Here is a 72,089-nt window from a genome sequence, read left to right on the forward strand (position 1 = left end):
CCTCTGATTCCCCGCTTCAGATTCTGATTCCCTGCCTCTGATTCCCCATCTCTGATTCCGCACATCTGATTCCCTGCCTCTGATTCCCCACCTCTGATTCCCCATATCTGATTCCTCGCCTCTGTTTCCCCGTCTCTGATTCCCCGCCTCTGTTTCCCCATATCTAATTCCCCACCTCAGATGCCCCAACTCTGATACCCCGCCTCTGATTCCCCAGCTCTGATTCCCCGCCTCTGATTCCCCGCATCCGATTCCCCATATCTGATTCCCCGCCTCTGTTTCCCCGCCTTTGATTCCCCGCCTCTGTTTCCCCATATCTGATTCCCCGCCTCTGATTCCCAACTATGATTCCCCGCCTCTGATTCCCCAGCTCTGATTCCCCGCGTTCTATTCCCTGCCTCTGATTCCCCGCCTGTGATTCCCCATCTCTGATTCACCACCTCTGATTCCCCACCTCTGATTCCCCATATCTAATTCCCCGCCTCTGTTTGCCCGCCTCTGATTCCCCGCCTCTGTTTCCCCATATCTGATTCCCCGTGTCTGATTCCCTGCCTCTGATTCCCCGCCTCTGATTCCCCGCCTCTGATTCCCTGCCACTGATTCCCTGCCCCTGATACCCCACCTCTGATTCCCCATATCTGATTCCCTGCCTCTGTTTCCCCGCCTCTGATTCCCCGCCTCTGATTCCCCATATCTGATTCCCCGCCTCTGATTCCCCAACTCTGATTCCCCGCCTCTGATTCCCCAGCTCTGAATCCCCGCCTCTGATTCCCCGCTTCTGTTTCCCCGCCTCTGATTACCCGCCTGTTTCCCCATATCTAAGTCCCCGACTCTGATTCCCCAACTCTGATTCCCCACCTCTGATTCCCCAGCTCTGATTCCCCGCCTCTGATTTCCCGCATCTGATTCCCTGCATCTGATTCCCAGCCTCTGATTCCCTGCCTCTGATTCCCAACCTCTGATTCCCCACCTCTGATTCCCCATATCTGATTCCCCGCCTCTGTTTCCCCGCCTCTGATTCCCCGCCTCTGTTTCCCCATATCTGATTCCCGGCCTCTGATTCTCCGCCTCTGATTCCCCGCCTCTGATTCCCTGCCTCTGATTCCCCATCTCTGATTCAGCACATCGGATTCCCTGCCTCTGATTCCCCGCCTCTGATTCCCCGCCTCTGATTCCCTGCTTCTGATTCCCAACCTCTGATTCCCCACCTCTGATTCCCCATATCTGATTCCCCGCCTCTGTTTCCCCGCCTCTGATTCCCCGCCTCTGATTCCCCAACTCTGAATCCCCGCCTCTGATTCCCCAGCTCTGATTCCCCGCCTCTGATTCCCCGCATCTGATTCCCTGCCTCTGATTCCCCGCCTCTGATTCCAGGCCTCTGATTCCCAGCATCTGATTCCGGCCTTTGATTCCCGGCCTCTGATTCCCTGCTTCTGATTCTGATTCCCTGCCTCTGATTCCCCATCTCTGATTCCGCGCATCTGATTCCTTGCCTCTGATTCCCCACCTCTGATTCCCCATATCTGATTCCCCACCTGGGTTTCCCCGCCTCTGATTCCCCGCCTCTGTTTCCCAATATCTAAGTCCCCGCCTCTGATTCCCAAAATCTGATTCCCCACCTCTGATTCCCCAGCTCTGATTCCCCGCCTCTGATTCCCCGCATCTGATTCCCTGCATCTGATTCCAAGCCTCTGATTCCCTGCCTCTGATTCCCAACCTCTGATTCCCCACCTCTGATTCCCCATATCTGATTCCCCGCCTCTGTTTCCCCGCCTCGGATTCCACGCCTCTGTTTCCCCATATCTGATTCCCGGCCTCTGATTCCCCGCCTCTGATTCCCCGCCTCTGATTCCCTGCCTCTGATTCCCCATCTCCGATTCCGCACATCTGATTCCCTTCCTCTGATTCCCCGCCTCTGATTTTCCGCCTCTGATTCCCTGCCTCTGATTCCCAACCTCGGATTCCCCACCTCTGATTCCCCATATCTGATTCCCCGCCTCTGTTTCCCCGCCTCTGATTCCCCGCCTCTGATTCCCAACTCTGATTCCCCGCCTCTGATTCCCCAGCTCTGATTCCCCGTGTTTGATTCCCTGCCTCTGATTCCCTGCCTTGATTCCCCATCTCTGTTTCACCGCCTTTGATTCGCCACCTCTGATTCCCCATATCTGATTCCCCGCCTCTGTTTCCCCGACTCTGATTCCCTGCCTCTGATTCCCAACCTCTGATTCCACACCTCTGATTCCCCATATCTGATTCCCCGCCTCTATTTCCCCATATCTGATTCCCCGCCTCTGATTCCCCAACTCTGATTCCCCGCCTCTGATTCCCCAGCTCTGATTCCCCGACTCTGATTCCCGGCATCCGATTCCCTGCCTCTGATTCCCCGCCTCTGATTCCCCATCTCTGATTCCCCGCCTCTGATTCCCCGTGTCTGATTCCCTGCCTTTGATTCCCCGCCTCTGATTCCCCGCCTCTGATTCCCTGCCACTGATTCCCTGCCCCTGATTCCCCACCTCTGATTCCCCACATCTGATTCCCGGCCTCTGTTTCCCCGCCTCTGATTCCCCGCCTCTGATTCCCCATATCTGATTCTCTGCCTCTGATTCCCCAACTCTGATTCCCCGCCTCTGATTCCCCAGCTCTGAATCCCCGCCTCTGATTCCCCGCGTCTGATTCCCTGCCTCTGATTCCCCGCCTTGATTCCCCATCTCTGATTCACAACCTCTGATTCCCCACCTCTGATTCCCTATATTTGATTCCCCGCCTCTGTTTCCCCGCCTCTGATTCCCCGCCTCTGATTCCCCATATCTGATTCCCCGCCTCTGATTGCCCACCTCTGATTCCCAGCCTCTGATTCGCCAGCTCTGATTCCCCTCCTCTGATTCCCCGCATCTGATTCCCTGCCTCTGATTCCCCGCCTCTGATTCCCCATCTCTGATTCACCGCCTTTGATTCGCCACCTCTGATTCCCCATATCTGATTCCCCACCTCTGATTCCCGGCCTCTTATTCCCAGCATCTGATTCCCAGCCTCTGATTCCCGGCCTCTGATTCCCCGCTTCTGATTCTGATTCCCTGCCTCTTATTCCCCATCTCTGATTCCGCACATCTGATTCCCTGCCTCTGATTCCCCACCTCTGATTCCCCATATCTGATTCCCCGCCTCTGTTTCCCCGCCTCTGATTCCCCGCCTCTGTTTCCCTATATCTAATTCCCCACCTCTGATGCCCCAACTCTGATTCCCCGCCTCTGATTCCCCAGCTCTGATTCCCCGCCTCTGATTCCCTGCATCCGATTCCCCATATCTGATTCCCCGCCTCTGTTTCCCCGCCTCTGATTCCCCGCCTCTGTTTCCCCATATCTGATTCCCGCCTCTGATTCCCAACTATGATTCCCCGCCTCTGATTCCCCAGCTCTGATTCCCTGCCTCTGATTCCCCGCGTTCTATTCCCTGCCTCTGATTCCCCGCCTGTGATTCCCCATCACTGATTCACCACCTCTGATTCCCTAGCTCTGATTCCCCATATCTAATTCCCCGCCTCTGTTTGCCCGCCTCTGATTCCCCGCCTCTGTTTCCCCATATCTGATTCCCCGCCTCTGAATCCCCAACTCTGAATCCCTGCCTCAGATTCCCCAGCTCTGATTCCCCGCCTTTGATTCCCCCCGTCTGATTCCCAGCCTCTGAATCCCCGTGTCTGATTTCCTGCCTCTGATTCCCCGCTTCTGATTCCCCATCTCTGATTCACCGCCTCTGATTCCCCACCTCTGATTCCCCCTCTCTGATTCCGCACATCCAATTCCCTGCCTCTGATTCCCCAACTCTGATTCCCCACCTCTGATTCCCCAGCTCTGATTCCCCGCCTCAGATTCCCCGCGTCTGATTCCCTGCCTCTGATTCCCCGCCTCTGATTCCCTGCCTCTGATTCCCCATATCTGATTCCCCGCCTCTGATTCCCCAACTCTGATTCCCCGCTTCTGATTCCCCAGCTCTGAAACCCCGCCTCTGATTCCCCGCGTCTGATTCCCTGCCTCTGATTCCCCGCCTCTGATTCCCCATCTGTGATTCACAACCTCTGATGCCCCACCTCTGATTCCCCATATCTGATTCCCTGCCTCTGTTTCCCCGCCTCTGTTTCCCCACCTCTGTTTCCCCATATCTGATTCCCCGCCTCTGATTCCCCAACTCTAATACCCCGCCTCTGATTCCCCAGCTCTGATTCCCCACCTATGATTCCCCGCATCTGATTCCCTGCCTCTTATTCCCCGCCTCTGATTCCAGGCCTCTGATTCCCAGCATCTGATTCCGGCCTCTGATTCCTGGCCTCTGATTCCCTGCTTCTGATTCTGATTCCCTGCCTCTGATTCCCCATCTCTGATTCCGCACATCTGATTCCCTGCCTCTGATTCCCCACCTCTGATTCCCCATATCTGATTCCCCGCCTCTGATTCCCTGCCTCTGATTCCCAACCTCTGATTCCCCACCTCTGATTCCCCATATCTGATTCCCCGCCTCTGTTTCCCCGCCTCGGATTCCCCGCCTCTGTTTCCCCATATCTGATTCCCGGCCTCTGATTCCCCGCCTCTGATTCCCCATATCTGATTCCCTGCCTCTGATTCCCCAACTCTGATTCCCAGCCTCTGATTCCCCAGCTCTGAATCCCCGCCTCTGATTCCCCGCATCTGATTCCCTGCCTCTGATTCCCCGCCTCTGATTCCCCATCTCTGATTCACCGCCTTTGATTCGCCACCTCTGATTCCATTTATCTGATTCCCCACCTCTGTTTCCCCGCCTCTGATTCCCCGCCTCTGATTCTCCATATCTCATTCCCCGCCTCTGAATCCCCATCTCTGATTCCCGGACTCTGATTCCCCTCCTCTGATTCCCGGCCTCTTATTCCCAGCATCTGATTCCCGGCCTCTGATTCCCGGCCTCTGATTCCCCGCTTCTGATTCCCTGCCTCTGATTCCCCATCTCTGATTCCGCACATCTGATTCCCTGCCTCTGATTCCCCACCTCTTATTCCCCATATCTGATTCCCCGCCTCTGTTTCCCCGCCTCTGATTCCCCGCCTCTGTTTCCCTATATCTAATTCCCCACCTCTGATGCCCCAACTCTGATTCCCCGCCTCTGATTCCCCAGCTCTGATTCCCCGCCTCTGATTCCCTGCATCCGATTCCCCATATCTGATTCCCCGCCTCTGTTTCCCCGCCTCTGATTCCCCGCCTCTGTTTCCCCATATCTGATTCCCGCCTCTGATTCCCAACTATGATTCCCCGCCTCTGATTCCCCAGCTCTGATTCCCTGCCTCTGATTCCCCGCGTTCTATTCCCTGCCTCTGATTCCCCGCCTGTGATTCCCCATCACTGATTCACCACCTCTGATTCCCTACCTCTGATTCCCCATATCTAATTCCCCGCCTCTGTTTGCCCGCCTCTGATTCCCCGCCTCTGTTTCCCCATATCTGATTCCCCGCCTCTGAATCCCCAACTCTGATTCCCTGCCTCAGATTCCCCAGCTCTGATTCCCCGCCTTTGATTCCCCCCGTCTGATTCCCAGCCTCTGAATCCCCGTGTCTGATTTCCTGCCTCTGATTCCCCGCCTCTGATTCCCCATCTCTGATTCACCGCCTCTGATTCCCCACCTCTGATTCCCCATCTCTGATTCCGCACATCCAATTCCCTGCCTCTGATTCCCCAACTCTGATTCCCCACCTCTGATTCCCCAGCTCTGATTTCCCGCCTCAGATTCCCCGCGTCTGATTCCCTGCCTCTGATTCCCCGCCTCTGATTCCCTGCCTCTGATTCCCCATATCTGATTCCCCGCCTCTGATTCCCCAAATCTGATTCCCCGCTTCTGATTCCCCAGCTCTGAATCCCCGCCTCTGATTCCCCGCGTCTGATTCCCTGCCTCTGATTCCCCGCCTCTGATTCCCCATCTGTGATTCACAACCTCTGATGCCCCACCTCTGATTCCCCATATCTGATTCCCCGCCTCTGTTTCCCCGCCTCTGATTCCCCGCCTCTGATTCCCCATATCTGATTCCCCGCCTCTGATTGCCCACCTCTGATTCCCCGCGTCTGATACCCTGCCTCTGATTCCCCGCCTCTGATTCCCCATCTCTGATTCACCACCTCTGATTCCCGGCCTCTGATTCCCCATCTCTGATTCCGCACATCCGATTCCCTGCCTATGATTCCCCACCTCTGATTCCCCGCCTCTGATTCCCCATATCTGATTCCCTGCCTCTGTTTCCCCGCCTCTGATTCCCTACCTCTGTTTCCCCATATCTGATTCCCCGCCTCTGATTCCCCAACTCTAATACCCCGCCTCTGATTCCCCAGCTCTGATTCCCCGCCTCTGATTCCCCGAATCTGATTCCCTGCCTTTGATTCCCCGCCTCTGATTCCAGGCCTCTGATTCCCATCATCTGATTCTGGCCTCTGATTCCCGGCCTCTGATTCCCTGCTTCTGATTCTGATTCCCTGCCTCTGATTCCCCATCTCTGATTCCGCACATCTTATTCCCTGCCTCTGATTCCCCACCTCTGATTCCCCATATCTGATTCCCCGCCTCTGTTTCCCCGCCTCTGATTCCCTGCCTCTGTTTCCCAATATCTAAGTCCCCACCTCTGATTCCCCAAATCTGATTCCCCACCTCTGATTCCCCAGCTCTGATTCCCCGCCTCTGATTCCCCGCATCTGATTCCCTGCATCTGATTCCAAGCCTCTGATTCCCTGCCTCTGATTCCCAACCTCTGATTCCCCACCTCTGATTCCCCATATCTGATTCCCCGCCTCTGTTTCCCCGCCTCGGATTCCCCGCCTCAGTTTCCCCATATCTGATTCCCGGCCTCTGATTCCCCGCCTCTGATTCCCCGCCTCTGATTCCCTGCCTCTGATTCCCCATCTCCGATTCCCTGCCTCTGATTCCCAACCTCTGATTCCCCACCTCTGATTCCCCATATCTGATTCCCCGCCTCTGTTTCCCCGCCTCTGATTCCCCGCCTCTGATTCCCAACTCTGATTCCCCGCCTCTGATTCCCCAGCTCTGATTCCCCGTGTTTGATTCCCTGCCTCTGATTCCCTGCCCTGATTCCCCATCTCTGTTTCACCGCCTTTGATTCGCCACCTCTGATTCCACATATCTGATTCCCCGCCTCTGTTTCCCCGACTCTGATTCCCTTCCTCTGATTCCAAACCTCTGATTCCACACCTCTGATTCCCCATATCTGATTCCCCGCCTCTATTTCCCCATATCTGAATCCCCGCCTCTGATTCCCCAACTCTGATTCCCCGCCTCTGATTCCCCATCTCTGATTCCCCGCCTCTGATTCCCCGTGTCTGATTCCCTGCCTCTGATTCCCCGCCTCTGATTCCCCGCCTCTGATTCCCTGACACTGAATCCCTGCCCCTGATTCCCCACCTCTGATTCCCCATATCTGATTCCCCGCCTCTGTTTCCCCGCCTCTGATTCCCCGCCTCTGATTCCCCATATCTGATTCCCTGCCTCTGATTCCCCAACTCTGATTCCCCGCCTCTGATTCCCCAGCTCTGAATCCCCGCCTCTGATTCCCCGTGTCTGATTCCCTGCCTCTGATTCCCCGCCTTGATTCCCCATCTCTGATTCACAACCTCTGATTCCCCACCTCTGATTCCCTATATTTGATTCCCCGCCTCTGTTTCCCCGCCTCTGATTCCCCGCCTCTGATTCCCCATATCTGATTCCCCGCCTCTGATTGCCCACCTCTGATTCCCCGCCTCTGATTCGCCAGCTCTGATTCCCCGCCTCTGATTCCCCGCATCTGATTCCCTGCCTCTGATTCCCCGCCTCTGATTCCCCATCTTTGATTCACCGCCTTTGATTCGCCACCTCTGATTCCCGATATCTGATTCCCCACCTCTGTTTCCCGGCCTCTGATTCCCCGCCTCTGATTCTCCATATCTCATTCCCCGCCTCTGAATCCCCATCTCTGATTCCCGGACTCTGATTCCCCACCTCTGATTCCCGGCCTCTTATTCCCAGCATCTGATTCCCGGCCTCTGATTCCCGGCCTCTGATTCCCCGCTTCTGATTCTGATTCCCTGCCTCTGATTCCCCATCTCTGATTCCGCACATCTGATTCCCTGCCTCTGATTCCCCACCTCTGATTCCCCATATCTGATTCCCCGCCTCTGTTTCCCCGCCTCTGATTCCCCGCCTCTGTTTCCCTATATCTAATTCCCCACCTCTGATGCCCCAACTCTGATTCCCCGCCTCTGATTCCCCAGCTCTGATTCCCCGCCTCTGATTCCCCGCATCCGATTCCCCATATCTGATTCCCCGCCTCTGTTTCCCCGCCTCTGATTCCCCGCCTCTGTTTCCCCATATCTGATTCCCCGCCTCTGATTCCCAACTATGATTCCCCGCCTCTGATTCCCCAGCTCTGATTCCCTGCGTCTGATTCCCTGCGTTCTATTCCCTGCCTCTGATTCCCAGCCTGTGATTCCCCATCACTGATTCACCACCTCTGATTCTCCACCTCTGATTCCCCATATCTAATACCCCGCCTCTGTTTGCCCGCCTCTGATTCCCCGCCTCTGTTTCCCCATATCTGATTCCCTGTCTCTGAATCCCCAACTCTGATTCCCTGCCTCTGATTCCCCAGCTCTGATTCCCCGCCTTTGATTCCCCCCGTCTGATTCCCAGCCTCTGAATCCCCGTGTCTGATTTCCTGCCTCTGATTCCCCGCCTCTGATTCCCCATCCCTGTTCCTCTGATTCCCCACATCTGATTCCCCATCTCTGATTCCGCACATCCGATTCCCTGCCTCTGATTCCCCAACTCTGATTCCCCACCTCTGATTCCCCAGCTCTGATTCCCCGCCTCAGATTCCCCGCGTCTGATTCCCTGCCTCTGATTCCCCGCCTCTGATTCCCCATCTCTGATTCCCCACCACTGATTCCCCGTGTCTGATTCCCTGCCTCTGATTCCCCGCCTCTGAATCCCAGCCTCTGATTCCACATATCTGATTCCCCGCCTCTGATTCCCTGCCTCTGATTCCCCAGCTCTGATTCCCCGCCTTTGATTCCCCCCGTCTGATTCCCAGCCTCTGAATCCCCGTGTCTGATTTCCTGCCTCTGATTCCCCGCCTCTGATTCCCCATCTCTGATTCACCGCCTCTGATTCCCCATCTCTGATTTCCCCACCTCTGATTCCCCATATCTGATTCCCTGCCTCTGTTTCCCCGCCTCTGATTCCCCACCTCTGTTTCCCCATATCTGATTCCCCGCCTCTGATTCCCCAACTCTAATACCCCGCCTCTGATTCCCCAGCTCTGATTCCCCGCCTCTGATTCCCCGCATCTGATTCCCTGCCTCTGATTCCCCATCTCTGATTCCGCACATCTTATTCCCTGCCTCTGATTCCCCACCTCTGATTCCCCATATCTGATTCCCCGCCTCTGTTTCCCCGCCTCTGATTCCCCGCCTCTGTTTCCCAATATCTAAGTCCCCACCTCTGATTCCCCAAATCTGATTCCCCACCTCTGATTCCCCAGCTCTGATTCCCCGCCTCTGATTCCCCGCATCTGATTCCCTGCATCTGATTCCAAGCCTCTGATTCCCTGCCTCTGATTCCCAACCTCTGATTCCCCACCTCTGATTCCCCATATCTGATTCCCCGCCTCTGTTTCCCCGCCTCGGATTCCCCGCCTCAGTTTCCCCATATCTGATTCCCGGCCTCTGATTCCCCGCCTCTGATTCCCCGCCTCTGATTCCCTGCCTCTGATTCCCCATCTCCGATTCCCTGCCTCTGATTCCCAACCTCTGATTCCCCACCTCTGATTCCCCATATCTGATTCCCCGCCTCTGTTTCCCCGCCTCTGATTCCCCGCCTCTGATTCCCAACTCTGATTCCCCGCCTCTGATTCCCCAGCTCTGATTCCCCGTGTTTGATTCCCTGCCTCTGATTCCCTGCCCTGATTCCCCATCTCTGTTTCACCGCCTTTGATTCGCCACCTCTGATTCCACATATCTGATTCCCCGCCTCTGTTTCCCCGACTCTGATTCCCTTCCTCTGATTCCAAACCTCTGATTCCACACCTCTGATTCCCCATATCTGATTCCCCGCCTCTATTTCCCCATATCTGAATCCCCGCCTCTGATTCCCCAACTCTGATTCCCCGCCTCTGATTCCCCATCTCTGATTCCCCGCCTCTGATTCCCCGTGTCTGATTCCCTGCCTCTGATTCCCCGCCTCTGATTCCCCGCCTCTGATTCCCTGACACTGAATCCCTGCCCCTGATTCCCCACCTCTGATTCCCCATATCTGATTCCCCGCCTCTGTTTCCCCGCCTCTGATTCCCCGCCTCTGATACCCCATATCTGATTCCCTGCCTCTGATTCCCCAACTCTGATTCCCCGCCTCTGATTCCCCAGCTCTGATTCCCCGCCTCTGTTTCCCTATATCTAATTCCCCACCTCTGATGCCCCAACTCTGATTCCCCGCCTCTGATTCCCCAGCTCTGATTCCCCGCCTCTGATTCCCTGCATCCGATTCCCCATATCTGATTCCCCGCCTCTGTTTCCCCGCCTCTGATTCCCCGCCTCTGTTTCCCCATATCTGATTCCCGCCTCTGATTCCCAACTATGATTCCCCGCCTCTGATTCCCCAGCTCTGATTCCCTGCCTCTGATTCCCCGCGTTCTATTCCCTGCCTCTGATTCCCCGCCTGTGATTCCCCATCACTGATTCACCACCTCTGATTCCCTACCTCTGATTCCCCATATCTAATTCCCCGCCTCTGTTTGCCCGCCTCTGATTCCCCGCCTCTGTTTCCCCATATCTGATTCCCCGCCTCTGAATCCCCAACTCTGATTCCCTGCCTCAGATTCCCCAGCTCTGATTCCCCGCCTTTGATTCCCCCCGTCTGATTCCCAGCCTCTGAATCCCCGTGTCTGATTTCCTGCCTCTGATTCCCCGCCTCTGATTCCCCATCTCTGATTCACCGCCTCTGATTCCCCACCTCTGATTCCCCATCTCTGATTCCGCACATCCAATTCCCTGCCTCTGATTCCCCAACTCTGATTCCCCACCTCTGATTCCCCAGCTCTGATTTCCCGCCTCAGATTCCCCGCGTCTGATTCCCTGCCTCTGATTCCCCGCCTCTGATTCCCTGCCTCTGATTCCCCATATCTGATTCCCCGCATCTGATTCCCCAACTCTGATTCCCCGCTTCTGATTCCCCAGCTCTGAATCCCCGCCTCTGATTCCCCGCGTCTGATTCCCTGCCTCTGATTCCCCGCCTCTGATTCCCCATCTGTGATTCACAACCTCTGATGCCCCACCTCTGATTCCCCATATCTGATTCCCCGCCTCTGTTTCCCCGCCTCTGATTCCCCGCCTCTGATTCCCCATATCTGATTCCCCGCCTCTGATTGCCCACCTCTGATTCCCCGCGTCTGATACCCTGCCTCTGATTCCCCGCCTCTGATTCCCCATCTCTGATTCACCACCTCTGATTCCCGGCCTCTGATTCCCCATCTCTGATTCCGCACATCCGATTCCCTGCCTATGATTCCCCACCTCTGATTCCCCGCCTCTGATTCCCCATATCTGATTCCCTGCCTCTGTTTCCCCGCCTCTGATTCCCTACCTCTGTTTCCCCATATCTGATTCCCCGCCTCTGATTCCCCAACTCTAATACCCCGCCTCTGATTCCCCAGCTCTGATTCCCCGCCTCTGATTCCCCGAATCTGATTCCCTGCCTTTGATTCCCAGCCTCTGATTCCAGGCCTCTGATTCCCATCATCTGATTCCGGCCTCTGATTCCCGGCCTCTGATTCCCTGCTTCTGATTCTGATTCCCTGCCTCTGATTCCCCATCTCTGATTCCGCACATCTTATTCCCTGCCTCTGATTCCCCACCTCTGATTCCCCATATCTGATTCCCCGCCTCTGTTTCCCCGCCTCTGATTCCCCGCCTCTGTTTCCCAATATCTAAGTCCCCACCTCTGATTCCCCAAATCTGATTCCCCACCTCTGATTCCCCAGCTCTGATTCCCCGCCTCTGATTCCCCGCATCTGATTCCCTGCATCTGATTCCAAGCCTCTGATTCCCTGCCTCTGATTCCCAACCTCTGATTCCCCACCTCTGATTCCCCATATCTGATTCCCCGCCTCTGTTTCCCCGCCTCGGATTCCCCGCCTCAGTTTCCCCATATCTGATTCCCGGCCTCTGATTCCCCACCTCTGATTCCCCGCCTCTGATTCCCTGCCTCTGATTCCCCATCTCCGATTCCCTGCCTCTGATTCCCAACCTCTGATTCCCCACCTCTGATTCCCCATATCTGATTCCCCGCCTCTGTTTCCCCGCCTCTGATTCCCCGCCTCTGATTCCCAACTCTGATTCCCCGCCTCTGATTCCCCAGCTCTGATTCCCCGTGTTTGATTCCCTGCCTCTGATTCCCTGCCCTGATTCCCCATCTCTGTTTCACCGCCTTTGATTCGCCACCTCTGATTCCACATATCTGATTCCCCGCCTCTGTTTCCCCGACTCTGATTCCCTTCCTCTGATTCCAAACCTCTGATTCCACACCTCTGATTCCCCATATCTGATTCCCCGCCTCTATTTCCCCATATCTGAATCCCCGCCTCTGATTCCCCAACTCTGATTCCCCGCCTCTGATTCCCCATCTCTGATTCCCCGCCTCTGATTCCCCGTGTCTGATTCCCTGCCTCTGATTCCCCGCCTCTGATTCCCCGCCTCTGATTCCCTGACACTGAATCCCTGCCCCTGATTCCCCACCTCTGATTCCCCATATCTGATTCCCCGCCTCTGTTTCCCCGCCTCTGATTCCCCGCCTCTGATTCCCCATATCTGATTCCCTGCCTCTGATTCCCCAACTCTGATTCCCCGCCTCTGATTCCCCAGCTCTGAATCCCCGCCTCTGATTCCCCGTGTCTGATTCCCTGCCTCTGATTCCCCGCCTTGATTCCCCATCTCTGATTCACAACCTCTGATTCCCCACCTCTGATTCCCTATATTTGATTCCCCGCCTCTGTTTCCCCGCCTCTGATTCCCCGCCTCTGATTCCCCATATCTGATTCCCCACCTCTGATTGCCCACCTCTGATTCCCCGCCTCTGATTCGCCAGCTCTGATTCCCCGCCTCTGATTCCCCGCATCTGATTCCCTGCCTCTGATTCCCCGCCTCTGATTCCCCATCTTTGATTCACCGCCTTTGATTCGCCACCTCTGATTCCCGATATCTGATTCCCCACCTCTGTTTCCCGGCCTCTGATTCCCCGCCTCTGATTCTCCATATCTCATTACCCGCCTCTGAATCCCCATCTCTGATTCCCGGACTCTGATTCCCCACCTCTGATTCCCGGCCTCTTATTCCCAGCATCTGATTCCCGGCCTCTGATTCCCGGCCTCTGATTCCCCGCTTCTGATTCTGATTCCCTGCCTCTGATTCCCCATCTCTGATTCCGCACATCTGATTCCCTGCCTCTGATTCCCCACCTCTGATTCCCCATATCTGATTCCCCGCCTCTGTTTCCCCGCCTCTGATTCCCCGCCTCTGTTTCCCTATATCTAATTCCCCACCTCTGATGCCCCAACTCTGATTCCCCGCCTCTGATTCCCCAGCTCTGATTCCCCGCCTCTGATTCCCCGCATCCGATTCCCCATATCTGATTCCCCGCCTCTGTTTCCCCGCCTCTGATTCCCCGCCTCTGTTTCCCCATATCTGATTCCCCGCCTCTGATTCCCAACTATGATTCCCCGCCTCTGATTCCCCAGCTCTGATTCCCTGCGTCTGATTCCCTGCGTTCTATTCCCTGCCTCTGATTCCCAGCCTGTGATTCCCCATCACTGATTCACCACCTCTGATTCTCCACCTCTGATTCCCCATATCTAATACCCCGCCTCTGTTTGCCCGCCTCTGATTCCCCGTCTCTGTTTCCCCATATCTGATTCCCTGTCTCTGAATCCCCAACTCTGATTCCCTGCCTCTGATTCCCCAGCTCTGATTCCCCGCCTTTGATTCCCCCCGTCTGATTCCCAGCCTCTGAATCCCCGTGTCTGATTTCCTGCCTCTGATTCCCCGCCTCTGATTCCCCATCCCTGTTCCTCTGATTCCCCACATCTGATTCCCCATCTCTGATTCCGCACATCCGATTCCCTGCCTCTGATTCCCCAACTCTGATTCCCCACTTCTGATTCCCCAGCTCTGATTCCCCGCCTCAGATTCCCCGCGTCTGATTCCCTGCCTCTGATTCCCCGCCTCTGATTCCCCATCTCTGATTCCCCACCACTGATTCCCCGTGTCTGATTCCCTGCCTCTGATTCCCCGCCTCTGAATCCCAGCCTCTGATTCCACATATCTGATTCCCCGCCTCTGATTCCCTGCCTCTGATTCCCCAGCTCTGATTCCCCGCCTTTGATTCCCCCCGTCTGATTCCCAGCCTCTGAATCCCCGTGTCTGATTTCCTGCCTCTGATTCCCCGCCTCTGATTCCCCATCTCTGATTCACCGCCTCTGATTCCCCATCTCTGATTCCCCACCTCTGATTCCCCATATCTGATTCCCTGCCTCTGTTTCCCCGCCTCTGATTCCCCACCTCTGTTTCCCCATATCTGATTCCCCGCCTCTGATTCCCCAACTCTAATACCCCGCCTCTGATTCCCCAGCTCTGATTCCCCGCCTCTGATTCCCCACATCTGATTCCCTGCCTCTGATTCCCCATCTCTGATTCTGCACATCTTATTCCCTGCCTCTGATTCCCCACCTCTGATTCCCCATATCTGATTCCCCGCCTCTGTTTCCCCGCCTCTGATTCCCCGCCTCTGTTTCCCAATATCTAAGTCCCCACCTCTGATTCCCCAAATCTGATTCCCCACCTCTGATTCCCCAGCTCTGATTCCCCGCCTCTGATTCCCCGCATCTGATTCCCTGCATCTGATTCCAAGCCTCTGATTCCCTGCCTCTGATTCCCAACCTCTGATTCCCCACCTCTGATTCCCCATATCTGATTCCCCGCCTCTGTTTCCCCGCCTCGGATTCCCCGCCTCAGTTTCCCCATATCTGATTCCCGGCCTCTGATTCCCCGCCTCTGATTCCCCGCCTCTGATTCCCTGCCTCTGATTCCCCATCTCCGATTCCCTGCCTCTGATTCCCAACCTCTGATTCCCCACCTCTGATTCCCCATATCTGATTCCCCGCCTCTGTTTCCCCGCCTCTGATTCCCCGCCTCTGATTCCCAACTCTGATTCCCCGCCTCTGATTCCCCAGCTCTGATTCCCCGTGTTTGATTCCCTGCCTCTGATTCCCTGCCCTGATTCCCCATCTCTGTTTCACCGCCTTTGATTCGCCACCTCTGATTCCACATATCTGATTCCCCGCCTCTGTTTCCCCGACTCTGATTCCCTTCCTCTGATTCCAAACCTCTGATTCCACACCTCTGATTCCCCATATCTGATTCCCCGCCTCTATTTCCCCATATCTGAATCCCCTCCTCTGATTCCCCAACTCTGATTCCCCGCCTCTGATTCCCCATCTCTGATTCCCCGCCTCTGATTCCCCGTGTCTGATTCCCTGCCTCTGATTCCCCGCCTCTGATTCCCCGCCTCTGATTCCCTGACACTGAATCCCTGCCCCTGATTCCCCACCTCTGATTCCCCATATCTGATTCCCCGCCTCTGTTTCCCCGCCTCTGATTCCCCGCCTCTGATTCCCCATATCTGATTCCCTGCCTCTGATTCCCCAACTCTGATTCCCCGCCTCTGATTCCCCAGCTCTGAATCCCCGCCTCTGATTCCCCGTGTCTGATTCCCTGCCTCTGATTCCCCGCCTTGATTCCCCATCTCTGATTCACAACCTCTGATTCCCCACCTCTGATTCCCTATATTTGATTCCCCGCCTCTGTTTCCCCGCCTCTGATTCCCCGCCTCTGATTCCCCATATCTGATTCCCCGCCTCTGATTGCCCACCTCTGATTCCCCGCCTCTGATTCGCCAGCTCTGATTCCCCGCCTCTGATTCCCCGCATCTGATTCCCTGCCTCTGATTCCCCGCCTCTGATTCCCCATCTTTGATTCACCGCCTTTGATTCGCCACCTCTGATTCCCGATATCTGATTCCCCACCTCTGTTTCCCGGCCTCTGATTCCCCGCCTCTGATTCTCCATATCTCATTCCCCGCCTCTGAATCCCCATCTCTGATTCCCGGACTCTGATTCCCCACCTCTGATTCCCGGCCTCTTATTCCCAGCATCTGATTCCCGGCCTCTGATTCCCGGCCTCTGATTCCCCGCTTCTGATTCTGATTCCCTGCCTCTGATTCCCCATCTCTGATTCCGCACATCTGATTCCCTGCCTCTGATTCCCCACCTCTGATTCCCCATATCTGATTCCCCGCCTCTGTTTCCCCGCCTCTGATTCCCCGCCTCTGTTTCCCTATATCTAATTCCCCACCTCTGATGCCCCAACTCTGATTCCCCGCCTCTGATTCCCCAGCTCTGATTCCCCGCCTCTGATTCCCCGCATCCGATTCCCCATATCTGATTCCCCGCCTCTGTTTCCCCGCCTCTGATTCCCCGCCTCTGTTTCCCCATATCTGATTCCCCGCCTCTGATTCCCAACTATGATTCCCCGCCTCTGATTCCCCAGCTCTGATTCCCTGCGTCTGATTCCCTGCGTTCTATTCCCTGCCTCTGATTCCCAGCCTGTGATTCCCCATCACTGATTCACCACCTCTGATTCTCCACCTCTGATTCCCCATATCTAATACCCCGCCTCTGTTTGCCCACCTCTGATTCCCCGCCTCTGTTTCCCCATATCTGATTCCCTGTCTCTGAATCCCCAACTCTGATTCCCTGCCTCTGATTCCCCAGCTCTGATTCCCCGCCTTTGATTCCCCCCGTCTGATTCCCAGCCTCTGAATCCCCGTGTCTGATTTCCTGCCTCTGATTCCCCGCCTCTGATTCCCCATCCCTGTTCCTCTGATTCCCCACATCTGATTCCCCATCTCTGATTCCGCACATCCGATTCCCTGCCTCTGATTCCCCAACTCTGATTCCCCACCTCTGATTCCCCAGCTCTGATTCCCCGCCTCAGATTCCCCGCGTCTGATTCCCTGCCTCTGATTCCCCGCCTCTGATTCCCCATCTCTGATTCCCCACCACTGATTCCCCGTGTCTGATTCCCTGCCTCTGATTCCCCGCCTCTGAATCCCAGCCTCTGATTCCACATATCTGATTCCCCGCCTCTGATTCCCTGCCTCTGATTCCCCAGCTCTGATTCCCCGCCTTTGATTACCCCCGTCTGATTCCCAGCCTCTGAATCCCCGTGTCTGATTTCCTGCCTCTGATTCCCCGCCTCTGATTCCCCATCTCTGATTCACCGCCTCTGATTCCCCATCTCTGATTCCCCACCTCTGATTCCCCATATCTGATTCCCTGCCTCTGTTTCCCCGCCTCTGATTCCCCACCTCTGTTTCCCCATATCTGATTCCCCGCCTCTGATTCCCCAACTCTAATACCCCGCCTCTGATTCCCCAGCTCTGATTCCCCGCCTCTGATTCCCCGCATCTGATTCCCTGCCTCTGATTCCCCGCCTCTGATTCCAGGCCTCTGATTCCCAGCATCTGATTCCGGCCTCTGATTCCCGGCCTCTGATTCCCTGCTTCTGATTCTGATTCCCTGCCTCTGATTCCCCATCTCTGATTCCGCGCATCTGATTCCTTAGCTCTGATTCCCCACCTCTGATTCCCCATATCTGATTCCCCGCCTGGGTTTCCCCGCCTCTGATTCCCCGCCTCTGTTTCCCAATATCTAATTCCCCGCCTCTGATTCCCCAAATCTGATTCCCCACCTCTGATTCCCCAGCTCTGATTCCCCGCCTCTGATTCCCCGCATCTGATTCCCTGCATCTGATTCCAAGCCTCTGATTCCCTGCCTCTGATTCCCAACCTCTGATTCCCCACCTCTGATTCCCCATATCTGATTCCCCGCCTCTGTTTCCCCGCCTCGGATTCCCCGCCTCTGTTTCCCCATATCTGATTCCCGGCCTCTGATTCCCCGCCTCTGATTCCCCGCCTCTGATTCCCTGCCTCTGATTCCCCATCTCCGATTCCCCTCGTCTAATACCCCGCCTCTGATTCTCCGCCACTGATTCACCGCATCTGATTCCACGCCTCTGATTCCCCGCCTCTGATTCCCCGCCTCTGATTCCCCGCCTCTGATTCCCCGCCTCTGATTCCCCGCCTATGTTTACCCGCCTCTGATTCCCCGCCTCTGATTCCCTGCCTCTGAGTCCCCACCTCTGATTCCCCATATCTGATTCCCCGCCTCTGTTTCCCCGCCTCTGATTCCCCGCCTCTGTTTCCCCATATCTAATTCCCCACCTCTGATGCCCCAACTCTGATTCCCCGCCTCTGATTCCCCAGCTCTGATTCCCCGCCTCTGATTCCCCGCATCCGATTCCCCATGTCTGATTCCCCGCCTCTGTTTCCCCGCCTCTGATTCCCCGCCTCTGTTTCCCCATATCTGATTCCCCGCCTCTGATTCCCCAGCTCTGATTCCCTGCCTCTGATTCCCCGCGTTCTATTCCCTGCCTCTGATTCCCCGCCTGTGATTCCCCATCTCTGATTCACCACCTCTGATTCCCCACCTCTGATTCCCCATATCTAATTCCCCGCCTCTGTTTGCCCGCCTCTGATAACCCGCCTCTGTTTCCCCATATATGATTCCCCGCCTCTGAATCCCCAACTCTGATTCCCTGCCTCTGATTCACCAGCTCTGATTCCCCGCCTTTGATTCCCCCCGTCTGATTCCCAGCCTCTGAATCCCCGTGTCTGATTTCCTGCCTCAGATTCCCCGCCTCTGATTCCCCATCTCTGATTCACCGCCTCTGATTCCCCACTTCTGATTCCCCATTTCTGATTCCGCACATCCGATTCCCTGCCTCTGATTCCCTGCCCTGATTCCCCATCTCTGTTTCACCGCCTTTGATTCGCCACCTCTGATTCCACATATCTGATTCCCCGCCTCTGTTTCCCCGACTCTGATTCCCTTCCTCTGATTCCAAACCTCTGATTCCACACCTCTGATTCCCCATATCTGATTCCCCGCCTCTATTTCCCCATCTCTGAATCCCCGCCTCTGATTCCCCAACTCTGATTCCCCGCCTCTGATTCCCCATCTCTGATTCCCCGCCTCTGATTCCCCGTGTCTGATTCCCTGCCTCTGATTCCCCGCCTCTGATTCCCCGCCTCTGATTCCCTGACACTTAATCCCTGCCCCTGATTCCCCACCTCTGATTCCCCATATCTGATTCCCCGCCTCTGTTTCCCCGCCTCTGATTCCCCGCCTCTGATTCCCCATATCTGATTCCCTGCCTCTGATTCCCCAACTCTGATTCCCCGCCTCTGATTCCCCAGCTCTGAATCCCCGCCTCTGATTCCCCGTGTCTGATTCCCTGCCTCTGATTCCCCGCCTTGATTCCCCATCTCTGATTCACAACCTCTGATTCCCCACCTCTGATTCCCTATATTTGATTCCCCGCCTCTGTTTCCCCGCCTCTGATTCCCCGCCTCTGATTCCCCATATCTGATTCCCCGCCTCTGATTGCCCACCTCTGATTCCCCGCCTCTGATTCGCCAGCTCTGATTCCCCGCCTCTGATTCCCCGCATCTGATTCCCTGCCTCTGATTCCCCGCCTCTGATTCCCCATCTTTGATTCACCGCCTTTGATTCGCCACCTCTGATTCCCGATATCTGATTCCCCACCTCTGTTTCCCGGCCTCTGATTCCCCGCCTCTGATTCTCCATATCTCATTCCCCGCCTCTGAATCCCCATCTCTGATTCCCGGACTCTGATTCCCCACCTCTGATTCCCGGCCTCTTATTCCCAGCATCTGATTCCCGGCCTCTGATTCCCGGCCTCTGATTCCCCGCTTCTGATTCTGATTCCCTGCATCTGATTCCCCATCTCTGATTCCGCACATCTGATTCCCTGCCTCTGATTCCCCACCTCTGATTCCCCATATCTGATTCCCCGCCTCTGTTTCCCCGCCTCTGATTCCCCGCCTCTGTTTCCCTATATCTAATTCCCCACCTCTGATGCCCCAACTCTGATTCCCCGCCTCTGATTCCCCAGCTCTGATTCCCCGCCTCTGATTCCCCGCATCCGATTCCCCATATCTGATTCCCCGCCTCTGTTTCCCCGCCTCTGATTCCCCGCCTCTGTTTCCCCATATCTGATTCCCCGCCTCTGATTCCCAACTATGATTCCCCGCCTCTGATTCCCCAGCTCTGATTCCCTGCGTCTGATTCCCTGCGTTCTATTCCCTGCCTCTGATTCCCAGCCTGTGATTCCCCATCACTGATTCACCACCTCTGATTCTCCACCTCTGATTCCCCATATCTAATACCCCGCCTCTGTTTGCCCGCCTCTGATTCCCCGCCTCTGTTTCCCCATATCTGATTCCCTGTCTCTGAATCCCCAACTCTGATTCCCTGCCTCTGATTCCCCAGCTCTGATTCCCCGCCTTTGATTCCCCCCGTCTGATTCCCAGCCTCTGAATCCCCGTGTCTGATTTCCTGCCTCTGATTCCCCGCCTCTGATTCCCCATCCCTGTTCCTCTGATTCCCCACATCTGATTCCCCATCTCTGATTCCGCACATCCGATTCCCTGCCTCTGATTCCCCAACTCTGATTCCCCACCTCTGATTCCCCAGCTCTGATTCCCCGCCTCAGATTCCCCGCGTCTGATTCCCTGCCTCTGATTCCCCGCCTCTGATTCCCCATCTCTGATTCCCCACCACTGATTCCCCGTGTCTGATTCCCTGCCTCTGATTCCCCGCCTCTGAATCCCAGCCTCTGATTCCACATATCTGATTCCCCGCCTCTGATTCCCTGCCTCTGATTCCCCAGCTCTGATTCCCCGCCTTTGATTCCCCCCGTCTGATTCCCAGCCTCTGAATCCCCGTGTCTGATTTCCTGCCTCTGATTCCCCGCCTCTGATTCCCCATCTCTGATTCACCGCCTCTGATTCCCCATCTCTGATTCCCCACCTCTGATTCCCCATATCTGATTCCCTGCCTCTGTTTCCCCGCCTCTGATTCCCCACCTCTGTTTCCCCATATCTGATTCCCCGCCTCTGATTCCCCAACTCTAATACCCCGCCTCTGATTCCCCAGCTCTGATTCCCCGCCTCTGATTCCCCGCATCTGATTCCCTGCCTCTGATTCCCCGCCTCTGATTCCAGGCCTCTGATTCCCAGCATCTGATTCCGGCCTCTGATTCCCGGCCTCTGATTCCCTGCTTCTGATTCTGATTCCCTGCCTCTGATTCCCCATCTCTGATTCCGCGCATCTGATTCCTTAGCTCTGATTCCCCACCTCTGATTCCCCATATCTGATTCCCCGCCTGGGTTTCCCCGCCTCTGATTCCCCGCCTCTGTTTCCCAATATCTAATTCCCCGCCTCTGATTCCCCAAATCTGATTCCCCACCTCTGATTCCCCAGCTCTGATTCCCCGCCTCTGATTCCCCGCATCTGATTCCCTGCATCTGATTCCAAGCCTCTGATTCCCTGCCTCTGATTCCCAACCTCTGATTCCCCACCTCTGATTCCCCATATCTGATTCCCCGCCTCTGTTTCCCCGCCTCGGATTCCCCGCCTCTGTTTCCCCATATCTGATTCCCGGCCTCTGATTCCCCGCCTCTGATTCCCCGCCTCTGATTCCCTGCCTCTGATTCCCCATCTCCGATTCCCCTCGTCTAATACCCCGCCTCTGATTCTCCGCCACTGATTCACCGCATCTGATTCCACGCCTCTGATTCCCCGCCTCTGATTCCCCGCCTCTGATTCCCCGCCTCTGATTCCCCGCCTCTGATTCCCCGCCTATGTTTACCCGCCTCTGATTCCCCGCCTCTGATTCCCTGCCTCTGAGTCCCCACCTCTGATTCCCCATATCTGATTCCCCGCCTCTGTTTCCCCGCCTCTGATTCCCCGCCTCTGTTTCCCCATATCTAATTCCCCACCTCTGATGCCCCAACTCTGATTCCCCGCCTCTGATTCCCCAGCTCTGATTCCCCGCCTCTGATTCCCCGCATCCGATTCCCCATGTCTGATTCCCCGCCTCTGTTTCCCCGCCTCTGATTCCCCGCCTCTGTTTCCCCATATCTGATTCCCCGCCTCTGATTCCCCAGCTCTGATTCCCTGCCTCTGATTCCCCGCGTTCTATTCCCTGCCTCTGATTCCCCGCCTGTGATTCCCCATCTCTGATTCACCACCTCTGATTCCCCACCTCTGATTCCCCATATCTAATTCCCCGCCTCTGTTTGCCCGCCTCTGATACCCCGCCTCTGTTTCCCCATATATGATTCCCCGCCTCTGAATCCCCAACTCTGATTCCCTGCCTCTGATTCACCAGCTCTGATTCCCCGCCTTTGATTCCCCCCGTCTCATTCCCAGCCTCTGAATCCCCGTGTCTGATTTCCTGCCTCAGATTCCCCGCCTCTGATTCCCCATCTCTGATTCACCGCCTCTGATTCCCCACTTCTGATTCCCCATTTCTGATTCCGCACATCCGATTCCCTGCCTCTGATTCCCTGACTCTGATTCCCCACCTCTGATTCCCCAGCTCTGATTCCCCGCCTCTGATTCCCCGCGTCTTATTCCCTGCCTCTGATTCCCCGCCTCTGATTCCCCAGCTCTGATTCCCCGCCTCTGATTCCCCGCGTCTGATTCCCTGCCTCTGATTCCCTGCCTCTGATTCCCCATCTCTGATTCCCCACCTCTGATTCCCCGTGTCTGATTCCCTGCCTCTGATTCCCCGCCTCTGATTCCCCGCCTCTGATTCCCTGCCACTGATTCCCCGCCCCTGATTCCCCACCTCTGATTCCCCATATCTTATTCCCCGCCTCTGTTTCCCCCCCTCTGATTCCCAGCCTCTGATTCCCCATATCTGATTCCCTGCCTCTGATTCCCCATATCTGATTCCCCGCCTCTATTTCCCCATATCTGCTTCGCCGCCTCTGATTCCCCAACACTGATTCCCCGCCTCTGATTCCCCAGCTCTGATTTCCCGCCTCTGATTCCCGGAATCCGATTCCCTGCCTCTGATTCCCCGCCTCTGATTCCCCATCTCTGATTCCCCGCCTCTGATTCCCCGTGTCTGATTCCCTGCCTCTGATTCCCCGACTCTGATTCCCCGCGTCTGATTCCCTGCCACTGATTCCCTGCCCCTGATTCCCCACCTCTGATTCCCAATATCTGATTCCCCGCCTCTGTTTTCCTGCCTCTGATTCCCTGCCTCTGATTCCCCATATCTGATTCCCCGCCTCTGATTCCCCAACTCTGATTCCCCGCCTCTGATTCCCCAGCTCTGAATCCCCGCCTCTGATTCCCCGCGTCTGATTCCCTGCCTCTGATTCCCCGCCTCTGATTCCCCATCTGTGATTCACAACCTCTGATGCCCCACCTCTGATTCCCCATATCTGATTCCCCGCCTCTGTTTCCCCGCCTCTGATTCCCCGCCTCTGATTCCCCATATCTGATTCCCCGCCTCTGATTGCCCACCTCTGATTCCCCGCGTCTGATTCCCTGCCTCTGATTCACCGCCTCTGATTCCCCATCTCTGGTTCACCACCTCTGATTCCCGGCCTCTGATTCCCCATCTCTGATTCCGCACATCCGATTCCCTGCCTATGATTCCCCACCTCTGATTCCCCATTTCTGATTCCGCACATCCGATTCCCTGCCTCTGATTCCCTGACTCTGATTCCCCACCTCTGATTCCCCAGCTCTGATTCCCCGCCTCTGATTCCCCGCGTCTGATTCCCTGCCTCTGATTCCCCGCCTCTGATTCCCCAGCTCTGATTCCCCGCCTCTGATTCCCTGCGTCTGATTCCCTGCCTCTGATTCCCTGCCTCTGATTCCCCATCTCTGATTCCCCACCTCTGATTCCCCGTGTCTGATTCCCTGCCTCTGATTCCCCGCCTCTGATTCCCCGCCTCTGATTCCCTGCCACTGATTCCCCGCCCCTGATTCCCCACCTCTGATTCCCCATATCTTATTCCCCGCCTCTGTTTCCCCCCCTCTGATTCCCAGCCTCTGATTCCCCATATCTGATTCCCTGCCTCTGATTCCCCATATCTGATTCCCCGCCTCTATTTCCCCATATCTGCTTCGCCGCCTCTGATTCCCCAACTCTGATTCCCCGCCTCTGATTCCCCAGCTCTGATTTCCCGCCTCTGATTCCCGGAATCCGATTCCCTGCCTCTGATTCCCCGCCTCTGATTCCCCATCTCTGATTCCCCGCCTCTGATTCCCCGTGTCTGATTCCCTGCCTCTGATTCCCCGACTCTGATTCCCCGCGTCTGATTCCCTGCCACTGATTCCCTGCCCCTGATTCCCCACCTCTGATTCCCAATATCTGATTCCCCGCCTCTGTTTTCCTGCCTCTGATTCCCTGCCTCTGATTCCCCATATCTGATTCCCCGCCTCTGATTCCCCAACTCTGATTCCCCGCCTCTGATTCCCCAGCTCTGAATCCCCGCCTCTGATTCCCCGCGTCTGATTCCCTGCCTCTGATTCCCCGCCTCTGATTCCCCATCTGTGATTCACAACCTCTGATGCCCCACCTCTGATTCCCCATATCTGATTCCCCGCCTCTGTTTCCCCGCCTCTGATTCCCCGCCTCTGATTCCCCATATCTGATTCCGCACATCTGATTCCCTGCCTCTGATTCCCCACCTCTGATTCCCCATATCTGATTCCCCGCCTCTGTTTCCCCGCCTCTGATTCCCCGCCTCTGTTTCCCTATATCTAATTCCCCACCTCTGATGCCCCAACTCTGATTCCCCGCCTCTGATTCCCCAGCTCTGATTCCCCGCCTCTGATTCCCCGCATCCGATTCCCCATATCTGATTCCCCGCCTCTGTTTCCCCGCCTCTGATTCCCCGCCTCTGTTTCCCCATATCTGATTCCCCGCCTCTGATTCCCAACTATGATTCCCCGCCTCTGATTCCCCAGCTCTGATTCCCTGCGTCTGATTCCCTGCGTTCTATTCCCTGCCTCTGATTCCCAGCCTGTGATTCCCCATCACTGATTCACCACCTCTGATTCTCCACCTCTGATTCCCCATATCTAATACCCCGCCTCTGTTTGCCCACCTCTGATTCCCCGCCTCTGTTTCCCCATATCTGATTCCCTGTCTCTGAATCCCCAACTCTGATTCCCTGCCTCTGATTCCCCAGCTCTGATTCCCCGCCTTTGATTCCCCCCGTCTGATTCCCAGCCTCTGAATCCCCGTGTCTGATTTCCTGCCTCTGATTCCCCGCCTCTGATTCCCCATCCCTGTTCCTCTGATTCCCCACATCTGATTCCCCATCTCTGATTCCGCACATCCGATTCCCTGCCTCTGATTCCCCAACTCTGATTCCCCACCTCTGATTCCCCAGCTCTGATTCCCCGCCTCAGATTCCCCGCGTCTGATTCCCTGCCTCTGATTCCCCGCCTCTGATTCCCCATCTCTGATTCCCCACCACTGATTCCCCGTGTCTGATTCCCTGCCTCTGATTCCCCGCCTCTGAATCCCAGCCTCTGATTCCACATATCTGATTCCCCGCCTCTGATTCCCTGCCTCTGATTCCCCAGCTCTGATTCCCCGCCTTTGATTACCCCCGTCTGATTCCCAGCCTCTGAATCCCCGTGTCTGATTTCCTGCCTCTGATTCCCCGCCTCTGATTCCCCATCTCTGATTCACCGCCTCTGATTCCCCATCTCTGATTCCCCACCTCTGATTCCCCATATCTGATTCCCTGCCTCTGTTTCCCCGCCTCTGATTCCCCACCTCTGTTTCCCCATATCTGATTCCCCGCCTCTGATTCCCCAACTCTAATACCCCGCCTCTGATTCCCCAGCTCTGATTCCCCGCCTCTGATTCCCCGCATCTGATTCCCTGCCTCTGATTCCCCGCCTCTGATTCCAGGCCTCTGATTCCCAGCATCTGATTCCGGCCTCTGATTCCCGGCCTCTGATTCCCTGCTTCTGATTCTGATTCCCTGCCTCTGATTCCCCATCTCTGATTCCGCGCATCTGATTCCTTAGCTCTGATTCCCCACCTCTGATTCCCCATATCTGATTCCCCGCCTGGGTTTCCCCGCCTCTGATTCCCCGCCTCTGTTTCCCAATATCTAATTCCCCGCCTCTGATTCCCCAAATCTGATTCCCCACCTCTGATTCCCCAGCTCTGATTCCCCGCCTCTGATTCCCCGCATCTGATTCCCTGCATCTGATTCCAAGCCTCTGATTCCCTGCCTCTGATTCCCAACCTCTGATTCCCCACCTCTGATTCCCCATATCTGATTCCCCGCCTCTGTTTCCCCGCCTCGGATTCCCCGCCTCTGTTTCCCCATATCTGATTCCCGGCCTCTGATTCCCCGCCTCTGATTCCCCGCCTCTGATTCCCTGCCTCTGATTCCCCATCTCCGATTCCCCTCGTCTAATACCCCGCCTCTGATTCTCCGCCACTGATTCACCGCATCTGATTCCACGCCTCTGATTCCCCGCCTCTGATTCCCCGCCTCTGATTCCCCGCCTCTGATTCCCCGCCTCTGATTCCCCGCCTATGTTTACCCGCCTCTGATTCCCCGCCTCTGATTCCCTGCCTCTGAGTCCCCACCTCTGATTCCCCATATCTGATTCCCCGCCTCTGTTTCCCCGCCTCTGATTCCCCGCCTCTGTTTCCCCATATCTAATTCCCCACCTCTGATGCCCCAACTCTGATTCCCCGCCTCTGATTCCCCAGCTCTGATTCCCCGCCTCTGATTCCCCGCATCCGATTCCCCATGTCTGATTCCCCGCCTCTGTTTCCCCGCCTCTGATTCCCCGCCTCTGTTTCCCCATATCTGATTCCCCGCCTCTGATTCCCCAGCTCTGATTCCCTGCCTCTGATTCCCCGCGTTCTATTCCCTGCCTCTGATTCCCCGCCTGTGATTCCCCATCTCTGATTCACCACCTCTGATTCCCCACCTCTGATTCCCCATATCTAATTCCCCGCCTCTGTTTGCCCGCCTCTGATAACCCGCCTCTGTTTCCCCATATATGATTCCCCGCCTCTGAATCCCCAACTCTGATTCCCTGCCTCTGATTCACCAGCTCTGATTCCCCGCCTTTGATTCCCCCCGTCTGATTCCCAGCCTCTGAATCCCCGTGTCTGATTTCCTGCCTCAGATTCCCCGCCTCTGATTCCCCATCTCTGATTCACCGCCTCTGATTCCCCACTTCTGATTCCCCATTTCTGATTCCGCACATCCGATTCCCTGCCTCTGATTCCCTGCCCTGATTCCCCATCTCTGTTTCACCGCCTTTGATTCGCCACCTCTGATTCCACATATCTGATTCCCCGCCTCTGTTTCCCCGACTCTGATTCCCTTCCTCTGATTCCAAACCTCTGATTCCACACCTCTGATTCCCCATATCTGATTCCCCGCCTCTATTTCCCCATCTCTGAATCCCCGCCTCTGATTCCCCAACTCTGATTCCCCGCCTCTGATTCCCCATCTCTGATTCCCCGCCTCTGATTCCCCGTGTCTGATTCCCTGCCTCTGATTCCCCGCCTCTGATTCCCCGCCTCTGATTCCCTGACACTTAATCCCTGCCCCTGATTCCCCACCTCTGATTCCCCATATCTGATTCCCCGCCTCTGTTTCCCCGCCTCTGATTCCCCGCCTCTGATTCCCCATATCTGATTCCCTGCCTCTGATTCCCCAACTCTGATTCCCCGCCTCTGATTCCCCAGCTCTGAATCCCCGCCTCTGATTCCCCGTGTCTGATTCCCTGCCTCTGATTCCCCGCCTTGATTCCCCATCTCTGATTCACAACCTCTGATTCCCCACCTCTGATTCCCTATATTTGATTCCCCGCCTCTGTTTCCCCGCCTCTGATTCCCCGCCTCTGATTCCCCATATCTGATTCCCCGCCTCTGATTGCCCACCTCTGATTCCCCGCCTCTGATTCGCCAGCTCTGATTCCCCGCCTCTGATTCCCCGCATCTGATTCCCTGCCTCTGATTCCCCGCCTCTGATTCCCCATCTTTGATTCACCGCCTTTGATTCGCCACCTCTGATTCCCGATATCTGATTCCCCACCTCTGTTTCCCGGCCTCTGATTCCCCGCCTCTGATTCTCCATATCTCATTCCCCGCCTCTGAATCCCCATCTCTGATTCCCGGACTCTGATTCCCCACCTCTGATTCCCGGCCTCTTATTCCCAGCATCTGATTCCCGGCCTCTGATTCCCGGCCTCTGATTCCCCGCTTCTGATTCTGATTCCCTGCCTCTGATTCCCCATCTCTGATTCCGCACATCTGATTCCCTGCCTCTGATTCCCCACCTCTGATTCCCCATATCTGATTCCCCGCCTCTGTTTCCCCGCCTCTGATTCCCCGCCTCTGTTTCCCTATATCTAATTCCCCACCTCTGATGCCCCAACTCTGATTCCCCGCCTCTGATTCCCCAGCTCTGATTCCCCGCCTCTGATTCCCCGCATCCGATTCCCCATATCTGATTCCCCGCCTCTGTTTCCCCGCCTCTGATTCCCCGCCTCTGTTTCCCCATATCTGATTCCCCGCCTCTGATTCCCAACTATGATTCCCCGCCTCTGATTCCCCAGCTCTGATTCCCTGCGTCTGATTCCCTGCGTTCTATTCCCTGCCTCTGATTCCCAGCCTGTGATTCCCCATCACTGATTCACCACCTCTGATTCTCCACCTCTGATTCCCCATATCTAATACCCCGCCTCTGTTTGCCCGCCTCTGATTCCCCGCCTCTGTTTCCCCATATCTGATTCCCTGTCTCTGAATCCCCAACTCTGATTCCCTGCCTCTGATTCCCCAGCTCTGATTCCCCGCCTTTGATTCCCCCCGTCTGATTCCCAGCCTCTGAATCCCCGTGTCTGATTTCCTGCCTCTGATTCCCCGCCTCTGATTCCCCATCCCTGTTCCTCTGATTCCCCACATCTGATTCCCCATCTCTGATTCCGCACATCCGATTCCCTGCCTCTGATTCCCCAACTCTGATTCCCCACCTCTGATTCCCCAGCTCTGATTCCCCGCCTCAGATTCCCCGCGTCTGATTCCCTGCCTCTGATTCCCCGCCTCTGATTCCCCATCTCTGATTCCCCACCACTGATTCCCCGTGTCTGATTCCCTGCCTCTGATTCCCCGCCTCTGAATCCCAGCCTCTGATTCCACATATCTGATTCCCCGCCTCTGATTCCCTGCCTCTGATTCCCCAGCTCTGATTCCCCGCCTTTGATTCCCCCCGTCTGATTCCCAGCCTCTGAATCCCCGTGTCTGATTTCCTGCCTCTGATTCCCCGCCTCTGATTCCCCATCTCTGATTCACCGCCTCTGATTCCCCATCTCTGATTCCCCACCTCTGATTCCCCATATCTGATTCCCTGCCTCTGTTTCCCCGCCTCTGATTCCCCACCTCTGTTTCCCCATATCTGATTCCCCGCCTCTGATTCCCCAACTCTAATACCCCGCCTCTGATTCCCCAGCTCTGATTCCCCGCCTCTGATTCCCCGCATCTGATTCCCTGCCTCTGATTCCCCGCCTCTGATTCCAGGCCTCTGATTCCCAGCATCTGATTCCGGCCTCTGATTCCCGGCCTCTGATTCCCTGCTTCTGATTCTGATTCCCTGCCTCTGATTCCCCATCTCTGATTCCGCGCATCTGATTCCTTAGCTCTGATTCCCCACCTCTGATTCCCCATATCTGATTCCCCGCCTGGGTTTCCCCGCCTCTGATTCCCCGCCTCTGTTTCCCAATATCTAATTCCCCGCCTCTGATTCCCCAAATCTGATTCCCCACCTCTGATTCCCCAGCTCTGATTCCCCGCCTCTGATTCCCCGCATCTGATTCCCTGCATCTGATTCCAAGCCTCTGATTCCCTGCCTCTGATTCCCAACCTCTGATTCCCCACCTCTGATTCCCCATATCTGATTCCCCGCCTCTGTTTCCCCGCCTCGGATTCCCCGCCTCTGTTTCCCCATATCTGATTCCCGGCCTCTGATTCCCCGCCTCTGATTCCCCGCCTCTGATTCCCTGCCTCTGATTCCCCATCTCCGATTCCCCTCGTCTAATACCCCGCCTCTGATTCTCCGCCACTGATTCACCGCATCTGATTCCACGCCTCTGATTCCCCGCCTCTGATTCCCCGCCTCTGATTCCCCGCCTCTGATTCCCCGCCTCTGATTCCCCGCCTATGTTTACCCGCCTCTGATTCCCCGCCTCTGATTCCCTGCCTCTGAGTCCCCACCTCTGATTCCCCATATCTGATTCCCCGCCTCTGTTTCCCCGCCTCTGATTCCCCGCCTCTGTTTCCCCATATCTAATTCCCCACCTCTGATGCCCCAACTCTGATTCCCCGCCTCTGATTCCCCAGCTCTGATTCCCCGCCTCTGATTCCCCGCATCCGATTCCCCATGTCTGATTCCCCGCCTCTGTTTCCCCGCCTCTGATTCCCCGCCTCTGTTTCCCCATATCTGATTCCCCGCCTCTGATTCCCCAGCTCTGATTCCCTGCCTCTGATTCCCCGCGTTCTATTCCCTGCCTCTGATTCCCCGCCTGTGATTCCCCATCTCTGATTCACCACCTCTGATTCCCCACCTCTGATTCCCCATATCTAATTCCCCGCCTCTGTTTGCCCGCCTCTGATACCCCGCCTCTGTTTCCCCATATATGATTCCCCGCCTCTGAATCCCCAACTCTGATTCCCTGCCTCTGATTCACCAGCTCTGATTCCCCGCCTTTGATTCCCCCCGTCTGATTCCCAGCCTCTGAATCCCCGTGTCTGATTTCCTGCCTCAGATTCCCCGCCTCTGATTCCCCATCTCTGATTCACCGCCTCTGATTCCCCACTTCTGATTCCCCATTTCTGATTCCGCACATCCGATTCCCTGCCTCTGATTCCCTCTCTGATTCCCCACCTCTGATTCCCCAGCTCTGATTCCCCGCCTCTGATTCCCCGCGTCTTATTCCCTGCCTCTGATTCCCCGCCTCTGATTCCCCAGCTCTGATTCCCCGCCTCTGATTCCCCGCGTCTGATTCCCTGCCTCTGATTCCCTGCCTCTGATTCCCCATCTCTGATTCCCCACCTCTGATTCCCCGTGTCTGATTCCCTGCCTCTGATTCCCCGCCTCTGATTCCCCGCCTCTGATTCCCTGCCACTGATTCCCCGCCCCTGATTCCCCACCTCTGATTCCCCATATCTTATTCCCCGCCTCTGTTTCCCCCCCTCTGATTCCCAGCCTCTGATTCCCCATATCTGATTCCCTGCCTCTGATTCCCCATATCTGATTCCCCGCCTCTATTTCCCCATATCTGCTTCGCCGCCTCTGATTCCCCAACACTGATTCCCCGCCTCTGATTCCCCAGCTCTGATTTCCCGCCTCTGATTCCCGGAATCCGATTCCCTGCCTCTGATTCCCCGCCTCTGATTCCCCATCTCTGATTCCCCGCCTCTGATTCCCCGTGTCTGATTCCCTGCCTCTGATTCCCCGACTCTGATTCCCCGCGTCTGATTCCCTGCCACTGATTCCCTGCCCCTGATTCCCCACCTCTGATTCCCAATATCTGATTCCCCGCCTCTGTTTTCCTGCCTCTGATTCCCTGCCTCTGATTCCCCATATCTGATTCCCCGCCTCTGATTCCCCAACTCTGATTCCCCGCCTCTGATTCCCCAGCTCTGAATCCCCGCCTCTGATTCCCCGCGTCTGATTCCCTGCCTCTGATTCCCCGCCTCTGATTCCCCATCTGTGATTCACAACCTCTGATGCCCCACCTCTGATTCCCCATATCTGATTCCCCGCCTCTGTTTCCCCGCCTCTGATTCCCCGCCTCTGATTCCCCATATCTGATTCCCCGCCTCTGATTGCCCACCTCTGATTCCCCGCGTCTGATTCCCTGCCTCTGATTCACCGCCTCTGATTCCCCATCTCTGGTTCACCACCTCTGATTCCCGGCCTCTGATTCCCCATCTCTGATTCCGCACATCCGATTCCCTGCCTATGATTCCCCACCTCTGATTCCCCATTTCTGATTCCGCACATCCGATTCCCTGCCTCTGATTCCCTGACTCTGATTCCCCACCTCTGATTCCCCAGCTCTGATTCCCCGCCTCTGATTCCCCGCGTCTGATTCCCTGCCTCTGATTCCCCGCCTCTGATTCCCCAGCTCTGATTCCCCGCCTCTGATTCCCCGCGTCTGATTCCCTGCCTCTGATTCCCTGCCTCTGATTCCCCATCTCTGATTCCCCACCTCTGATTCCCCGTGTCTGATTCCCTGCCTCTGATTCCCCGCCTCTGATTCCCCGCCTCTGATTCCCTGCCACTGATTCCCCGCCCCTGATTCCCCACCTCTGATTCCCCATATCTTATTCCCCGCCTCTGTTTCCCCCCCTCTGATTCCCAGCCTCTGATTCCCCATATCTGATTCCCTGCCTCTGATTCCCCATATCTGATTCCCCGCCTCTATTTCCCCATATCTGCTTCGCCGCCTCTGATTCCCCAACACTGATTCCCCGCCTCTGATTCCCCAGCTCTGATTTCCCGCCTCTGATTCCCGGAATCCGATTCCCTGCCTCTGATTCCCCGCCTCTGATTCCCCATCTCTGATTCCCCGCCTCTGATTCCCCGTGTCTGATTCCCTGCCTCTGATTCCCCGACTCTGATTCCCCGCGTCTGATTCCCTGCCACTGATTCCCTGCCCCTGATTCCCCACCTCTGATTCCCAATATCTGATTCCCCGCCTCTGTTTTCCTGCCTCTGATTCCCTGCCTCTGATTCCCCATATCTGATTCCCCGCCTCTGATTCCCCAACTCTGATTCCCCGCCTCTGATTCCCCAGCTCTGAATCCCCGCCTCTGATTCCCCGCGTCTGATTCCCTGCCTCTGATTCCCCGCCTCTGATTCCCCATCTGTGATTCACAACCTCTGATGCCCCACCTCTGATTCCCCATATCTGATTCCCCGCCTCTGTTTCCCCGCCTCTGATTCCCCGCCTCTGATTCCCCATATCTGATTCCCCGCCTCTGATTGCCCACCTCTGATTCCCCGCGTCTGATTCCCTGCCTCTGATTCACCGCCTCTGATTCCCCATCTCTGGTTCACCACCTCTGATTCCCGGCCTCTGATTCCCCATCTCTGATTCCGCACATCCGATTCCCTGCCTATGATTCCCCACCTCTGATTCCCCATTTCTGATTCCGCACATCCGATTCCCTGCCTCTGATTCCCTGACTCTGATTCCCCACCTCTGATTCCCCAGCTCTGATTCCCCGCCTCTGATTCCCCGCGTCTGATTCCCTGCCTCTGATTCCCCGCCTCTGATTCCCCAGCTCTGATTCCCCGCCTCTGATTCCCTGCGTCTGATTCCCTGCCTCTGATTCCCTGCCTCTGATTCCCCATCTCTGATTCCCCACCTCTGATTCCCCGTGTCTGATTCCCTGCCTCTGATTCCCCGCCTCTGATTCCCCGCCTCTGATTCCCTGCCACTGATTCCCCGCCCCTGATTCCCCACCTCTGATTCCCCATATCTTATTCCCCGCCTCTGTTTCCCCCCCTCTGATTCCCAGCCTCTGATTCCCCATATCTGATTCCCTGCCTCTGATTCCCCATATCTGATTCCCCGCCTCTATTTCCCCATATCTGCTTCGCCGCCTCTGATTCCCCAACTCTGATTCCCCGCCTCTGATTCCCCAGCTCTGATTTCCCGCCTCTGATTCCCGGAATCCGATTCCCTGCCTCTGATTCCCCGCCTCTGATTCCCCATCTCTGATTCCCCGCCTCTGATTCCCCGTGTCTGATTCCCTGCCTCTGATTCCCCGACTCTGATTCCCCGCGTCTGATTCCCTGCCACTGATTCCCTGCCCCTGATTCCCCACCTCTGATTCCCAATATCTGATTCCCCGCCTCTGTTTTCCTGCCTCTGATTCCCTGCCTCTGATTCCCCATATCTGATTCCCCGCCTCTGATTCCCCAACTCTGATTCCCCGCCTCTGATTCCCCAGCTCTGAATCCCCGCCTCTGATTCCCCGCGTCTGATTCCCTGCCTCTGATTCCCCGCCTCTGATTCCCCATCTGTGATTCACAACCTCTGATGCCCCACCTCTGATTCCCCATATCTGATTCCCCGCCTCTGTTTCCCCGCCTCTGATTCCCCGCCTCTGATTCCCCATATCTGATTCCCCGCCTCTGATTGCCCACCTCTGATTCCCCGCGTCTGATTCCCTGCCTCTGATTCACCGCCTCTGATTCCCGGCCTCTGATTCCCCATCTCTGATTCCGCACATCCGATTCCCTGCCTATGATTCCCCACCTCTGATTCCTCGCCTCTGATTCCCCATATCTGCTTCCCTGCCTCTGTTTCCCCGCCTCTGATTCCCCATATGTGATTCCCCACCTCTGTTTCCACGCCTCTGATTCCCCGCCTCTGTTTCCCCATCTCTGATTCACCGCCTTTGATTCGCCACCTCTGATTCCCCATATCTGATTCCCCACCTCTGTTTCCCCGCCTCTGATTCCCCGCCTCTGATTCTCCATATCTCATTCCCCGCCTCTGAATCCCCATCTCTGATTCCCGGACTCTGATTCCCCACCTCTGATTCCCGGCCTCTTATTCCCAGCATCTGATTCCCGGCCTCTGATTCCCGGCCTCTAATTCCCCGCTTCTGATTCTGATTCCCTGCCTCTGATTCCCCATCTCTGATTCCGCACATCTGATTCCCCGCATCCGATTCCCCATGTCTGATTCCCTGCCTCTGTTTCCCCGCCTCTGATTCCCCGCCTCTGTTTCCCCATATCTGATTCCCCGCCTCTGATTCCCCAGCTCTGATTCCCTGCCTCTGATTCCTCGCGTTCTATTCCCTGCCTCTGATTCCCCGCCTGTGATTCCCCATCTCTGATTCACCACCTCTGATTCTCCACCTCTGATTCCCCATATCTAATTCCCCGCCTCTGTTTGCCCGCCTCTGATTCCCCGCCTCTGTTTCCCCATATCTGATTCCCCGCCTCTGAATCCCCAACTCTGATACCCTGCCTCTGATTCACCAGCTCTGATTCCCCGCCTTTGATTCCCCCCGTCTGATTCCCAGCCTCTGAATCCCCGTGTCTGATTTCCTGCCTCTGATTCCCCGCCTCTGATTCCCCATCTCTGATTCATCGCCTCTGATTCCCCACCTCTGATTCCCCATCTCTGATTCCGCACATCCGATTCCCTGCCTCTGTTTGCCCGCCTCTGATTCCCCGCCTCTGTTTCCCCATATCTGATTCCCCGCCTCTGAATCCCCAACTCTTATTCCCTGCCTCTTATTCACCAGCTCTGATTCCCCGCCTTTGATTCCCCCCGTCTGATTCCCAGCCTCTGAATCCCCGTGTCTGATTTCCTGCCTCTGATTCCCCGCCTCTGATTCCCCACCTCTGATTCCCCATCTCTGATTCCGCACATCCGATTCCCTGCCTCTGATTCCCCGACTCTGATTCCCCACCTCTGATTCCCCAGCTCTGATTCCCCGCCTCTGATTCCCCGCGTCTGATTCCCTGCCTCTGATTCCCCGCCTCTGATTCCCCATCTCTGATTCCCCACCTCTGATTCCCCGTGTCTGATTTCCTGCCTCTGAATCCCCGCCTCTGATTCCCCGCCTCTGATTCCCTGCCACTGATTCCCCACCACTGATTCCCCACCTCTGATTCCCCATATCTTATTCCCCGCCTCTGTTTCCCCCGCTCTGATTCCCAGCCTCTGATTCCCCATATCTGATTCCCCGCCTCTGATTCCCCATATCTGATTCCCCGCCTCATTTTCCCCATATCTGCTTCGCCGCCTCTGATTCCCCAGCTCTGATTCCCCGCCTCTGATTCCCCAGCTCTGATTTCCCGCCTCTGATTTCCGGCATCCGATTCCCTGCCTCTGATTCCCCGCCTCTGATTCCCCATCTCTGATTCCCCGCCTATGATTCCCCGCCTCTGTTTCCCCGCCTCTGATTCCCCGCCTCTGTTTCCCCATATCTGATTCCCCGCCTCTGATTCCCCAACTTTAATTCCCCTCCTCTAATTCGCCAGCTATGATTCCACGCCTCTGATTCCCTGCGTCTGATTCCCTGCCTCTGATTCCCCTTCTCTGATTCACCACCTCTGAATCCCCACCTCTGATTCCCCATCTCTGATTCAGCACATCCGATACCCTGCCTCTGATTCCCCGCCTCTGATTCCCCGCCTCTGATTCCCTGCCTCTTATTCGCAACCTCTAATTCCCCACCTCTGATTCCCCATATCTGATTCCCCGCCTCTGTTTCCCTGCCTCTGATTCCCGGCCTCTGATTCCCCAGCTCTGATTCCCCGCCTTTTATTCCCGGCCTCTGATTCCCTGCCACTGATTCCCCGCCCCTGATTCCCCACCTCTGATTCCCCATATCTGATTCCCCACCTCTGATCCCCCAGCTCTGATTCCCTGCCACTGATTCCCCGCCCCTGATTCCCCACCTCTGATTCCCCATATCTGATTCCCCGCCTCTGCTTCCCCAGCTCTGATTCCCTGCCTCTGATTCCCTGCCCTGATTCCCCATCTCTGTTTCACCGCCTTTGATTCGCCACCTCTGATTCCCCATATCTGATTCCCCGCCTCTGTTTCCCCGCCTCTGATTCCCTGCCTCTGATTCCCAACCTCTGATTCCACACCTCTCATTCCCCATATCTGATTCCCCTCCTCTATTTCCCCATATCTGATTCCCCGCCTCTGATTCCCCAACTCTGATTCCCCGCCTCTGATTCCCCAGCTCTGATTCCCCGCCTCTGATTCCCGGCGTCCGATTGCCTGCCTCTGATTCCCCGCCTCTGATTCCCCATCTCTGATTCCCCGCCTCTGATTCCCCGTGTCTGATTCCCTGCCTCTGATTCCCCGCCTCTGATTCCCCGCCTCTGATTCCCTGCCACTGATTCCCTGCCCCTGATTCCCCACTTCTGATTCCCCATATCTGATTCCCCGCCTCTGTTTCCCCGCCTCTGATTCCCCGCCTCTGGTTCCCCATATCTGATTCCCTGCCTCTGATTCCCCAACTCTGATTCCCCGCCTCTGATTCCCCAGCTCTGAATCCCCGCCTCTTATTCCCCGCGTCTGATTCCCTGCCTCTGATTCCCCGCCTTGATTCCCCATCTCTGATTTACAACCTCTGATTCCCCACCTCTGATTCCCCATATCTTATTCCCCGCCTCTGTTTCCCCGCCTCTGATTCCCCGCCTCTGATTCCCCATATCTGATTCCCCGGCTCTGATTGCCCACCTCTGATTCCCCGCCTCTGATTCGCCAGCTCTGATTCCCCGCCTCTGATTCCCCGCATCTGATTCCCTGCCTCTGATTCCCCGCCTCTGATTCCCCATCTCTGATTCACCGCCTCTGATTCCCCACTTCTGATTCCCCATTTCTGATTCCGCACATCCGATTCCCTGCCTCTGATTCCCTGCCCTGATTCCCCATCTCTGTTTCACCGCCTTTGATTCGCCACCTCTGATTCCACATATCTGATTCCCCGCCTCTGTTTCCCCGACTCTGATTCCCTTCCTCTGATTCCAAACCTCTGATTCCACACCTCTGATTCCCCATATCTGATTCCCCGCCTCTATTTCCCCATCTCTGAATCCCCGCCTCTGATTCCCCAACTCTGATTCCCCGCCTCTGATTCCCCATCTCTGATTCCCCGCCTCTGTTTCCCCGCCTCTGATTCCCCGCCTCTGATTCCCCATATCTGATTCCCTGCCTCTGATTCCCCAACTCTGATTCCCCGCCTCTGATTCCCCAGCTCTGAATCCCCGCCTCTGATTCCCCGTGTCTGATTCCCTGCCTCTGATTCCCCGCCTTGATTCCCCATCTCTGATTCACAACCTCTGATTCCCCACCTCTGATTCCCTATATTTGATTCCCCGCCTCTGTTTCCCCGCCTCTGATTCCCCGCCTCTGATTCCCCATATCTGATTCCCCGCCTCTGATTGCCCACCTCTGATTCCCCGCCTCTGATTCGCCAGCTCTGATTCCCCGCCTCTGATTCCCCGCATCTGATTCCCTGCCTCTGATTCCCCGCCTCTGATTCCCCATCTTTGATTCACCGCCTTTGATTCGCCACCTCTGATTCCCGATATCTGATTCCCCACCTCTGTTTCCCGGCCTCTGATTCCCCGCCTCTGATTCTCCATATCTCATTCCCCGCCTCTGAATCCCCATCTCTGATTCCCGGACTCTGATTCCCCACCTCTGATTCCCGGCCTCTTATTCCCAGCATCTGATTCCCGGCCTCTGATTCCCGGCCTCTGATTCCCCGCTTCTGATTCTGATTCCCTGCCTCTGATTCCCCATCTCTGATTCCGCACATCTGATTCCCTGCCTCTGATTCCCCACCTCTGATTCCCCATATCTGATTCCCCGCCTCTGTTTCCCCGCCTCTGATTCCCCGCCTCTGTTTCCCTATATCTAATTCCCCACCTCTGATGCCCCAACTCTGATTCCCCGCCTCTGATTCCCCAGCTCTGATTCCCCGCCTCTGATTCCCCGCATCCGATTCCCCATATCTGATTCCCCGCCTCTGTTTCCCCGCCTCTGATTCCCCGCCTCTGTTTCCCCATATCTGATTCCCCGCCTCTGATTCCCAACTATGATTCCCCGCCTCTGATTCCCCAGCTCTGATTCCCTGCGTCTGATTCCCTGCGTTCTATTCCCTGCCTCTGATTCCCAGCCTGTGATTCCCCATCACTGATTCACCACCTCTGATTCTCCACCTCTGATTCCCCATATCTAATACCCCGCCTCTGTTTGCCCGCCTCTGATTCCCCGCCTCTGTTTCCCCATATCTGATTCCCTGTCTCTGAATCCCCAACTCTGATTCCCTGCCTCTGATTCCCCAGCTCTGATTCCCCGCCTTTGATTCCCCCCGTCTGATTCCCAGCCTCTGAATCCCCGTGTCTGATTTCCTGCCTCTGATTCCCCGCCTCTGATTCCCCATCCCTGTTCCTCTGATTCCCCACATCTGATTCCCCATCTCTGATTCCGCACATCCGATTCCCTGCCTCTGATTCCCCAACTCTGATTCCCCACCTCTGATTCCCCAGCTCTGATTCCCCGCCTCAGATTCCCCGCGTCTGATTCCCTGCCTCTGATTCCCCGCCTCTGATTCCCCATCTCTGATTCCCCACCACTGATTCCCCGTATCTGATTCCCTGCCTCTGATTCCCCGCCTCTGAATCCCAGCCTCTGATTCCACATATCTGATTCCCCGCCTCTGATTCCCTGCCTCTGATTCCCCAGCTCTGATTCCCCGCCTTTGATTCCCCCCGTCTGATTCCCAGCCTCTGAATCCCCGTGTCTGATTTCCTGCCTCTGATTCCCGGCCTCTGATTCCCCATCTCTGATTCCGCACATCCGATTCCCTGCCTATGATTCCCCACCTCTGATTCCCCATTTCTGATTCCGCACATCCGATTCCCTGCCTCTGATTCCCTGACTCTGATTCCCCACCTCTGATTCCCCAGCTCTGATTCCCCGCCTCTGATTCCCCGCGTCTGATTCCCTGCCTCTGATTCCCCGCCTCTGATTCCCCAGCTCTGATTCCCCGCCTCTGATTCCCTGCGTCTGATTCCCTGCCTCTGATTCCCTGCCTCTGATTCCCCATCTCTGATTCCCCACCTCTGATTCCCCGTGTCTGATTCCCTGCCTCTGATTCCCCGCCTCTGATTCCCCGCCTCTGATTCCCTGCCACTGATTCCCCGCCCCTGATTCCCCACCTCTGATTCCCCATATCTTATTCCCCGCCTCTGTTTCCCCCCCTCTGATTCCCAGCCTCTGATTCCCCATATCTGATTCCCTGCCTCTGATTCCCCATATCTGATTCCCCGCCTCTATTTCCCCATATCTGCTTCGCCGCCTCTGATTCCCCAACTCTGATTCCCCGCCTCTGATTCCCCAGCTCTGATTTCCCGCCTCTGATTCCCGGAATCCGATTCCCTGCCTCTGATTCCCCGCCTCTGATTCCCCATCTCTGATTCCCCGCCTCTGATTCCCCGTGTCTGATTCCCTGCCTCTGATTCCCCGACTCTGATTCCCCGCGTCTGATTCCCTGCCACTGATTCCCTGCCCCTGATTCCCCACCTCTGATTCCCAATATCTGATTCCCCGCCTCTGTTTTCCTGCCTCTGATTCCCTGCCTCTGATTCCCCATATCTGATTCCCCGCCTCTGATTCCCCAACTCTGATTCCCCGCCTCTGATTCCCCAGCTCTGAATCCCCGCCTCTGATTCCCCGCGTCTGATTCCCTGCCTCTGATTCCCCGCCTCTGATTCCCCATCTGTGATTCACAACCTCTGATGCCCCACCTCTGATTCCCCATATCTGATTCCCCGCCTCTGTTTCCCCGCCTCTGATTCCCCGCCTCTGATTCCCCATATCTGATTCCCCGCCTCTGATTGCCCACCTCTGATTCCCCGCGTCTGATTCCCTGCCTCTGATTCACCGCCTCTGATTCCCGGCCTCTGATTCCCCATCTCTGATTCCGCACATCCGATTCCCTGCCTATGATTCCCCACCTCTGATTCCTCGCCTCTGATTCCCCATATCTGCTTCCCTGCCTCTGTTTCCCCGCCTCTGATTCCCCATATGTGATTCCCCACCTCTGTTTCCACGCCTCTGATTCCCCGCCTCTGTTTCCCCATCTCTGATTCACCGCCTTTGATTCGCCACCTCTGATTCCCCATATCTGATTCCCCACCTCTGTTTCCCCGCCTCTGATTCCCCGCCTCTGATTCTCCATATCTCATTCCCCGCCTCTGAATCCCCATCTCTGATTCCCGGACTCTGATTCCCCACCTCTGATTCCCGGCCTCTTATTCCCAGCATCTGATTCCCGGCCTCTGATTCCCGGCCTCTAATTCCCCGCTTCTGATTCTGATTCCCTGCCTCTGATTCCCCATCTCTGATTCCGCACATCTGATTCCCCGCATCCGATTCCCCATGTCTGATTCCCTGCCTCTGTTTCCCCGCCTCTGATTCCCCGCCTCTGTTTCCCCATATCTGATTCCCCGCCTCTGATTCCCCAGCTCTGATTCCCTGCCTCTGATTCCTCGCGTTCTATTCCCTGCCTCTGATTCCCCGCCTGTGATTCCCCATCTCTGATTCACCACCTCTGATTCTCCACCTCTGATTCCCCATATCTAATTCCCCGCCTCTGTTTGCCCGCCTCTGATTCCCCGCCTCTGTTTCCCCATATCTGATTCCCCGCCTCTGAATCCCCAACTCTGATTCCCTGCCTCTGATTCACCAGCTCTGATTCCCCGCCTTTGATTCCCCCCGTCTGATTCCCAGCCTCTGAATCCCCGTGTCTGATTTCCTGCCTCTGATTCCCCGCCTCTGATTCCCCATCTCTGATTCACCGCCTCTGATTCCCCACCTCTGATTCCCCATCTCTGATTCCGCACATCCGATTCCCTGCCTCTGTTTGCCCGCCTCTGATTCCCCGCCTCTGTTTCCCCATATCTGATTCCCCGCCTCTGAATCCCCAACTCTTATTCCCTGCCTCTTATTCACCAGCTCTGATTCCCCGCCTTTGATTCCCCCCGTCTGATTCCCAGCCTCTGAATCCCCGTGTCTGATTTCCTGCCTCTGATTCCCCGCCTCTGATTCCCCACCTCTGATTCAACATCTCTGATTCCGCACATCCGATTCCCTGCCTCTGATTCCCCGACTCTGATTCCCCATCTCTGATTCCCCAGCTCTGATTCCCCGCCTCTGATTCCCCGCGTCTGATTCCCTGCCTCTGATTCCCCGCCTCTGATTCCCCATCTCTGATTCCCCACCTCTGATTCCCCGTGTCTGATTTCCTGCCTCTGAATCCCCGCCTCTGATTCCCCGCCTCTGATTCCCTGCCACTGATTCCCCACCACTGATTCCCCACCTCTGATTCCCCATATCTTATTCCCCGCCTCTGTTTCCCCCGCTCTGATTCCCAGCCTCTGATTCCCCATATCTGATTCCCCGCCTCTGATTCCCCATATCTGATTCCCCGCCTCATTTTCCCCATATCTGCTTCGCCGCCTCTGATTCCCCAGCTCTGATTCCCCGCCTCTGATTCCCCAGCTCTGATTTCCCGCCTCTGATTTCCGGCATCCGATTCCCTGCCTCTGATTCCCCGCCTCTGATTCCCCATCTCTGATTCCCCGCCTATGATTCCCCGCCTCTGTTTCCCCGCCTCTGATTCCCCGCCTCTGTTTCCCCATATCTGATTCCCCGCCTCTGATTCCCCAACTTTAATTCCCCTCCTCTAATTCGCCAGCTATGATTCCACGCCTCTGATTCCCTGCGTCTGATTCCCTGCCTCTGATTCCCCTTCTCTGATTCACCACCTCTGAATCCCCACCTCTGATTCCCCATCTCTGATTCAGCACATCCGATACCCTGCCTCTGATTCCCCGCCTCTGATTCCCCGCCTCTGATTCCCTGCCTCTTATTCGCAACCTCTAATTCCCCACCTCTGATTCCCCATATCTGATTCCCCGCCTCTGTTTCCCTGCCTCTGATTCCCGGCCTCTGATTCCCCAGCTCTGATTCCCCGCCTTTTATTCCCGGCCTCTGATTCCCTGCCACTGATTCCCCGCCCCTGATTCCCCACCTCTGATTCCCCATATCTGATTCCCCACCTCTGATCCCCCAGCTCTGATTCCCTGCCACTGATTCCCCGCCCCTGATTCCCCACCTCTGATTCCCCATATCTGATTCCCCGCCTCTGTTTCCCCAGCTCTGATTCCCTGCCTCTGATTCCCTGCCCTGATTCCCCATCTCTGTTTCACCGCCTTTGATTCGCCACCTCTGATTCCCCATATCTGATTCCCCGCCTCTGTTTCCCCGCCTCTGATTCCCTGCCTCTGATTCCCAACCTCTGATTCCACACCTCTCATTCCCCATATCTGATTCCCCTCCTCTATTTCCCCATATCTGATTCCCCGCCTCTGATTCCCCAACTCTGATTCCCCGCCTCTGATTCCCCAGCTCTGATTCCCCGCCTCTGATTCCCGGCGTCCGATTCCCTGCCTCTGATTCCCCGCCTCTGATTCCCCATCTCTGATTCCCCGCCTCTGATTCCCCGTGTCTGATTCCCTGCCTCTGATTCCCCGCCTCTGATTCCCCGCCTCTGATTCCCTGCCACTGATTCCCTGCCCCTGATTCCCCACTTCTGATTCCCCATATCTGATTCCCCGCCTCTGTTTCCCCGCCTCTGATTCCCCGCCTCTGGTTCCCCATATCTGATTCCCTGCCTCTGATTCCCCAACTCTGATTCCCCGCCTCTGATTCCCCAGCTCTGAATCCCCGCCTCTTATTCCCCGCATCTGATTCCCTGCCTCTGATTCCCCGCCTTGATTCCCCATCTCTGATTTACAACCTCTGATTCCCCACCTCTGATTCCCCATATCTGATTCCCCGCCTCTGTTTCCCCGCCTCTGATTCCCCGCCTCTGATTCCCCATATCTGATTCCCCGGCTCTGATTGCCCACCTCTGATTCCCCGCCTCTGATTCGCCAGCTCTGATTCCCCGCCTCTGATTCCCCGCATCTGATTCCCTGCCTCTGATTCCCCGCCTCTGATTCCCCATCTCTAAATCACCGCCTTTGATTCGCCACCTCTGATTCCCCATATCTGATTCCACACCTCTGTTTCCCCGCCTCTGATTCCCCGCCTCTGATTCTCCATATCTCATTCCCCGCCTCTGAATCCCCATCTCTGATTCCCGGACTCTGATTCCCCACCTCTGATTCCCGGCCTCTTATTCCCAGCATCCGATTCCCGGCCTCTGATTCCCGGCCTCTAATTCCCCGCTTCTGATTCTGATTCCCTGCCTCTGATTCCCCATCTCTGATTCCGCACATCTGATTCCCTGCCTCTGATTCCCCACCTCTGATTCCCCATATCTGAATCCCCGCCTCTGTTTCCCCGCCTCTGATTCCCCGCCTCTGTTTCCCCATATCTAATTCCCCACCTCTGATGCCCCAACTCTGATTCCCCGCCTCTGATTCCCCAGCTCTGATTCCCCACCTCTGATTCCCTGCATCCGATTCCCCATGTCTGATTCCCCGCCTCTGTTTCCCCGCCTTTGATTCACCGCTGTTTCCCCATATCTGATTCCCCGCCTCTGATTCCCCAGCTCTGATTCCCTGCCTCTGATTCCCCGCGTTCCATTCCCTGCCTCTGATTCCCCGCCTGTGATTCCCCATCTCTGATTCACCACCTCTGATTCCCCACCTCTGATTCCCCATATCTAATTCCCCGCCTCTGTTTGCCCGCCTCTGATTCCCCTCCTCTGTTTCCACATATCTGATTGCCCGCCTCTGAATCCCCAACTCTGATTCCCTGCCTCTGATTCACCAGCTCTGATTCCCCGCCTTTGATTCCCCCCGTCTGATTCCCAGCCTCTGAATCCCCGTGTCTGATTTCCTGCCTCTGATTCCCCGCCTCTGATTCCCCATCTCTGATTCACCGCCTCTGATTCCCCACCTCTGACTCCCCATTTCTGATTCCGCACATCCGATTCCCTGCCTCTGATTCCACGACTCTGATTCCCCACCTCTGATTCCCCAGCTCTTATTCCCCGCCTCTGATTCCCCGCGTCTGATTCCCTGCCTCTGATTCCCCGCCTCTGATTCCCCATCTCTGATTCCCCACCTCTGATTCCCCGTGTCTGATTCCCTGCCTCTGATTCCCCGCCTCTGATTCCCCGCCTCTGATTCCCTGCAACTGATTCCCCGCCCCTGATTCCCCACCTCTGATTCCCCATATCTTATTCCCCGCCTCGGTTCCCCCCCCTCTGATTCCCAGCCTCTGATTCCCCATATCTGATTCCCTGCCTCTGATTCCCCATATCTGATTCCCCGCCTCTATTTCCCCGCCTCTGATTCCCCGCCTCTGATTCCCCATATCTGATTCCCCGGCTCTGATTGCCCACCTCTGATTCCCCGCCTCTGATTCGCCAGCTCTGATTCCCCGCCTCTGAATCCCCGCATCTGATTCCCTGCCTCTGATTCGCCACCTCTGATTCCCCATATCTGAATCCCCACCTCTGTTTCCCCGCCTCTGATTCCCCGCCTCTGATTCTCCATATCTCATTCCCCGCCTCTGAATCCCCATCTCCGATTCCCGGACTCTGATTCCCCACCTCTGATTCCCGGCCTCTTATTCCCAGCATCTGATTCCCGGCCTCTGATTCCCGGCCTCTGATTCCCCGCTTCTGATTCTGATACCCTGCCTCTGATTCCCCATCTCTGATTCCGCACATCTGATACCCTGCCTCTGATTCCCCATATCTAATTCCCCACCTCTGATGCCCCAACTCTGATTCCCCGCCTCTGATTCCCCAGCTCTGATTCCCCGCCTCTGATTCCCCGCATCCGATTCCCCATGTCTGATTCCCCGCCTCTGTTTCCCCGCCTCTGATTCCCCGCCTCTGTTTCCCCATATCTGATTCCCCGCCTCTGATTCCCCAGCTCTGATTCCCTGCCTCTGATTCCCCGCGTTCTATTCCCTGCCTCTGATTCCCCGCCTGTGATTCCCCATCTCTGATTCACCACCTCTGATTCCCCACCTCTGATTCCCCATATCTAATTCCCCGCCTCTGTTTGCCCGCGTCTGATTCCCCGCCTCTGTTTCCCCATATCTTATTCCCCGCCTCTGAATCCCCAACTCTGATTCCCTGCCTCTGATTCACCAGCTCTGATTCCCCGCCTTTGATTCCCCCCGTCTGATTCCCAGCCTCTGAATCCCCGTGTCTGATTTCCTGCCTCAGATTCCCCGCCTCTGATTCCCCATCTCTGATTCACCGCCTCTGATTCCCCACCTCTGATTCCCCATTTCTGATTCCGCACATCCGATTCCCTGCCTCTGATTCCCCGACTCTGATTCCCCACCTCTGATTCCCCAGCTCTGATTCCCCGCCTCTGATTCCCCGCGTCTGATTCCCTGCCTCTGATTCCCCGCCTCTGATTCCCCAGCTCTGATTCCCCGCCTCTGATTCCCCGCGTCTGATTCCCTGCCTCTGATTCCCCGCCTCTGATTCCCCATCTCTGATTCCCCACCTCTGATTCCCCGTTTCTGATTCCCTGCCTCTGATTCCCCGCCTCTGATTACCCGCCTCTGATTCCCTGCCACTGATTCCCCGCCCCTGATTCCCCACCTCTGATTCCCCATATCTGATTCCCCGCCTCTATTATCCCATATCTGCTTCGCCGCCTCTGATTCCCCAACTCTGATTCCCCGCCTCTGATTCCCCAGCTCTGATTTCCCTCCTCTGATTCCCGGCATCCGATTCCCTGCCTCTGATTCCCCACCTCTGATTCCCCATCTCTGATTCCCCGCCTCTGATTCCCCGTGTCTGATTCCCTGCCTCTGATTCCCCGACTCTGATTCCCCGCGCCTGATTCCCTGCCACTGATTCCCTGCCCCTGATTGCCCACCTCTGATTCCCCATATCTGATTCCCCGCCTCTGTTTTCCTGCCTCTGATTCCCTGTCTCTGATTCCCCATATCTGATTCCCCGCCTCTGATTCCCCAACTCTGATTCCCTGCCTCTGATTCCCCATCTCTGATTCCGCACATCTTATTCCCCGCCTCTGTTTCCCCGCCTCTGATTCCCCGCCTCTGTTTCCCCATATCTAATTCCCAACCTCTGATGCCCCAACTCTGATTCCCCGCCTCTGATTCCCCAGCTCTGATTCCCCGCCTCTGATTCCCCGCATCCGATTCCCCATGTCTGATTCCCCGCCTCTGTTTCCCCGCCTCTGATTCCCCGCCTCTGTTTCCCCATATCTGATTCCCCGCCTCTGATTCCCCAGCTCTGATTCCCTGCCTCTGATTCCCCGCGTTCTATTCCCTGCCTCTGATTCCCCGCCTGTGATTCCCCATCTCTGATTCACCACCTCTGATTCCCCACCTCATATTCCCCATATCTAATTCCCCGCCTCTGTTTGCCCGCGTCTGATTCCCCGCCTCTGTTTCCCCATATCTTATTCTCCGCCTCTGAATCCCCAACTCTGATTCCCTGCCTCTGATTCACCAGCTCTGATTCCCCGCCTTTGATTCCCCCCGTCTGATTCCCAGCCTCTGAATCCCCGTGTCTGATTTCCTGCCTCAGATTCCCCGCCTCTGATTCCCCATCTCTGATTCACCGCCTCTGATTCCCCACCTCTGATTCCCCATTTCTGATTCCGCACATCCGATTCCCTGCCTCTGATTCCCCGATTCTGATTCCCCACCTCTGATTCCCCAGCTCTGATACCCCGCCTCTGATTCCCCACGTTTGATTCCCTGCCTCTGATTCCCCGCCTCTGATTCCCCAGCTCTGATTCCCCGCCTCTGATTCCCCGCGTCTGATTCCCTGCCTCTGATTCCCCGCCTCTGATTCCCCATCTCTGATTCCCCACCTCTGATTCCCCGTGTCTGATTCCCCGCCTCTGATTCCCTGCCACTGATTCCCCGCCCCTGATTCCCCACCTCTGATTCCCCATATCTGATTCCCCGCCTCTATTTCCCCATATCTGCTTCGCCGCCTCTGATTCCCCAACTCTGATTCCCCGCCTCTGATTCCCCAGCTCTGATTTCCCGCCTCTGATTCCCGGCATCCGATTCCCTGCCTCTGATTCCCCACCTCTGATTCCCCATCTCTGATTCCCCGCCTCTGATTCCCCGTGTCTGATTCCCTGCCTCTGATTCCCCGACTCTGATTCCCCGCGCCTGATTCCCTGCCACTGATTCCCTGCCCCTGATTCCCCACCTCTGATTCCCCATATCTGATTCCCCGCCTCTGTTTTCCTGCCTCTGATTCCCTGCCTCTGATTCCCCATATCTGATTCCCCGCCTCTGATTCCCCAACTCTGATTCCCCGCCTCTGATTCCCCAGCTCTGAATCCCCGCCTCTGACTCCTCGCGTCTGATTCCCTGCCTCTAATTCCCCGCCTCTGATTCCCCATCTGTGATTCACAACCTCTGATGCCCCACCTCTGATTCCCCATATCTGATTCCCCGCCTCTGTTTCCCCGCCTCTGATTCCCCGCCTCTGATTCCCCATATCTGATTCCCCGCCTCTGATTGCCCACCTCTGATTCCCCGCGTCTGATTCCCTGCCTATGATTCACCGCCTCTGATTCCCCATCTCTGGTTCACCACCTCTGATTCCCGGCCTCTGATTCCCCATCTCTGAATCCGCACATCCGATTCCCTGCCTATGATTCCCCACCTCTGATTCCCCGCCTCTGATTCCCCATATCTGATTCCCTGTCTCTGTTTCCCCGCCTCTGATTCCCCATATGTGATTCCCCACCTCTGTTTCCACGCCTCTGATTCCCCGCCTCTGTTTCCCCATCTCTGATTCACCGCCTTTGATTCGCCACCTCTGATTCCCCATATCTGATTCCCCACCTCTGTTTCCCCGCCTCTGATTCCCCGCCTCTGATTCTCCATATCTCATTCCCCGCCTCTGAATCCCCATCTCTGATTCCCGGCCTCTGATTCCCAACCTCTGATTCCACACCTCTCATTCCCCACATCTGATTCCCCGCCTCTATTTCCCCATATCTGATTCCCCGCCTCTGATTCCCCAACTCTGATTCCCCGCCTCTGATTCCCCAGCTCTGATTCCCCGCCTCTGATTCCCGGCGTCCGATTCCCTGCCTCTGATTCCCCACCTCTGATTCCTTATCTCTGATTCCCCGCCTCTGATTCCCCGTGTCTGATTCCCTGCCTCTGATTCCCCGCCTCTGATTCCCCGCCTCTGATTCCCTGCCACTGATTCCCTGCCCCTGATTCCCCACTTCTGATTCCCCATATCTGATTCCCCGCCTCTGTTTCCCCGCCTCTGATTCCCCGCCTCTGGTTCCCGATATCTGATTCCCTGCCTCTGATTCCCCAACTCTGATTCCCCGCCTCTGATTCCCCACCTCTGATTCCCCAGCTCTGATTCCCCGCCTCTGATTCCCCGCGTCTTATTCCCTGCCTCTGATTCCCCGCCTCTGATTCCCCAGCTCTGATTCCCCGCCTCTGATTCCCCGCATCTGATTCCCTGCCTCTGATTCCCTGCCTCTGATTCCCCATCTCTGATTCCCCACCTCTGATTCCCCGTGTCTGATTCCCTGCCTCTGATTCCCCGCCTCTGATTCCCCGCCTCTGATTCCCTGCCACTGATTCCCCGCCCCTGATTCCCCACCTCTGATTCCCCATATCTTATTCCCCGCCTCTGTTTCCCCCCCTCTGATTCCCAGCCTCTGATTCCCCATATCTGATTCCCTGCCTCTGATTCCCCATATCTGATTCCCCGCCTCTATTTCCCCATATCTGCTTCGCCGCCTCTGATTCCCCAACACTGATTCCCCGCCTCTGATTCCCCAGCTCTGATTTCCCGCCTCTGATTCCCGGAATCCGATTCCCTGCCTCTGATTCCCCGCCTCTGATTCCCCATCTCTGATTCCCCGCCTCTGATTCCCCGTGTCTGATTCCCTGCCTCTGATTCCCCGACTCTGATTCCCCGCGTCTGATTCCCTGCCACTGATTCCCTGCCCCTGATTCCCCACCTCTGATTCCCAATATATGATTCCCCGCCTCTGTTTTCCTGCCTCTGATTCCCTGCCTCTGATTCCCCATATCTGATTCCCCGCCTCTGATTCCCCAACTCTGATTCCCCGCCTCTGATTCCCCAGCTCTGAATCCCCGCCTCTGATTCCCCGCGTCTGATTCCCTGCCTCTGATTCCCCGCCTCTGATTCCCCATCTGTGATTCACAACCTCTGATGCCCCACCTCTGATTCCCCATATCTGATTCCCCGCCTCTGTTTCCCCGCCTCTGATTCCCCGCCTCTGATTCCCCATATCTGATTCCCCGCCTCTGATTGCCCACCTCTGATTCCCCGCGTCTGATTCCCTGCCTCTGATTCACCGCCTCTGATTCCCCATCTCTGGTTCACCACCTCTGATTCCCGGCCTCTGATTCCCCATCTCTGATTCCGCACATCCGATTCCCTGCCTATGATTCCCCACCTCTGATTCCCCATTTCTGATTCCGCACATCCGATTCCCTGCCTCTGATTCCCTGACTCTGATTCCCCACCTCTGATTCCCCAGCTCTGATTCCCCGCCTCTGATTCCCCGCGTCTGATTCCCTGCCTCTGATTCCCCGCCTCTGATTCCCCAGCTCTGATTCCCCGCCTCTGATTCCCTGCGTCTGATTCCCTGCCTCTGATTCCCTGCCTCTGATTCCCCATCTCTGATTCCCCACCTCTGATTCCCCGTGTCTGATTCCCTGCCTCTGATTCCCCGCCTCTGATTCCCCGCCTCTGATTCCCTGCCACTGATTCCCCGCCCCTGATTCCCCACCTCTGATTCCCCATATCTTATTCTCCGCCTCTGAATCCCCAACTCTGATTCCCTGCCTCTGATTCACCAGCTCTGATTCCCCGCCTTTGATTCCCCCCGTCTGATTCCCAGCCTCTGAATCCCCGTGTCTGATTTCCTGCCTCAGATTCCCCGCCTCTGATTCCCCATCTCTGATTCACCGCCTCTGATTCCCCACCTCTGATTCCCCATTTCTGATTCCGCACATCCGATTCCCTGCCTCTGATTCCCCGACTCTGATTCCCCACCTCTGATTCCCCAGCTCTGATACCCCGCCTCTGATTCCCCGCGTTTGATTCCCTGCCTCTGATTCCCCGCCTCTGATTCCCCAGCTCTGATTCCCCGCCTCTGATTCCCCGCGTCTGATTCCCTGCCTCTGATTCCCCGCCTCTGATTCCCCATCTCTGATTCCCCACCTCTGATTCCCCGTGTCTGATTCCCCGCCTCTGATTCCCTGCCACTGATTCCCCGCCCCTGATTCCCCACCTCTGATTCCCCATATCTGATTCCCCGCCTCTATTTCCCCATATCTGCTTCGCCGCCTCTGATTCCCCAACTCTGATTCCCCGCCTCTGATTCCCCAGCTCTGATTTCCCGCCTCTGATTCCCGGCATCCGATTCCCTGCCTCTGATTCCCCACCTCTGATTCCCCATCTCTGATTCCCCGCCTCTGATTCCCCGTGTCTGATTCCCTGCCTCTGATTCCCCGACTCTGATTCCCCGCGCCTGATTCCCTGCCACTGATTCCCTGCCCCTGATTCCCCACCTCTGATTCCCCATATCTGATTCCCCGCCTCTGTTTTCCTGCCTCTGATTCCCTGCCTCTGATTCCCCATATCTGATTCCCCGCCTCTGATTCCCCAACTCTGATTCCCCGCCTCTGATTCCCCAGCTCTGAATCCCCGCCTCTGACTCCTCGCGTCTGATTCCCTGCCTCTAATTCCCCGCCTCTGATTCCCCATCTGTGATTCACAACCTCTGATGCCCCACCTCTGATTCCCCATATCTGATTCCCCGCCTCTGTTTCCCCGCCTCTGATTCCCCGCCTCTGATTCCCCATATCTGATTCCCCGCCTCTGATTGCCCACCTCTGATTCCCCGCGTCTGATTCCCTGCCTATGATTCACCGCCTCTGATTCCCCATCTCTGGTTCACCACCTCTGATTCCCGGCCTCTGATTCCCCATCTCTGAATCCGCACATCCGATTCCCTGCCTATGATTCCCCACCTCTGATTCCCCGCCTCTGATTCCCCATATCTGATTCCCTGTCTCTGTTTCCCCGCCTCTGATTCCCCATATGTGATTCCCCACCTCTGTTTCCACGCCTCTGATTCCCCGCCTCTGTTTCCCCATCTCTGATTCACCGCCTTTGATTCGCCACCTCTGATTCCCCATATCTGATTCCCCACCTCTGTTTCCCCGCCTCTGATTCCCCGCCTCTGATTCTCCATATCTCATTCCCCGCCTCTGAATCCCCATCTCTGATTCCCGGCCTCTGATTCCCAACCTCTGATTCCACACCTCTCATTCCCCACATCTGATTCCCCGCCTCTATTTCCCCATATCTGATTCCCCGCCTCTGATTCCCCAACTCTGATTCCCCGCCTCTGATTCCCCAGCTCTGATTCCCCGCCTCTGATTCCCGGCGTCCGATTCCCTGCCTCTGATTCCCCACCTCTGATTCCTTATCTCTGATTCCCCGCCTCTGATTCCCCGTGTCTGATTCCCTGCCTCTGATTCCCCGCCTCTGATTCCCCGCCTCTGATTCCCTGCCACTGATTCCCTGCCCCTGATTCCCCACTTCTGATTCCCCATATCTGATTCCCCGCCTCTGTTTCCCCGCCTCTGATTCCCCGCCTCTGGTTCCCGATATCTGATTCCCTGCCTCTGATTCCCCAACTCTGATTCCCCGCCTCTGATTCCCCACCTCTGATTCCCCAGCTCTGATTCCCCGCCTCTGATTCCCCGCGTCTTATTCCCTGCCTCTGATTCCCCGCCTCTGATTCCCCAGCTCTGATTCCCCGCCTCTGATTCCCCGCATCTGATTCCCTGCCTCTGATTCCCTGCCTCTGATTCCCCATCTCTGATTCCCCACCTCTGATTCCCCGTGTCTGATTCCCTGCCTCTGATTCCCCGCCTCTGATTCCCCGCCTCTGATTCCCTGCCACTGATTCCCCGCCCCTGATTCCCCACCTCTGATTCCCCATATCTTATTCCCCGCCTCTGTTTCCCCCCCTCTGATTCCCAGCCTCTGATTCCCCATATCTGATTCCCTGCCTCTGATTCCCCATATCTGATTCCCCGCCTCTATTTCCCCATATCTGCTTCGCCGCCTCTGATTCCCCAACACTGATTCCCCGCCTCTGATTCCCCAGCTCTGATTTCCCGCCTCTGATTCCCGGAATCCGATTCCCTGCCTCTGATTCCCCGCCTCTGATTCCCCATCTCTGATTCCCCGCCTCTGATTCCCCGTGTCTGATTCCCTGCCTCTGATTCCCCGACTCTGATTCCCCGCGTCTGATTCCCTGCCACTGATTCCCTGCCCCTGATTCCCCACCTCTGATTCCCAATATATGATTCCCCGCCTCTGTTTTCCTGCCTCTGATTCCCTGCCTCTGATTCCCCATATCTGATTCCCCGCCTCTGATTCCCCAACTCTGATTCCCCGCCTCTGATTCCCCAGCTCTGAATCCCCGCCTCTGATTCCCCGCGTCTGATTCCCTGCCTCTGATTCCCCGCCTCTGATTCCCCATCTGTGATTCACAACCTCTGATGCCCCACCTCTGATTCCCCATATCTGATTCCCCGCCTCTGTTTCCCCGCCTCTGATTCCCCGCCTCTGATTCCCCATATCTGATTCCCCGCCTCTGATTGCCCACCTCTGATTCCCCGCGTCTGATTCCCTGCCTCTGATTCACCGCCTCTGATTCCCCATCTCTGGTTCACCACCTCTGATTCCCGGCCTCTGATTCCCCATCTCTGATTCCGCACATCCGATTCCCTGCCTATGATTCCCCACCTCTGATTCCCCATTTCTGATTCCGCACATCCGATTCCCTGCCTCTGATTCCCTGACTCTGATTCCCCACCTCTGATTCCCCAGCTCTGATTCCCCGCCTCTGATTCCCCGCGTCTGATTCCCTGCCTCTGATTCCCCGTCTCTGATTCCCCAGCTCTGATTCCCCGCCTCTGATTCCCTGCGTCTGATTCCCTGCCTCTGATTCCCTGCCTCTGATTCCCCATCTCTGATTCCCCACCTCTGATTCCCCGTGTCTGATTCCCTGCCTCTGATTCCCCGCCTCTGATTCCCCGCCTCTGATTCCCTGCCACTGATTCCCCGCCCCTGATTCCCCACCTCTGATTCCCCATATCTTATTCCCCGCCTCTGTTTCCCCCCCTCTGATTCCCAGCCTCTGATTCCCCATATCTGATTCCCTGCCTCTGATTCCCCATATCTGATTCCCCGCCTCTATTTCCCCATATCTGCTTCGCCGCCTCTGATTCCCCAACTCTGATTCCCCGCCTCTGATTCCCCAGCTCTGATTTCCCGCCTCTGATTCCCGGAATCCGATTCCCTGCCTCTGATTCCCCGCCTCTGATTCCCCATCTCTGATTCCCCGCCTCTGATTCCCCGTGTCTGATTCCCTGCCTCTGATTCCCCGACTCTGATTCCCCGCGTCTGATTCCCTGCCACTGATTCCCTGCCCCTGATTCCCCACCTCTGATTCCCAATATCTGATTCCCCGCCTCTGTTTTCCTGCCTCTGATTCCCTGCCTCTGATTCCCCATATCTGATTCCCCGCCTCTGATTCCCCAACTCTGATTCCCCGCCTCTGATTCCCCAGCTCTGAATCCCCGCCTCTGATTCCCCGCGTCTGATTCCCTGCCTCTGATTCCCCGCCTCTGATTCCCCATCTGTGATTCACAACCTCTGATGCCCCACCTCTGATTCCCCATATCTGATTCCCCGCCTCTGTTTCCCCGCCTCTGATTCCCCGCCTCTGATTCCCCATATCTGATTCCCCGCCTCTGATTGCCCACCTCTGATTCCCCGCGTCTGATTCCCTGCCTCTGATTCACCGCCTCTGATTCCCGGCCTCTGATTCCCCATCTCTGATTCCGCACATCCGATTCCCTGCCTATGATTCCCCACCTCTGATTCCTCGCCTCTGATTCCCCATATCTGCTTCCCTGCCTCTGTTTCCCCACCTCTGATTCCCCATATGTGATTCCCCACCTCTGTTTCCACGCCTCTGATTCCCCGCCTCTGTTTCCCCATCTCTGATTCACCGCCTTTGATTCGCCACCTCTGATTCCCCATATCTGATTCCCCACCTCTGTTTCCCCGCCTCTGATTCCCCGCCTCTGATTCTCCATATCTCATTCCCCGCCTCTGAATCCCCATCTCTGATTCCCGGACTCTGATTCCCCACCTCTGATTCCCGGCCTCTTATTCCCAGCATCTGATTCCCGGCCTCTGATTCCCGGCCTCTAATTCCCCGCTTCTGATTCTGATTCCCTGCCTCTGATTCCCCATCTCTGATTCCGCACATCTGATTCCCCGCATCCGATTCCCCATGTCTGATTCCCTGCCTCTGTTTCCCAGCCTCTGATTCCCCGCCTCTGTTTCCCCATATCTGATTCCCCGCCTCTGATTCCCCAGCTCTGATTCCCTGCCTCTGATTCCTCGCGTTCTATTCCCTGCCTCTGATTCCCCGCCTGTGATTCCCCATCTCTGATTCACCACCTCTGATTCTCCACCTCTGATTCCCCATATCTAATTCCCCGCCTCTGTTTGCCCGCCTCTGATTCCCCGCCTCTGTTTCCCCATATCTGATTCCCCGCCTCTGAATCCCCAACTCTGATTCCCTGCCTCTGATTCACCAGCTCTGATTCCCCGCCTTTGATTCCCCCCGTCTGATTCCCAGCCTCTGAATCCCCGTGTCTGATTTCCTGCCTCTGATTCCCCGCCTCTGATTCCCCATCTCTGATTCACCGCCTCTGATTCCCCACCTCTGATTCCCCATCTCTGATTCCGCACATCCGATTCCCTGCCTCTGTTTGCCCGCCTCTGATTCCCCGCCTCTGTTTCCCCATATCTGATTCCCCGCCTCTGAATCCCCAACTCTTATTCCCTGCCTCTTATTCACCAGCTCTGATTCCCCGCCTTTGATTCCCCCCGTCTGATTCCCAGCCTCTGAATCCCCGTGTCTGATTTCCTGCCTCTGATTCCCCGCCTCTGATTCCCCACCTCTGATTCCCCATCTCTGATTCCGCACATCCGATTCCCTGCCTCTGATTCCCCGACTCTGATTCCCCACCTCTGATTCCCCAGCTCTGATTCCCCGCCTCTGATTCCCCGCGTCTGATTCCCTGCCTCTGATTCCCCGCCTCTGATTCCCCATCTCTGATTCCCCACCTCTGATTCCCCGTGTCTGATTTCCTGCCTCTGAATCCCCGCCTCTGATTCCCCGCCTCTGATTCCCTGCCACTGATTCCCCACCACTGATTCCCCACCTCTGATTCCCCATATCTTATTCCCCGCCTCTGTTTCCCCCGCTCTGATTCCCAGCCTCTGATTCCCCATATCTGATTCCCCGCCTCTGATTCCCCATATCTGATTCCCCGCCTCATTTTCCCCATATCTGCTTCGCCGCCTCTGATTCCCCAGCTCTGATTCCCCGCCTCTGATTCCCCAGCTCTGATTTCCCGCCTCTGATTTCCGGCATCCGATTCCCTGCCTCTGATTCCCCGCCTCTGATTCCCCATCTCTGATTCCCCGCCTATGATTCCCCGCCTCTGTTTCCCCGCCTCTGATTCCCCGCCTCTGTTTCCCCATATCTGATTCCCCGCCTCTGATTCCCCAACTTTAATTCCCCTCCTCTAATTCGCCAGCTATGATTCCACGCCTCTGATTCCCTGCGTCTGATTCCCTGCCTCTGATTCCCCTTCTCTGATTCACCACCTCTGAATCCCCACCTCTGATTCCCCATCTCTGATTCAGCACATCCGATACCCTGCCTCTGATTCCCCGCCTCTGATTCCCCGCCTCTGATTCCCTGCCTCTTATTCGCAACCTCTAATTCCCCACCTCTGATTCCCCATATCTGATTCCCCGCCTCTGTTTCCCTGCCTCTGATTCCCGGCCTCTGATTCCCCAGCTCTGATTCCCCGCCTTTTATTCCCGGCCTCTGATTCCCTGCCACTGATTCCCCGCCCCTGATTCCCCACCTCTGATTCCCCATATCTGATTCCCCACCTCTGATCCCCCAGCTCTGATTCCCTGCCACTGATTCCCCGCCCCTGATTCCCCACCTCTGATTCCCCATATCTGATTCCCCGCCTCTGTTTCCCCAGCTCTGATTCCCTGCCTCTGATTCCCTGCCCTGATTCCCCATCTCTGTTTCACCGCCTTTGATTCGCCACCTCTGATTCCCCATATCTGATTCCCCGCCTCTGTTTCCCCGCCTCTGATTCCCTGCCTCTGATTCCCAACCTCTGATTCCACACCTCTCATTCCCCATATCTGATTCCCCTCCTCTATTTCCCCATATCTGATTCCCCGCCTCTGATTCCCCAACTCTGATTCCCCGCCTCTGATTCCCCAGCTCTGATTCCCCGCCTCTGATTCCCGGCGTCCGATTCCCTGCCTCTGATTCCCCGCCTCTGATTCCCCATCTCTGATTCCCCGCCTCTGATTCCCCGTGTCTGATTCCCTGCCTCTGATTCCCCGCCTCTGATTCCCCGCCTCTGATTCCCTGCCACTGATTCCCTGCCCCTGATTCCCCACTTCTGATTCCCCATATCTGATTCCCCGCCTCTGTTTCCCCGCCTCTGATTCCCCGCCTCTGGTTCCCCATATCTGATTCCCTGCCTCTGATTCCCCAACTCTGATTCCCCGCCTCTGATTCCCCAGCTCTGAATCCCCGCCTCTTATTCCCCGCGTCTTATTCCCTGCCTCTGATTCCCCGCCTTGATTCCCCATCTCTGATTTACAACCTCTGATTCCCCACCTCTGATTCCCCATATCTGATTCCCCGCCTCTGTTTCCCCGCCTCTGATTCCACGCCTCTGATTCCCCATATCTGATTCCCCGGCTCTGATTGCCCACCTCTGATTCCCCGCCTTTGATTCGCCACCTCTGATTCCCCATATCTGATTCCACACCTCTGTTTCCCCGCCTCTGATTCCCCGCCTCTGATTCTCCATATCTCATTCCCTGCCTCTGAATCCCCATCTCTGATTCCCGGACTCTGATTCCCCACCTCTGATTCCCGGCCTCTTATTCCCAGCATCCGATTCCCGGCCTCTGATTCCCGGCCTCTAATTCCCCGCTTCTGATTCTGATTCCCTGCCTCTGATTCCCCATCTCTGATTCCGCACATCTGATTCCCTGCCTCTGATTCCCCACCTCTGATTCCCAATATCTGAATCCCCGCCTCTGTTTCCCCGCCTCTGATTCCCCGCCTCTGTTTCCCCATATCTAATTCCCCACCTCTGATGCCCCAACTCTGATTCCCCGCCTCTGATTCCCCAGCTCTGATTCCCCACCTCTGATTCCCTGCATCCGATTCCCCATGTCTGATTCCCCGCCTCTGTTTCCCCGCCTTTGATTCACCGCTGTTTCCCCATATCTGATTCCCCGCCTCTGATTCCCCAGCTCTGATTCCCTGCCTCTGATTCCCCGCGTTCCATTCCCTGCCTCTGATTCCCCGCCTGTGATTCCCCATCTCTGATTCACCACCTCTGATTCCCCACCTCTGATTCCCCATATCTAATTCCCCGCCTCTGTTTGCCCGCCTCTGATTCCCCTCCTCTGTTTCCACATATCTGATTGCCCGCCTCTGAATCCCCAACTCTGATTCCCTGCCTCTGATTCACCAGCTCTGATTCCCCGCCTTTGATTCCCCCCGTCTGATTCCCAGCCTCTGAATCCCCGTGTCTGATTTCCTGCCTCTGATTCCCCGCCTCTGATTCCCCATCTCTGATTCACCGCCTCTGATTCCCCACCTCTGACTCCCCATTTCTGATTCCGCACATCCGATTCCCTGCCTCTGATTCCACGACTCTGATTCCCCACCTCTGATTCCCCAGCTCTTATTCCCCGCCTCTGATTCCCCGCGTCTGATTCCCTGCCTCTGATTCCCCGCCTCTGATTCCCCATCTCTGATTCCCCACCTCTGATTCCCCGTGTCTGATTCCCTGCCTCTGATTCCCCGCCTCTGATTCCCCGCCTCTGATTCCCTGCAACTGATTCCCCGCCCCTGATTCCCCACCTCTGATTCCCCATATCTTATTCCCCGCCTCGGTTTCCCCCCCTCTGATTCCCAGCCTCTGATTCCCCATATCTGATTCCCTGCCTCTGATTCCCCATATCTGATTCCCCGCCTCTATTTCCCCGCCTCTGATTCCCCGCCTCTGATTCCCCATATCTGATTCCCCGGCTCTGATTGCCCACCTCTGATTCCCCGCCTCTGATTCGCCAGCTCTGATTCCCCGCCTCTGAATCCCCGCATCTGATTCCCTGCCTCTGATTCGCCACCTCTGATTCCCCATATCTGAATCCCCACCTCTGTTTCCCCGCCTCTGATTCCCCGCCTCTGATTCTCCATATCTCATTCCCCGCCTCTGAATCCCCATCTCTGATTCCCGGACTCTGATTCCCCACCTCTGATTCCCGGCCTCTTATTCCCAGCATCTGATTCCCGGCCTCTGATTCCCGGCCTCTGATTCCCCGCTTCTGATTCTGATACCCTGCCTCTGATTCCCCATCTCTGATTCCGCACATCTGATTCCCTGCCTCTGATTCCCCATCCCTGATTCCGCACATCTGATTCCCCGCCTCTGTTTCCCCGCCTCTGATTCCCCGCCTCTGTTTCCCCATATCTAATTCCCCACCTCTGATGCCCCAACTCTGATTCCCCGCCTCTGATTCCCCAGCTCTGATTCCCCGCCTCTGATTCCCCGCATCCGATTCCCCATGTCTGATTCCCCGCCTCTGTTTCCCCGCCTCTGATTCCCCGCCTCTGTTTCCCCATATCTGATTCCCCGCCTCTGATTCCCCAGCTCTGATTCCCTGCCTCTGATTCCCCGCGTTCTATTCCCTGCCTCTGATTCCCCGCCTGTGATTCCCCATCTCTGATTCACCACCTCTGATTCCCCACCTCTGATTCCCCATATCTAATTCCCCGCCTCTGTTTGCCCGCGTCTGATTCCCCGCCTCTGTTTCCCCATATCTTATTCCCCGCCTCTGAATCCCCAACTCTGATTCCCTGCCTCTGATTCACCAGCTCTGATTCCCCACCTTTGATTCCCCCCGTCTGATTCCCAGCCTCTGAATCCCCGTGTCTGATTTCCTGCCTCAGATTCCCCGCCTCTGATTCCCCATCTCTGATTCACCGCCTCTGATTACCCACCTCTGATTCCCCATTTCTGATTCCGCACATCCGATTCCCTGCCTCTGATTCCCCGACTCTGATTCCCCACCTCTGATTCCCCAGCTCTGATTCCCCGCCTCTGATTCCCCGCGTCTGATTCCCTGCCTCTGATTCCCCGCCTCTGATTCCCCAGCTCTGATTCCCCGCCTCTGATTCCCCGCGTCTGATTCCCTGCCTCTGATTCCCCGCCTCTGATTCCCCATCTCTGATTCCCCACCTCTGATTCCCCGTTTCTGATTCCCTGCCTCTGATTCCCCGCCTCTGATTACCCGCCTCTGATTCCCTGCCACTGATTCCCCGCCCCTGATTCCCCGCCTCTGATTCCCCAACTCTGATTCCCCGCCTCTGATTCCCCAGCTCTGAATCCCCGCCTCTGATTCCCCGCTTCTGTTTCCCCGCCTCTGATTACCCGCCTGTTTCCCCATATCTAAGTCCCCGACTCTGATTCCCCAACTCTGATTCCCCACCTCTGATTCCCCAGCTCTGATTCCCCGCCTCTGATTTCCCGCATCTGATTCCCTGCATCTGATTCCCAGCCTCTGATTCCCTGCCTCTGATTCCCAACCTCTGATTCCCCACCTCTGATTCCCCATATCTGATTCCCCGCCTCTGTTTCCCCGCCTCTGATTCCCCGCCTCTGTTTCCCCATATCTGATTCCCGGCCTCTGATTCTCCGCCTCTGATTCCCCGCCTCTGATTCCCTGCCTCTGATTCCCCATCTCTGATTCAGCACATCGGATTCCCTGCCTCTGATTCCCCGCCTCTGATTCCCCGCCTCTGATTCCCTGCTTCTGATTCCCAACCTCTGATTCCCCACCTCTGATTCCCCATATCTGATTCCCCGCCTCTGTTTCCCCGCCTCTGATTCCCCGCCTCTGATTCCCCAACTCTGAATCCCCGCCTCTGATTCCCCAGCTCTGATTCCCCGCCTCTGATTCCCCGCATCTGATTCCCTGCCTCTGATTCCCCGCCTCTGATTCCAGGCCTCTGATTCCCAGCATCTGATTCCGGCCTTTGATTCCCGGCCTCTGATTCCCTGCTTCTGATTCTGATTCCCTGCCTCTGATTCCCCATCTCTGATTCCGCGCATCTGATTCCTTGCCTCTGATTCCCCACCTCTGATTCCCCATATCTGATTCCCCACCTGGGTTTCCCCGCCTCTGATTCCCCGCCTCTGTTTCCCAATATCTAAGTCCCCGCCTCTGATTCCCAAAATCTGATTCCCCACCTCTGATTCCCCAGCTCTGATTCCCCGCCTCTGATTCCCCGCATCTGATTCCCTGCATCTGATTCCAAGCCTCTGATTCCCTGCCTCTGATTCCCAACCTCTGATTCCCCACCTCTGATTCCCCATATCTGATTCCCCGCCTCTGTTTCCCCGCCTCGGATTCCACGCCTCTGTTTCCCCATATCTGATTCCCGGCCTCTGATTCCCCGCCTCTGATTCCCCGCCTCTGATTCCCTGCCTCTGATTCCCCATCTCCGATTCCGCACATCTGATTCCCTTCCTCTGATTCCCCGCCTCTGATTTTCCGCCTCTGATTCCCTGCCTCTGATTCCCAACCTCGGATTCCCCACCTCTGATTCCCCATATCTGATTCCCCGCCTCTGTTTCTCCGCCTCTGATTCCCCGCCTCTGATTCCCAACTCTGATTCCCCGCCTCTGATTCCCCAGCTCTGATTCCCCGTGTTTGATTCCCTGCCTCTGATTCCCTGCCCTGATTCCCCATCTCTGTTTCACCGCCTTTGATTCGCCACCTCTGATTCCCCATATCTGATTCCCCGCCTCTGTTTCCCCGACTCTGATTCCCTGCCTCTGATTCCCAACCTCTGATTCCACACCTCTGATTCCCCATATCTGATTCCCCGCCTCTATTTCCCCATATCTGATTCCCCGCCTCTGATTCCCCAACTCTGATTCCCCGCCTCTGATTCCCCAGCTCTGATTCCCCGACTCTGATTCCCGGCATCCGATTCCCTGCCTCTGATTCCCCGCCTCTGATTCCCCATCTCTGATTCCCCGCCTCTGATTCCCCGTGTCTGATTCCCTGCCTTTGATTCCCCGCCTCTGATTCCCCGCCTCTGATTCCCTGCCACTGATTCCCTGCCCCTGATTCCCCACCTCTGATTCACCACATCTGATTCCCGGCCTCTGTTTCCCCGCCTCTGATTCCCCGCCTCTGATTCCCCATATCTGATTCTCTGCCTCTGATTCCCCAACTCTGATTCCCCGCCTCTGATTCCCCAGCTCTGAATTCCCGCCTCTGATTCCCCGCGTCTGATTCCCTGCCTCTGATTCCCCGCCTTGATTCCCCATCTCTGATTCACAACCTCTGATTCCCCACCTCTGATTCCCTATATTTGATTCCCCGCCTCTGTTTCCCCGCCTCTGATTCCCCGCCTCTGATTCCCCATATCTGATTCCCCGCCTCTGATTGCCCACCTCTGATTCCCAGCCTCTGATTCGCCAGCTCTGATTCCCCTCCTCTGATTCCCCGCATCTGATTCCCTGCCTCTGATTCCCCGCCTCTGATTCCCCATCTCTGATTCACCGCCTTTGATTCGCCACCTCTGATTCCCCATATCTGATTCCCCACCTCTGATTCCCGGCCTCTTATTCCCAGCATCTGATTCCCAGCCTCTGATTCCCGGCCTCTGATTCCCCGCTTCTGATTCTGATTCCCTGCCTCTTATTCCCCATCTCTGATTCCGCACATCTGATTCCCTGCCTCTGATTCCCCACCTCTGATTCCCCATATCTGATTCCCCGCCTCTGTTTCCCCGCCTCTGATTCCCCGCCTCTGTTTCCCTATATCTAATTCCCCACCTCTGATGCCCCAACTCTGATTCCCCGCCTCTGATTCCCCAGCTCTGATTCCCCGCCTCTGATTCCCTGCATCCGATTCCCCATATCTGATTCCCCGCCTCTGTTTCACCGCCTCTGATTCCCCGCCTCTGTTTCCCCATATCTGATTCCCGCCTCTGATTCCCAACGATGAATCCCCTCCTCTGATTCCCCAGCTCTGATTCCCTGCCTCTGATTCCCCGCGTTCTATTCCCTGCCTCTGATTCCCCGCCTGTGATTCCCCATCACTGATTCACCACCTCTGATTCCCTACCTCTGATTCCCCATATCTAATTCCCCGCCTCTGTTTGCCCGCCTCTGATTCCCCGCCTCTGTTTCCCCATATCTGATTCCCCGCCTCTGAATCCCCAACTCTGAATCCCTGCCTCAGATTCCCCAGCTCTGATTCCCCGCCTTTGATTCCCCCCGTCTGATTCCCAGCCTCTGAATCCCCGTGTCTGATTTCCTGCCTCTGATTCCCCGCTTCTGATTCCCCATCTCTGATTCACCGCCTCTGATTCCCCACCTCTGATTCCCCCTCTCTGATTCCGCACATCCAATTCCCTGCCTCTGATTCCCCAACTCTGATTCCCCACCTCTGATTCCCCAGCTCTGATTCCCCGCCTCAGATTCCCCGCGTCTGATTCCCTGCCTCTGATTCCCCGCCTCTGATTCCCTGCCTCTGATTCCCCATATCTGATTCCCCGCCTCTGATTCCCCAACTCTGATTCCCCGCTTCTGATTCCCCAGCTCTGAAACCCCGCCTCTGATTCCCCGCGTCTGATTCCCTGCCTCTGATTCCCCGCCTCTGATTCCCCATCTGTGATTCACAACCTCTGATGCCCCACCTCTGATTCCCCATATCTGATTCCCTGCCTCTGTTTCCCCGCCTCTGTTTCCCCACCTCTGTTTCCCCATATCTGATTCCCCGCCTCTGATTCCCCAACTCTAATACCCCGCCTCTGATTCCCCAGCTCTGATTCCCCACCTATGATTCCCCGCATCTGATTCCCTGCCTCTTATTCCCCGCCTCTGATTCCAGGCCTCTGATTCCCAGCATCTGATTCCGGCCTCTGATTCCTGGCCTCTGATTCCCTGCTTCTGATTCTGATTCCCTGCCTCTGATTCCCCATCTCTGATTCCGCACATCTGATTCCCTGCCTCTGATTCCCCACCTCTGATTCCCCATATCTGATTCCCCGCCTCTGATTCCCTGCCTCTGATTCCCAACCTCTGATTCCCCACCTCTGATTCCCCATATCTGATTCCCCGCCTCTGTTTCCCCGCCTCGGATTCCCCGCCTCTGTTTCCCCATATCTGATTCCCGGCCTCTGATTCCCCGCCTCTGATTCCCCATATCTGATTCCCTGCCTCTGATTCCCCAACTCTGATTCCCAGCCTCTGATTCCCCAGCTCTGAATCCCCGCCTCTGATTCCCCGCATCTGATTCCCTGCCTCTGATTCCCCGCCTCTGATTCCCCATCTCTGATTCACCGCCTTTGATTCGCCACCTCTGATTCCATTTATCTGATTCCCCACCTCTGTTTCCCCGCCTCTGATTCCCCGCCTCTGATTCTCCATATCTCATTCCCCGCCTCTGAATCCCCATCTCTGATTCCCGGACTCTGATTCCCCTCCTCTGATTCCCGGCCTCTTATTCCCAGCATCTGATTCCCGGCCTCTGATTCCCGGCCTCTGATTCCCCGCTTCTGATTCCCTGCCTCTGATTCCCCATCTCTGATTCCGCACATCTGATTCCCTGCCTCTGATTCCCCACCTCTTATTCCCCATATCTGATTCCCCGCCTCTGTTTCCCCGCCTCTGATTCCCCGCCTCTGTTTCCCTATATCTAATTCCCCACCTCTGATGCCCCAACTCTGATTCCCCGCCTCTGATTCCCCAGCTCTGATTCCCCGCCTCTGATTCCCTGCATCCGATTCCCCATATCTGATTCCCCGCCTCTGTTTCCCCGCCTCTGATTCCCCGCCTCTGTTTCCCCATATCTGATTCCCGCCTCTGATTCCCAACTATGATTCCCCGCCTCTGATTCCCCAGCTCTGATTCCCTGCCTCTGATTCCCCGCGTTCTATTCCCTGCCTCTGATTCCCCGCCTGTGATTCCCCATCACTGATTCACCACCTCTGATTCCCTACGTCTGATTCCCCATATCTAATTCCCCGCCTCTGTTTGCCCGCCTCTGATTCCCCGCCTCTGTTTCCCCATATCTGATTCCCCGCCTCTGAATCCCCAACTCTGATTCCCTGCCTCAGATTCCCCAGCTCTGATTCCCCGCCTTTGATTCCCCCCGTCTGATTCCCAGCCTCTGAATCCCCGTGTCTGATTTCCTGCCTCTGATTCCCCGCCTCTGATTCCCCATCTCTGATTCACCGCCTCTGATTCCCCACCTCTGATTCCCCATCTCTGATTCCGCACATCCAATTCCCTGCCTCTGATTCCCCAACTCTGATTCCCCACCTCTGATTCCCCAGCTCTGATTTCCCGCCTCAGATTCCCCGCGTCTGATTCCCTGCCTCTGATTCCCCGCCTCTGATTCCCTGCCTCTGATTCCCCATATCTGATTCCCCGCCTCTGATTCCCCAAATCTGATTCCCCGCTTCTGATTCCCCAGCTCTGAATCCCCGCCTCTGATTCCCCGCGTCTGATTCCCTGCCTCTGATTCCCCGCCTCTGATTCCCCATCTGTGATTCACAACCTCTGATGCCCCACCTCTGATTCCCCATATCTGATTCCCCGCCTCTGTTTCCCCGCCTCTGATTCCCCGCCTCTGATTCCCCATATCTGATTCCCCGCCTCTGATTGCCCACCTCTGATTCCCCGCGTCTGATACCCTGCCTCTGATTCCCCGCCTCTGATTCCCCATCTCTGATTCACCACCTCTGATTCCCGGCCTCTGATTCCCCATCTCTGATTCCGCACATCCGATTCCCTGCCTATGATTCCCCACCTCTGATTCCCCGCCTCTGATTCCCCATATCTGATTCCCTGCCTCTGTTTCCCCGCCTCTGATTCCCTACCTCTGTTTCCCCATATCTGATTCCCCGCCTCTGATTCCCCAACTCTAATACCCCGCCTCTGATTCCCCAGCTCTGATTCCCCGCCTCTGATTCCCCGAATCTGATTCCCTGCCTTTGATTCCCCGCCTCTGATTCCAGGCCTCTGATTCCCATCATCTGATTCCGGCCTCTGATTCCCGGCCTCTGATTCCCTGCTTCTGATTCTGATTCCCTGCCTCTGATTCCCCATCTCTGATTCCGCACATCTTATTCCCTGCCTCTGATTCCCCACCTCTGATTCCCCATATCTGATTCCCCGCCTCTGTTTCCCCGCCTCTGATTCCCTGCCTCTGTTTCCCAATATCTAAGTCCCCACCTCTGATTCCCCAAATCTGATTCCCCACCTCTGATTCCCCAGCTCTGATTCCCCGCCTCTGATTCCCCGCATCTGATTCCCTGCATCTGATTCCAAGCCTCTGATTCCCTGCCTCTGATTCCCAACCTCTGATTCCCCACCTCTGATTCCCCATATCTGATTCCCCGCCTCTGTTTCCCCGCCTCGGATTCCCCGCCTCAGTTTCCCCATATCTGATTCCCGGCCTCTGATTCCCCGCCTCTGATTCCCTGCCTCTGATTCCCCATCTCCGATTCCCTGCCTCTGATTCCCAACCTCTGATTCCCCACCTCTGATTCCCCATATCTGATTCCCCGCCTCTGTTTCCCCGCCTCTGATTCCCCGCCTCTGATTCCCAACTCTGATTCCCCGCCTCTGATTCCCCAGCTCTGATTCCCCGTGTTTGATTCCCTGCCTCTGATTCCCTGCCCTGATTCCCCATCTCTGTTTCACCGCCTTTGATTCGCCACCTCTGATTCCACATATCTGATTCCCCGCCTCTGTTTCCCCGACTCTGATTCCCTTCCTCTGATTCCAAACCTCTGATTCCACACCTCTGATTCCCCATATCTGATTCCCCGCCTCTATTTCCCCATATCTGAATCCCCGCCTCTGATTCCCCAACTCTGATTCCCCGCCTCTGATTCCCCATCTCTGATTCCCCGCCTCTGATTCCCCGTGTCTGATTCCCTGCCTCTGATTCCCCGCCTCTGATTCCCCGCCTCTGATTCCCTGACACTGAATCCCTGCCCCTGATTCCCCACCTCTGATTCCCCATATCTGATTCCCCGCCTCTGTTTCCCCGCCTCTGATTCCCCGCCTCTGATTCCCCATATCTGATTCCCTGCCTCTGATTCCCCAACTCTGATTCCCCGCCTCTGATTCCCCAGCTCTGAATCCCCGCCTCTGATTCCCCGTGTCTGATTCCCTGCCTCTGATTCCCCGCCTTGATTCCCCATCTCTGATTCACAACCTCTGATTCCCCACCTCTGATTCCCTATATTTGATTCCCCGCCTCTGTTTCCCCGCCTCTGATTCCCCGCCTCTGATTCCCCATATCTGATTCCCCGCCTCTGATTGCCCACCTCTGATTCCCCGCCTCTGATTCGCCAGCTCTGATTCCCCGCCTCTGATTCCCCGCATCTGATTCCCTGCCTCTGATTCCCCGCCTCTGATTCCCCATCTTTGATTCACCGCCTTTGATTCGCCACCTCTGATTCCCGATATCTGATTCCCCACCTCTGTTTCCCGGCCTCTGATTCCCCGCCTCTGATTCTCCATATCTCATTCCCCGCCTCTGAATCCCCATCTCTGATTCCCGGACTCTGATTCCCCACCTCTGATTCCCGGCCTCTTATTCCCAGCATCTGATTCCCGGCCTCTGATTCCCGGCCTCTGATTCCCCGCTTCTGATTCTGATTCCCTGCCTCTGATTCCCCATCTCTGATTCCGCACATCTGATTCCCTGCCTCTGATTCCCCACCTCTGATTCCCCATATCTGATTCCCCGCCTCTGTTTCCCCGCCTCTGATTCCCCGCCTCTGTTTCCCTATATCTAATTCCCCACCTCTGATGCCCCAACTCTGATTCCCCGCCTCTGATTCCCCAGCTCTGATTCCCCGCCTCTGATTCCCCGCATCCGATTCCCCATATCTGATTCCCCGCCTCTGTTTCCCCGCCTCTGATTCCCCGCCTCTGTTTCCCCATATCTGATTCCCCGCCTCTGATTCCCAACTATGATTCCCCGCCTCTGATTCCCCAGCTCTGATTCCCTGCGTCTGATTCCCTGCGTTCTATTCCCTGCCTCTGATTCCCAGCCTGTGATTCCCCATCACTGATTCACCACCTCTGATTCTCCACCTCTGATTCCCCATATCTAATACCCCGCCTCTGTTTGCCCGCCTCTGATTCCCCGCCTCTGTTTCCCCATATCTGATTCCCTGTCTCTGAATCCCCAACTCTGATTCCCTGCCTCTGATTCCCCAGCTCTGATTCCCCGCCTTTGATTCCCCCCGTCTGATTCCCAGCCTCTGAATCCCCGTGTCTGATTTCCTGCCTCTGATTCCCCGCCTCTGATTCCCCATCCCTGTTCCTCTGATTCCCCACATCTGATTCCCCATCTCTGATTCCGCACATCCGATTCCCTGCCTCTGATTCCCCAACTCTGATTCCCCACCTCTGATTCCCCAGCTCTGATTCCCCGCCTCAGATTCCCCGCGTCTGATTCCCTGCCTCTGATTCCCCGCCTCTGATTCCCCATCTCTGATTCCCCACCACTGATTCCCCGTGTCTGATTCCCTGCCTCTGATTCCCCGCCTCTGAATCCCAGCCTCTGATTCCACATATCTGATTCCCCGCCTCTGATTCCCTGCCTCTGATTCCCCAGCTCTGATTCCCCGCCTTTGATTCCCCCCGTCTGATTCCCAGCCTCTGAATCCCCGTGTCTGATTTCCTGCCTCTGATTCCCCGCCTCTGATTCCCCATCTCTGATTCACCGCCTCTGATTCCCCATCTCTGATTTCCCCACCTCTGATTCCCCATATCTGATTCCCTGCCTCTGTTTCCCCGCCTCTGATTCCCCACCTCTGTTTCCCCATATCTGATTCCCCGCCTCTGATTCCCCAACTCTAATACCCCGCCTCTGATTCCCCAGCTCTGATTCCCCGCCTCTGATTCCCCGCATCTGATTCCCTGCCTCTGATTCCCCATCTCTGATTCCGCACATCTTATTCCCTGCCTCTGATTCCCCACCTCTGATTCCCCATATCTGATTCCCCGCCTCTGTTTCCCCGCCTCTGATTCCCCGCCTCTGTTTCCCAATATCTAAGTCCCCACCTCTGATTCCCCAAATCTGATTCCCCACCTCTGATTCCCCAGCTCTGATTCCCCGCCTCTGATTCCCCGCATCTGATTCCCTGCATCTGATTCCAAGCCTCTGATTCCCTGCCTCTGATTCCCAACCTCTGATTCCCCACCTCTGATTCCCCATATCTGATTCCCCGCCTCTGTTTCCCCGCCTCGGATTCCCCGCCTCAGTTTCCCCATATCTGATTCCCGGCCTCTGATTCCCCGCCTCTGATTCCCCGCCTCTGATTCCCTGCCTCTGATTCCCCATCTCCGATTCCCTGCCTCTGATTCCCAACCTCTGATTCCCCACCTCTGATTCCCCATATCTGATTCCCCGCCTCTGTTTCCCCGCCTCTGATTCCCCGCCTCTGATTCCCAACTCTGATTCCCCGCCTCTGATTCCCCAGCTCTGATTCCCCGTGTTTGATTCCCTGCCTCTGATTCCCTGCCCTGATTCCCCATCTCTGTTTCACCGCCTTTGATTCGCCACCTCTGATTCCACATATCTGATTCCCCGCCTCTGTTTCCCCGACTCTGATTCCCTTCCTCTGATTCCAAACCTCTGATTCCACACCTCTGATTCCCCATATCTGATTCCCCGCCTCTATTTTCCCATATCTGAATCCCCGCCTCTGATTCCCCAACTCTGATTCCCCGCCTCTGATTCCCCATCTCTGATTCCCCGCCTCTGATTCCCCGTGTCTGATTCCCTGCCTCTGATTCCCCGCCTCTGATTCCCCGCCTCTGATTCCCTGACACTGAATCCCTGCCCCTGATTCCCCACCTCTGATTCCCCATATCTGATTCCCCGCCTCTGTTTCCCCGCCTCTGATTCCCCGCCTCTGATACCCCATATCTGATTCCCTGCCTCTGATTCCCCAACTCTGATTCCCCGCCTCTGATTCCCCAGCTCTGATTCCCCGCCTCTGTTTCCCTATATCTAATTCCCCACCTCTGATGCCCCAACTCTGATTCCCCGCCTCTGATTCCCCAGCTCTGATTCCCCGCCTCTGATTCCCTGCATCCGATTCCCCATATCTGATTCCCCGCCTCTGTTTCCCCGCCTCTGATTCCCCGCCTCTGTTTCCCCATATCTGATTCCCGCCTCTGATTCCCAACTATGATTCCCCGCCTCTGATTCCCCAGCTCTGATTCCCTGCCTCTGATTCCCCGCGTTCTATTCCCTGCCTCTGATTCCCCGCCTGTGATTCCCCATCACTGATTCACCACCTCTGATTCCCTACCTCTGATTCCCCATATCTAATTCCCCGCCTCTGTTTGCCCGCCTCTGATTCCCCGCCTCTGTTTCCCCATATCTGATTCCCCGCCTCTGAATCCCCAACTCTGATTCCCTGCCTCAGATTCCCCAGCTCTGATTCCCCGCCTTTGATTCCCCCCGTCTGATTCCCAGCCTCTGAATCCCCGTGTCTGATTTCCTGCCTCTGATTCCCCGCCTCTGATTCCCCATCTCTGATTCACCGCCTCTGATTCCCCACCTCTGATTCCCCATCTCTGATTCCGCACATCCAATTCCCTGCCTCTGATTCCCCAACTCTGATTCCCCACCTCTGATTCCCCAGCTCTGATTTCCCGCCTCAGATTCCCCGCGTCTGATTCCCTGCCTCTGATTCCCCGCCTCTGATTCCCTGCCTCTGATTCCCCATATCTGATTCCCCGCATCTGATTCCCCAACTCTGATTCCCCGCTTCTGATTCCCCAGCTCTGAATCCCCGCCTCTGATTCCCCGCGTCTGATTCCCTGCCTCTGATTCCCCGCCTCTGATTCCCCATCTGTGATTCACAACCTCTGATGCCCCACCTCTGATTCCCCATATCTGATTCCCCGCCTCTGTTTCCCCGCCTCTGATTCCCCGCCTCTGATTCCCCATATCTGATTCCCCGCCTCTGATTGCCCACCTCTGATTCCCCGCGTCTGATACCCTGCCTCTGATTCCCCGCCTCTGATTCCCCATCTCTGATTCACCACCTCTGATTCCCGGCCTCTGATTCCCCATCTCTGATTCCGCACATCCGATTCCCTGCCTATGATTCCCCACCTCTGATTCCCCGCCTCTGATTCCCCATATCTGATTCCCTGCCTCTGTTTCCCCGCCTCTGATTCCCTACCTCTGTTTCCCCATATCTGATTCCCCGCCTCTGATTCCCCAACTCTAATACCCCGCCTCTGATTCCCCAGCTCTGATTCCCCGCCTCTGATTCCCCGAATCTGATTCCCTGCCTTTGATTCCCAGCCTCTGATTCCAGGCCTCTGATTCCCATCATCTGATTCCGGCCTCTGATTCCCGGCCTCTGATTCCCTGCTTCTGATTCTGATTCCCTGCCTCTGATTCCCCATCTCTGATTCCGCACATCTTATTCCCTGCCTCTGATTCCCCACCTCTGATTCCCCATATCTGATTCCCCGCCTCTGTTTCCCCGCCTCTGATTCCCCGCCTCTGTTTCCCAATATCTAAGTCCCCACCTCTGATTCCCCAAATCTGATTCCCCACCTCTGATTCCCCAGCTCTGATTCCCCGCCTCTGATTCCCCGCATCTGATTCCCTGCATCTGATTCCAAGCCTCTGATTCCCTGCCTCTGATTCCCAACCTCTGATTCCCCACCTCTGATTCCCCATATCTGATTCCCCGCCTCTGTTTCCCCGCCTCGGATTCCCCGCCTCAGTTTCCCCATATCTGATTCCCGGCCTCTGATTCCCCACCTCTGATTCCCCGCCTCTGATTCCCTGCCTCTGATTCCCCATCTCCGATTCCCTGCCTCTGATTCCCAACCTCTGATTCCCCACCTCTGATTCCCCATATCTGATTCCCCGCCTCTGTTTCCCCGCCTCTGATTCCCCGCCTCTGATTCCCAACTCTGATTCCCCGCCTCTGATTCCCCAGCTCTGATTCCCCGTGTTTGATTCCCTGCCTCTGATTCCCTGCCCTGATTCCCCATCTCTGTTTCACCGCCTTTGATTCGCCACCTCTGATTCCACATATCTGATTCCCCGCCTCTGTTTCCCCGACTCTGATTCCCTTCCTCTGATTCCAAACCTCTGATTCCACACCTCTGATTCCCCATATCTGATTCCCCGCCTCTATTTCCC

This window comes from Narcine bancroftii, chromosome 4 (genome assembly GCF_036971445.1).
Source record: "Narcine bancroftii isolate sNarBan1 chromosome 4, sNarBan1.hap1, whole genome shotgun sequence".
Taxonomy (NCBI): domain Eukaryota; kingdom Metazoa; phylum Chordata; class Chondrichthyes; order Torpediniformes; family Narcinidae; genus Narcine; species Narcine bancroftii.